We start from the raw sequence: 72089 nt of genomic DNA on the forward strand, positions 1-72089 counted from the left end.
GCCGGTGTGTTGTAAGAATGCGGCGGATGACAACCGGAGGGGTTCCATATCTGAAAAGAAATGTCACATCATGCCATCACTCCTGGTTATCGGTCCATATGGCGGGCGACAGTCAGATTGGTATCCCACCGCTGTACGGGGACTCTGCAGACAGGCCTTCAGTCCGGAATCTCATTGACTGCAACAGAATTGTCTTGAGTGATGAGTCCCGCTCCAATTTTAGCCTGATGACCAGCGCGAACACGCCTGTAGACGTCCCATACAACAGTGTGATACTTTCGCCCAGTCACCCATTATATGGCCCAACAACCATTTGTGATATCGGGATTTTGACGATCTAACGCGTCAGCTGGACGGAATTCGCCACGGTATCTAGCAGGTGGACATCGAACAATTCTATCGATCACTGCCAACCCGAATAACTGCTTGCAAAGGGCCAGAGGTGGGTCAACGCGTTACTGATCTGCTCATTTTGTGAAGCTCTTTCTCTTCAATAACTCATCCAATATTTGTGAAACTGTAATCTTTTTTTGTCTGTACGTGTACTTCACATCCACCAATTTCCGTCCCATTAGAATAATTCTAACATCATTAAGTATATTAAAATGTTTCAATTAATGAACTTGATATAGTCAGATGGTAAAAAAGACTGACGATATGACGCACTTTCATTGAAATGTTTTATGTGCCTTCATGATTTTCGAAATGCCTAACTGTTGCCAGAAAGCTGGTCTGCTCTGAACACGACCTCTTGCTCATCAGGTGCTACGTGGGTAGCAAATTACATTGATGCAAAACCTGTCACTCCAGATCTTGTGAAATGATAGATTACGTCCATGAAGCTAATAAGCTACTTGAAAACACCAACTGCCGCGCACATCGGAAGACGTTATTTGAAACGTTCCTGAACTCGCCAGGGACCTCTACTGTTGCTTATGGTTGGAGGTCCCAGTCATTTTAATTGAATAATTTACTTCATGTAAATAATTCAGAGTTCTGAATTTCGGGATCTGCTGGCCCCTCCTTGTCCATCGCAAATTCAAGTTTCACAGCTGTGTCACAGGAATGTTTCTTTTTATGTGTATTTTTTTGGGGTCTTGCATTGCTCTACCTTACGGTGTTCTTTTTATTCATTTATTCTTTTGACTTTTTAGTTCAAAGTTACGTGAGACTGAAATTCCACCAGATAAAACGTTTCCGACTACTGCAGTAGACTTGATGTTAACCGTTGCCTATTATTTCAATGCAGAATTTCTAGAATATAGTTTCCAAGATGAGTCAGATAACAAAATTTTCATCCTACATACAGTTCGCCAAATGACCATTACGATGTTGCTAGAGATCTTCAAGTTTCCGAAGGACCAGACACCACAGATGGACTCGAAATGGAGATGCCTCGCCAGTTGGAAGACGCTAGATTTTGAAAATGTTGTTTCTGTAATATTAATTCGAAAGAAGAAAATAGGTGAATTCGTTTTTAGAGACGGGATGGAAACCCAAAGTGGGGGGCGAGGGGGGGGGGTCGAGGGGAAGGATATTGATAGCAACAACACCGGCATTTGGCTTAACCGATGTAGTGAGACCACAGACAAATTAAAAATTCAATTTGGGCATTGCAGAGAACTTTTGACCAACTTCAAGTGAAGTACTAAATGTGTATGCTTTTTTTGTCTGCCCTTCCTTTCGCTCACCTTCACTCGCCTTTTCGGTATAGCTTCTGCGCTTTTTTACTGTAGAGAATATACTTGTTGTTAAATGACAAAAATATCTTTTTCTCTTGTTTATTTAAACATAATAATTGTCCTGAAAGATTGAAGAAATTCAGTGTTGTGACAATGTCTTTTGATGTGACAACGTTTAACCACCTCTTGTTGTGTATATACCTAAGTTAAAGTTCTTCTTAATTGAAAGTAAAATGATAATTAATATTTCTCATTTTGTGGAACGGAAAAAGTAATAAAATAATCAAGTACCTGGGTTGATTTTGGGAAAGGGGGGAGGGGGTGTGGGGAGGAAACCAAACAGCGACGTCAACGGTCTCATCTGATTAGTAAAGGACGGGGAAGGAAGTTCGTCGTGTCCTTTCAGAGGAACCACCCCGGCATTTGCCTGGAGCGATTTAAGAAAATCATAGAAAATCAAAATCATGATGGCTGAACGCGGCGTAAAATTTGAAGTAATATCTCTTCTCTCTTATTTCTAAACGCAAAGAACTCTGATATCGTGTCTAAATCTCTAGAAACTGATATTCTGGCTTCTTGTTTCAGAAGATTTTCTTTCTTTGTATTAGCAGTTCTTTCGTATAATACCACCTTAAATTTCAAATGCTTAAGTTGCTTATATAAAGCATAAATTTTGTAATTTCTATAGGCCACTATTGCCTTTTCTCGTTATAAGTTAGTTCTTTTCACCTTGAGGTTAAAGCTCTTCTGTCCGTGTTTGCTTACACACAGATTTTTTTTTTGTTTGCCTTGAGAGAAACACCATTTTTATTTTTATTTTTATTTCCCAGTTAAGTTTCGCTGAAGTTTCGGCATCATCATCTTTCTACAAAACGGGAAATATGCTTTTTATTATTTTTATACATATAAATTTGAGTTTATGTGTATGGTACGTTTCACTTACTTTTCTGGTTTCCCCATTATCTTCATCGTGAAGGCCTGCACTTAATAACTATCACTGTAATTTATTTACAAACAACAGAAACAACATGGCGGACAGCTGAACAGCTAGTTCTTTTCAGTTCCGGTAACTACAACTGTTGACTCTAATCTTGTAATATTTCTGGGTTCTGGATTAAGATTATACCTTACGCCTTTTTTCTTATATTTCATCGTTGTTTTACTTGACACTACAATCCGCAACTTTTGTGTTTTATGTCCTCCATTACTATTGTCCGCAAACGATTAGTGTTCGCCTTGAGAGACCGCATCCGATTCAGACATTGCCATACCCACAGTCTCTCTTTCCTCTTCATCACAACTCCAAGTTTTTGAAGGCTGTTTGTGTACATTTTGCCCTACTTCGTTTCTGCTCACGGAAATTTTCCGGTGAGCATAACAATGTAACCCGACTCGTCTTTTCAGTACCAGGAGGCTCATTTGTGTCCTGTGACTGTTCACTTGTTTCAGATAGTGAATCGGCACATCGTGGATGCACCATCGATCGCGTTGAAAGACCTGTCTGCGAAACACCAACTTTGGCGCCACCCTGAACAGGCTCAGTCGTGAACATATCCAGTTTTTATTTGCGAGTCGTTCTTCCGCGACTGCGTTGTCACTTTGATGACTCGTCGTTTACATTTTTTTGTCTCGACATTACTGGTATCAACTGTGCTATCATCTTCGTCTATTCTCCTACCCTCAGATTGACTGTTACATAATGGGTCAGTATTCCCCGTTTTTAAATCGTCATAGTTCTCTCTACTCATACCCGAAGATATGAATACACGTTCGCTTAGGCCGGCCGAAGTGGCGGTGCGTTTCTAGGCGCTGCAGTCTGGAACCGCGGGACCGCTACGGTCGCAGGTTCGAATCCTGCCTCGGGCATGGATGTGTGTGTTGTCCTTAGGTTAGTTACGTTTAACTAGTTCTAAGTTCTATGGGACTAATGACCTCAGCAGTTGAGTCCCATAGTGCTCAGAGCCATTTGAACCATTTTGAACCACGTTCGCTTAAAACATTTCCTTCGTCAGTACTATACTCATGGTTATCGTTTACAGTCTCGGTATCAATAACAGCAACTGAATCACTGTCAGCTGATGTGTTTGTTACGTGTTCCTTAAATATTCTTCCACGAGATCCGAAAATAAAGGTTTACGTTCTGTGACCGTCTTTTTCCAGTGGTCTGTTTCATAACGTATGAAGCATTCTGTAACGTACACTGAATAACAAACGTCATGGGACACCTCCTAATATCGTGTCGGACCTCTATCTGCCTGGCGTAGTGCAGCATCTCGTCGTCGAATGGGCTCAGCAAGTCGTTGGAAGTCCCGTGCAGTAATACGAGCCATGCTGTCCCTATAGCAGTCCGTAATTGCAAATCGTTGCCGACGTATATGTTGTGAACGAAATGATCTCTCGATTATGTCCCATAAATTTCTGATGGGATTCATGTCGTGCGAACTGGGTGGCCAAATCATTCGCTCTAATTATGGTCCGGTCACATGAGATAGTTTTTTGGGAACGTGAAGTACATGAGTAACTGAAAATGGTCTCCAAGTAGCCGAACATCACCATTTTCACTTAGTAATCGGTTCAGTTGGAGGAGAGGATTCATTCCATTCCATGTAAAGACAGCCCACTCTACCATGGAACCAACTCTGGTTACACAGTGCCTTGTTGATAACTTGCGTACATGGTTTCATGGCGTCTGAGCTACATGCCGACCGTACCATCAACTCTTACCAACTGAAATTGGGCCTCATCTGATCAAACCACCGGTTTTCAGTCTTCTAGGTTCCAACGGACATGGTAACGAATCCTGGAGAGGCGCTGCAAACATTGTTGTGTTGTTAGCAAAAACACTCGTGTCGGTCGTCTGCTTTCATAGCCCGTTAAAAACAAATTTCCCCGCATTAACCTAACGGACACGTCCATCGAATTTCCCACATTGATTTTTGCGGTTATTTTAGGTCGCATTGTTTATCTGTTAGCACTGAGAACTGTAAGCAAACGTCGCTGCTCTCGGTCATAAAGTGAGGGCCGTCTGCTACTGCATTGTCTATGGTGAGAGTTAATCCATGGAATTATGTGTTCTCGGCCGACTCTTGACGGAGGGGATCTCGAAAAACTGAGTTCCCTAACGGTTTCTGAAACGAAATGTCCCAAGTTGTATTCCGCGTTTAAGGTCTGTTAATTCTCTGTGTGCAACCATAATCACGTCGGAAACCACTTCACACGAACCACCTGACAACAAAAGACAGCTCCGCCAAAGCATTCCACTTTTATACCTTGTGTACCCGATCTTGCCGCTATCTATGTATGTGCATATATCTATCCCACGGCCTTTGTCACCTTAGCGATTGAAATGTGTCGTAGATAGTCTCCATTACACAGTTCGGACAAGATCGGCACTTTACGTTCCATTTATTTTTATTGATCACGTTAGATTTAGCACAGAAAATGGATAAAAATCTGGTCTGACCTCGTTCAGCATTGTGTTTTCAAAGGCAGGAATTTGAGTTTTATTGATGAGGTTGAAACTTCAATGGGAACGTTAAAAATACTAACATCCATTAAGTTGTCTTTGACTTGACTGACAGTGAACTTCGAGATGGAACCTGTTCTAACGTTAAAGCTGTCGGCAAACTCACAGTTCACTCGCTGATCCTAAATTCATGTATTAGGTTTCTCATAGTTCTCATTTCTCCTACTTGTCATTACTTTCATCTTTCTTCGACTTGCTCTCAGTCCATAGTGTGCACTCATTAGAGTGCTCATTCCTCTCACTTCTTCTTCTGTCTCACTGAGTACAGCAAAGTCATCTGCAAATCCTATAACATCCTTTCACATTGAATTTCAGTCCCACTCTTTTATCCCCGTCATTTACTCTTCCATGTATCATTTCTTCTTCGATATATAGATTGCCTTACATCTTTTATAATCAGTGTACATCGTTCTTGCTCTTACAATGGTATTGTTGCCCCTTAGTTGTTTGCATTCCATATTTGCGATCCGCCGCTATAGCTTACCTCTATTCTTCTCAGCATTTCCATCATCCTGCACAATTTTACACCGCCGGAAGCTCTATCCATGTCGACATATCCTTCGGAAGTGTTTTCATTTTTCTTCACTCTTGCTTCCATTATCAACCGTACCGTCAGAAGATCCTCTCCGGTTCCTTTATCTTTCGTAAAGCCAAACTGGTCGTCATCTAACAAAACCTCAATTTTCATTTCAAGTCTTCTGTATATTACTTCGAACCGTTTACTGTGCCAGCCTGCGACGATGGAATGGGAAATTTTTTTCTGTATATTATTCTTATTTGCAACTTGGACACATGGGCTGTTAAGCTGATGGTGCGATATTTCTTCCACTTGTCAACTCTTGCAGTATTCGGAAATGTGTGGAAGATATTTTTCCGAAAGCAAGATTATGTATCGCCAGTCTCATACGTTCTTCACACCAACGTGGTGGTTTTGCTACCACTTCCCCCAATGGTTTCAGAAATAATGATGGAATATTATCAGTCCACCTTGCCTGATTTTATCTTAACTCCTTCAAAGCTGTTTTCTGTTCTGATTCTAATATGGGATCCTCTGGCTCATCCATGTCGACTCCTGTTTCTTCTTCCACCACGTCTTCAGACAAGTCTTCCCCCTCACAGAAGCTTTAAATGTACTTCTTCCACCGGTCGGCTCTCTCCTCTGCATTTAACTTGGAATTTCCGTTGCTATCTTACTGTGACCATACTTGCTTTTAATTTCACCAAATATTATTTTGACTTTCTTGTATGCTGAGTAAGTTCGTCCCACATCGTTTCCTTTTAGACGGCTTCATATTTCTCATGCAGCCATTTCGCCTTACCTTCCCTGCACTTCCTATTTATTTTATTCCTAAGTGACCTGTATTTCTGTGTTGTTGAATTACCCGGAACATTTTCGAATTTTCTTCTTTCGTCGACCAACTGAAGTATTTCTTCTGTTACCCAATGTTTCCTCGCTGTTACTCTCCTTGTACCTGTGGCTTTCAATTGAATTTCTGTCATCGCCCTTTTCAGAAATTTTCATAATTCTTCAACTAAACTGCCTACTGAGGTATTAATTATCACAGTATCTCTAGTCTCAAGAAAATTCAAGCGTATGTATTAATTTCTTTTTACTTCCTTATCCAATTACTTTCCGCATTGATTCTACATGACTAGTCACTTAAACTTCAACCTACTGTTCATCGTTAATAGAATTCCAGTCAAGAACAATTGCCAAGAAAAGAAACATAGAAGTAGATATCCTCGGTGTAGCAAAGCAGCTTACATCACTTAATAAAAGCAAGGCCTCTGGTCCAGACTGTATACCAGCCAGGTTCCTTTCAGAGTATGCTGATGCAATAGCTCCATATTTAGCAGTTACATACAACCACTCGCTCACAGAAAGATCCATACCGAAAGACTGGAAAATTGCTCATGTCATATCAGTGCCCAAAAAGGAAAGTAGGAAGAATCTGCTGAATTGCAAGCCCGTATAAATAACGTCGATTTGTGGTAGTGTAATGGATCATGTATTGTGTTCGAAGATTAAGAAGTACGTCGAAGAAAACGATTTATTGACGCATAGTGAGCACGGATTCAGAAAATACCGTTCTTGAGAAAAACAACTAGCTCTTTATACTCATGAGGTAATGAGTGCTATCGACAGGGGATGTACAAGTTGATTCAATATTTTTAGATTTCCAGAAGGCTTTCGACACAGTTCCTCACAAGCGGCTTCTAACCAAACTGCGTGCCTATGGAATATCGCCTCAGTTGTGCGACTGGATTCGTGATTTCCAGTCAGAATGGTCACAGTTCGTAGAAATAGACGAAAGTGATCGAGTAAAACAGAAGTAATATCTGGCGTTCCCCAAGGAAGTGTTATAGGCTCTCTGTTGTTCCTGATCTACATTAATGACATAGGAGACAACCTGAGTAGCCATATTAAATTGTCTGCAGATGATGCTGTTATTTACCGTCTTGTAAAGTCATTAGATGACCAAAATGAATTGCAAAATGATTTAGATAAGATATCCGTATGGTGCGTAAAGTCGCAATTGACGCTGAATAAAGAAAGGTGTGAATTTATTCACATGAGTACTAAAAGAAATCCGTTAAATTTCGATTACGCGATAAGTCACACAAATCTGAAGGCTGTAAATTCAATTAAGTACTTAGGGATTACAATTACAAGTAACCTAAATTGGAATGATCACATAGATAATATTGTGGTTAGAGAAAACCAAAGACTGCGATTCTTTGGCAGGTCTACCAAAGAGACTGTTTACACCACACTTGTCCAACTTATTCTGGAGTATTGCTGCGCGGTGTGGGATCCGCATCAGGTGGGACTGACGGATGACATCGAAAAAGTTCAAAGAAGGGCAGGTTGTTTTGTATTATAGCTAAATAGGGGAGATAGTGCCACAGGCATGATACACGAATTGGAGTGGCGTTTTTCGTTGCGACCTGATCTTCTCTTGAAATTTCAATCACCAGTGTCCTCCTCCGATTGCGAAATCACTCTGTTGGCACCCATCTACATATAGAGATATGATCATGACCATAAAATAAGAGAAATCAGGGCCCGTACAGATAAATATAAGTGTTAGTTTTTCCCGCACGCCGTTCGAGAGTGGAACGGTAGAGAGACAGAGAGACAGCTTGAAGGTGGTTCATTGAACTCTCTGCCAGACTCTTTATTGTGAATAGCAGAGTAATTACGTAGATGTAGATATTGAATTATTCTTTCAACATCATCATTTACTTTCTGTAGCTCTTCATTCTCTACCGTCACCGTAGTGATGCATAATTGAACTATAGTTGCTGGTATTGGTTTGCTATCGGTTCTGATGAGAACAACTCTGCCACTGAAATATTCACAGTAACTCTCTTTTGGTCCTGTCTTCCTGTTCGTGACGAATCCTACTCCTGTCCCGCAATTTTCTGCTGCTCTTTATTGATCCATATAATCCTCCAACCAGATATCCTTGTCTTCTATCTATTTTGCTTCTGTGAACCTAACCATACCTAAACGAAGCTTTAGCACTTCTCTTTTCAGATCATCTAGCTTCCCTACCACGTTCGTACTTCCGAACACCCGACTTTTGGAATGCCACCCTGTTGTTTATTATGCACTCGTTTTCTTATGGGCACTTCTCCCTTGACAACCTGTCCTGGAGTTACGATGGGGGACTGGTCAGGGATCTTTTGCCAATGGAGAGATAATTAATAGATACATTTTTTTTCAAATATAGTCCACGTGTACTATGGAACACATTATGTGTGTTTAATTTTGTGGTTTCCATTTTCTTCTAAATCCTCATGCCGTTGATCAGTGGTGATTCTTCCACCTTTTAGGGGCAGCTCCCTACCCCAGGTGAAAGACAGTACCCTGAACCTCTGCTTCTCCGCCATCTTTCATAAGTCGTTATCAGAACGAGGGTGACCGCTTATGACGAGAATATGCGGCCGCCATTCCTGGCGATTGTTTTTCAAACTTTAAGCGGTGTTGAGATTCCGACATGGTACCCAGAACGTTTCGATGAATCAAGGACGCTACACCTACACCACTTAAGAAAGTGGCACGACTACTGTGCAACCTGTAAACGCAATGCTGTGCTCTCGCTCGAGCGTATATACAGCGTGGTCCATTGATCGTGACCGGGCCAAATATCTCATGAAATAAGCGTCAAACGAAAAAAATACAAACAACGAAACTTGTCTAGCTTGAAGGGGGAAACAAGATGGCGCTATGGTTGGCCCGCTAGATGGCGCTGCCATAGGTCAAACGGATATCAACTGCGTTTTTTTAAATAGGAACCCCCATTTTTATTACATATTCGTGTAGTATGTAAAGAAATACGAATGTTGTATTTGGACCACTTTTTTCGCTTTGTGATAGATGGCGCTGTAATGGTCACAAACATATGGGTCACAATTTTAGACGAACAATTGGTAACAGGTAGGTTTTTAAAATTAAAATACAGATCGTAGGTACGTTTGAACATTTTATTTCGGTTGTTCAAATGTGATACATGTGCCTTCGTGAACTTATCATTTCTGAGAACGCATGTTGTTACAGCGTGATTACTTGTAAATACCACATTAATGCAATAAATGCTCAAAATGATGTCCGTCAACCTCAGTGCATTAGGTAATACGTATAACGACATTCCTCTCAACAGCGAGTAGTTCGTCTTCCGTAATCTTCGCACGTGCATTGACAATGCGCTGACGCATGTTGTCAGGCGTTGACGGTGGATCACGATAGCAAATATCCTTCAACTTTCCCCACGGAAGGAAATCCGGGGACGTCAGATCCGGTGAACGTGCTGGCCATGGTATGGTGCTTCAACGACCAATACACCTGTCATGAAAAATGCTATGCAATACCGCTTCAACTGCACGCGAGCTATGTGCCGAACATCCATCATGTTGGAAGAACATCGCCATTCTGTCATACAGTGAAACCTCTTGTAGTAACATCGGTAGAACATTACGTAGGAAATCAGCATACATTGCACCATTTAGATTGCCATCGATAAATTGGGGGGGCAATTATCCTTCCCCCCAAAATGCCGCAGCATACATTAACCCGCCAAGGTCGCTGACGTTTCACTTGTCGCCGCCAAAGTGGATTTTCCGTTGCCTAATAGTGCATATTATGCCGGTTTACGTTACCGCTGTTGGGGAATGACGCTTCGTCGCAAAATAGAACTCGTGAAAAAAAATCTGTCATCGTCCAGTAATTTCGATTGTGCCCAGTAGCAGAAATGTACACGACGTTCAAAGTCGTTGCCATGCAATTCCTCGTGCATAGAAATATGGTACGGGTGCAATCGATGTTGATGTAGCATTCTCAACACCGATGTTTTTTAGATTTTCGTGCAATTTGTCTGCTACTGATGTGCGGATTAGCCGCGACAGCAGCTAAAACACCTACTTGGGCATCATCATTTGTTGCAGGTCGTGGTTGACGTTCCACATGTGGCTGAACACTTCCTGTTTCCTTAAATAAAGTAACCATCCGGCGAACGGTCCGGACACTTGAAAGATGTCGTCCAGGATACCGAGCAGCATACGTAGCACACGCCCGTTGGGCATTTTGATCACAACAGCCATACATCAACACGATATCGACCTTTTCCGCAATTGGTAAACGTTCCATTTTAATGCGGGTAATGTATCACGAAGCAAACACCGTCCGCACTGGCGGAATGTTACGTGATACCACGTACTTATACGTTTGTGACTATTACAGTGCCATCTATCATAAAGCGAAAAAAGTGGTCCAACTAAAACAATCATATTTCTTTACGTACTACACGAATATGTAATAAAAATGGGGTTTCCTATTTTAAAAAAACGCAGTTGATATCCGTTTGACCTAAGGCAGCGCCGGCCAGGGTGGCCGAGCGGTTCTATGCGCTAGAGTCTGGAGCCGCGCGATCTCTACGGTCGCACGTCCAAATCCTGCCTCGGGCATGGATGTGTGTGGTGTCCTTAGGTTAGTTAGGTTTAAGTAGTTCTAAATTCCAGGGGACTGATGACCTCAGAAGTTAAGTCCCATAGTGCTCAGAGCCCTTTGGACCATTTTTTGAACCTATGGCAGCCCCATCTAGCGGGCCAACCATAGCGCCGTCTGGTTTCCTCCTTCAAGCTAGACGAGTTTCGTTCTTTGTAGTTTTTTCGTTTGATGCTTATATCGTGAAATATTTGGCCCGGTCACTATCAATGGACCACCCTCTTTATGTATCTATGTTGGAGTGTGCGTGTTTTTGTGAGGAGGGATCTCAACAGAAAAGGTGAGAAGCTTGTGGGATGGTGAGAAATACTTTGCAGCATCTGACTCCTGGCTAAGCTACATATTCCTAGAACTATATGGGTTTGTTCAAATATGTGTGAATTCCTAAGGGACCAAACTGTTGAGGTCATGAGTCCGTAGACTTACACACTACTTAAACTAAATTATGCTAAGGACAACACACAAACCCATGACCGAGCGAGGACTCGAACCTCGCGAGAGGCCGCGCAGTCAGTAGCATGACGCTTCTAACCGCGCGGCTATATGGGCTTTGTTACCTACTGAAACTAATCCTGTAACTTTACCTGGACGTCACAGTAACATTTTCGTATCCTACTGTGCAAGGAGGAACGTTAATTTCCTTGTGGCCATTGTCTGAAACAGCTCGTCCCTGGAGGAATCGTTGTTGGTAAATGAAGTTTTACATTTTCGGTTTTCATGGGTTTTCCTAGTTCAGTTTTTGTCCTGCAATGTGATAGATAAATCACCCTATGAAGTTTGACTACCGTCAGAGACGTAACTAAGTGAAACTTGAAGTAAACAGTAAGAAGTCCACATCAATCGTATACTTGTGACAGGGTAAAACTTAGTTGTGGATGTAGTTCTTGAAGTTTCACTGGAATGGATGAAAAGAAAACTAAAACACTGGTAATGTTAATGGTCGCTGGGTTAGTTTTGAATGTCATAAATACTCGAGTTATATTTCATGTCTAGGCTATTACTCTATCAGAATTTGTAGATTTATTGCAATACTAGCTGACAAACCCTGCGTTACACGGGTATTCAATTTGCCAGTTGTCTATTAGAAATGAAAACAAAAAATAACTGTGTCTGCAGTGTAAGAGTCCAGACAGTTTCTGTACGCTGGGCGCGGTTTTATAAACGTCTCTAAGGCAGCTCCTCCTTATAGCTCTATAGACGGCAATTGTTTTCGCCTACGTCCGTTTACGTTTCGCAGTTGGAATCTGTGAAAAGCATTGTGAGAGGTCAGGCATTTTCTTAAGACGACTTGACTATAGGAATGCCTTAGTACTAAAGTATAATTATATTAAAATGTCATACATGCGTCATTTGTGCACGCAGCTCAGTGTTTATGACGTCACACCTCTTGAAATATGTGTCGTACAGTGATACAAATTTTTAGGTGCATTTGGCGGCATATGTAAATGTTGTCTGCGAAATTTGCTACGAACAAAGTGAGCAACGTAATAGTAATAAATTTAAACGACGCGCATGATGCGGTAGTCCTTCACGCAACTCATCGTTCCTGACGTCTCCTAAAGTATGACAGGTAGATAGTTGTTACCCACTTAGAGATTGTTTCCTGTGGAACATACTCTAACACATACATATACACATTTATACACTGAACAGCCAAAGAAACCGATAAACCTGCCTAATATTGCGTAGAGCCCCAGGGAGCCCGCAGAGGTGCGGCAACACGACGTGGCATGGATTCGACTAATGTCTGAAGTAGTGCTGGAGGGAAGTGACACATGATTCCTGCAGGGCTGTCCATGAATTCATAAGAGTACGAGGGGGTGGATATCTCTTCTGAACAGCACGTTGAGGGGCGTCCCAGATTGCTCAATAATACTCATGTCTGGGGAGTCCGGTGGCCAGCGGAAGTGTTTAGACTCAGAAGAGTGTTCATGGCGCCATTCTGTAGCAATTCTGGAAGTGAGGAGTGTCTAATTGTCCTGCTGAAATTTCCCAAGTCGGTCGAAAGACACAATGGACACGAATGGATGGAGGTGATCACGAGGGGTGCTTACATACGTGTCACCTGTCAGAGTCGTACCTAGACGTATCAGGGGTCCCATACGACTTCAACTGCACACGCTCCGCACCATTACAGAGCCTCCACCAGCTTGAACAGTTCCCTGCTGACAAGCAGGATTCATGTTGCCTCCATCCGCTCGATACTATTTGAAACGAGGCTGGTGCGCCCAGGCGACATGTTTCCAGTCATCAACAGTCAAACGTTGGAGACAGCGGGCCCAGGCGAGGCGTAAAGCTTTGTGTCGTGCAGTCATCAAGGGTGGACCTTCTCTTCAGAAAGCCCATATCGATTATGTTTGGCTGAATGGTTCGCAAACTGACACTTGCTGATGGCCCAGCATTGAAATACACAGCAATTTGCGGAAAGATTGCACCTCTGTCACGTTGAAAGATTCTCTTCAGTCGTCGTTGCTCCCTTTCTTCCGGGATATTTTTCCGGCCGCAGCGATGTCGGAGATTTGAAGTGTTACCGAATTCCTGATATTCGTCGCACACTCGTGAAACGGTCCGAATGGAAAATTCCCACTGCATCGCTACCTCGGATATGCTGTGTTCTAACGCTCGTGTACCGGCTATAACAGCAGTTCCAAACTCAGTTAACTCTTGATAACCTGCCATAGTAGCAGCAGATGGGCCAGACGTTTTTTGCCTTATATAGGCGTTGCCGACCGCAGCGCCGTATTCTCCCTGTTTACGTATGTATTTGAATACGCATGCCTATACCAGTTTCTTTGGCGCTTCAGTGCATAATATGCATGGATTTATTAGACTGTCGTTATTCGTTAAATACTCTGCAAAGAAAAACTTTGTACTAACAAAGTTGATGGCACGTTCTGTTTATTGGCACCTGAATTTCTATATGCTTATCCGAAATGGTAAGTTTAGGTGATATTTCATATGAGTCGGTTCATTCATGTACTAATGTGTTTATTAGATTTCTACTGCTTGCTCTTAGCCTTCTTCGTGATTAATTATCCTGAGTTCCCGTGCATGAATCTGCACTTTGAGAGTTTCTCAGTAAAATCCGTGAAACACGAGCTTGCAATTTGTACTGCTGGCTGAGGGATTCCTGGAATATGTCACGCTGAATGTAGTTTCTTTGAATGGTGAGATTTCGGAAATTCCGTTTTCATTCTGAAATCTGGATGTCCTGATGCCGTGTAAATCATTATGCATGGGATCAGAAGAAACGTGATATTACATTAGTGATTCGTACAATAGTAAGTCGAATTATAGAGGATATCCGTTAGAGGTGATACTTCTAAGTGCTATGTCTGACAACAGCATCATAGTCAAATGTCAGAGAACGAATACGAACACAGCCAATGAGAAATTACCAATGAACGTCAACAGGAAGAAAGATATGTACACCACAGATTTCTGACCATTGCCGATACTAGAACAATCTTCATCACAACAATTTTTTTGCTACCAGAAACGTATTTAAAGAACTATATCCCTAATTTTGACGAGTAGGGGAAGCTGCGGTATAATTGGGTATGGCGGTAAAACCAGAAACTCTCAGATTTCTCTTTATGAGTTTCTAGGATTTTTTTCTTGGCCATTCGATCATGAAGACAGGCGGCAACTTCAGTACCGCCGTGAGGCTTGTTAGTGGCAGGTAGGTTGTTGTTGAGCAAAATAGTTTGTTAGATTTTTGTGGTTGTGCGTCTACTATGTGATATTCTGTGTTCAAGAAGGAATTTATGTGATCTTATTTTCCCATTTAATACAAATGCATTTGGTGAAGAGGAATTTGCACCTTCAGCATCAACAGAAAGAATAGTGCCCGATTCCCAGAATACAATAGAGGCAGTTACTGCTTATTCTCCAGATCCTGGCCCATCGATCAATGTGCACACACAGTCTTTATCCACTGTTCACAGGAATGTGAAAGCTGTCCTTCATTACAAGAGACCAGGTGAAACGGAAAGCGGAAACCACTCTGTGATCAAGGAACCTCCCTCCAAAAATGAAGGCAATGCAACAAAAGCATCTTCTCGTCAGACTAAACAAAAGATGTTGAAAGAATTTGGGTCTAGACCTTAAAAAGAGTCATAAGATGAAATTAAACTTTCCTTGAGAGTTATGTGTCTCAGTATAACAAAGAAATGGGAAATGCACCGATGAAGTGAAGATTGTGTTGACGGCATTGCACTATGATAGTCCTTACAGCGATGATAACTGTTCTGCTACAGTAGTGTAATATATAGCACGTCTGCCTAAGCAAGAGACCGGCGTTCAAGGCCCAGTCATGCCACAAATTATAATGCGTGTCAAAGGAGTCGGCAGATGTATCAGGCAAACACCTATTCTGAAGATGAGAATGAAACACCTACTCATCAATGGGAAAATCAAATGACTAGATAAAGAGTTCAACATATGAGAAGTGGGCTCATGAGGATTTAATGGAGTGGACTGACGATGATTTGTATGAGTATCGGTGTGTGCTATGTCTCAGACGGAAAATATAACTCTGGCCGTTTGTGCCCCACTGAGTAGTCAAGTTATGGAGTACTTTGCACTGTCCTCATAGTTCTGAATATTGTTCTTTCGCTGAAATAAATTTGAAGTCTCAAGAATGAAAATTATCATTGTTATCTGGCTTTCTCCTTAAGTAGGCGATTACACTGCACCTTCCTCTACTCTTTCTGCTAAAAATCTGGGACAATTTCTTCAAACATTTTACAGCATACACTAAAATTCCCCGTGCTAAGTCTTGTAGAGGGGACTAAGTGCACGATATTCGGGGGGGGGGGGGGAGGGGGAGATTGTTTACGTCACATGACATCAGCCACGTCATTTGACGTCTCTTCTATCTCTTCGACCTGCTACTAGCCTCATTCACGAGTCACTGAAAATTAGAGCAACATTGTTGAGTTTACGTTTGCAAAATATACCGACATGACCCTTCTGGATGGCGAAGCTCATGGTAGTGGAAGAGCTGCTCGTAACCTTTATGAAGATCACTATCCCCAACGTCTGACTCCGTCGCATACCTTTTTCGCCACAATTGCCTAACGGCTTCGAGAAAGGGGTACCTTCACCGTCAACAGGTACTCCAAGTGTTACTCCAAGAAGACGCCGCTCCCCCGAATTGGAATACGCCGTGTTGTATCACGCTGAAGATAATCAATCAACGTGTACACGAGCGATTGCACGTGGAATAATGTTGCTCCAAGCACCGTCTGGTAAGTGCAGCATGACGAACAACTACATCCATACTACCCCGAATGGCTATAATCACTAACGCCAGCCGGCTATAGTCACTAATGCCAGCCCATTTTGAATACTAGTACGCTGTCTCTCCGCCGATGCATCAACTTGCCCCTAGTACTTCCACGGCGAATTCTCTGTAGAGGCTTGTGTTCTCAATTCTCAAAACAGGCGTGTCTATGCAGACGAAAACCCACATGCCACTCTTATCCTGGGATCCGAACACAGATTTGGTATTAAGGTGTGGGCAAGTATTCTGGATGGTTATGTTGTAGGACTGTACATGGTTCTACCCAAGAGCACTCGACCTTCTTACTAAAAATACTGGATATGATATTCGATGTTGTGCCGGTGAACGTCCGGCACGACCTGTGGGTTCTACATGACGGCGCATCCATTCACTTTTCAAGTCATGTTCGGCAACATCTGGAACTATGATTCGGACACAGATGAACAGGCCGCGGTGATCCAAGCGTATGGCCCCATTATCACTAGATTTGACTTCACTGGACATTTTACTCTGGGATTGAATTAAGATTGGCTTTATACTCCTGCAGAGACAGAAGAAGATCTGGTTGCATGAGCTGTGATCGCTGCAGGACAGACTGTCGCTGCAGCGACGCCAGGTGTGATAGTGTAGCACAACGTCACTCGTAGATTCAATATCAGCACTGAACTTGTTGGTCGCCACATCTGACCTTCTTTTCAGTGGTTCAGACTGGTAAAACCTCTTTGAAAAGGACAAAAATAGTTTAAGTCTAACTATGAGAAACAGTGACCGTGAAAAGTAATTAAGTTTCCTTTTTCTTTCTTCAGTTGTTAATGAGTGTAATTGTGAAACAAGTGATGTACTGGGTGACGCCTAATAAATTACTTACAACAGTTGTTTTTAAATTCTTGTAGCATGGGGATTGTAGGTTTCTGGTCATGTGCTCCAATTCAAAATATTATCTACTCAGCCCCCTATATCAAGTCCTAGAAGTCTGCAAGGGGAATGTTAGAAAACGACAACCCGAGGGGACGTATTTCTTACTGGAAATGGAGGAAAAATGGTACTATGAACATGTGTCCGGAAACGCATCATTGCCTCGGTAGATGCGGCTGAAGACTGATAGCTCCTCTGACCAAGTAGTGTTTTGTGGTAAGGGTTGTTTCATCAGTAAAGAGGACTGATGAGACAAACGCAGTAATTGTGAGGGTCTGGTAAAAAGACCATCTATAAAATTCTTCCTCAGAGGACAATCCGCTGATGATAATCCTTGAATTCGTTGCAAATTACAGCGATAATAGCGGTTGTCATACAGGATGCACATAATCGAACTTTGGCTTACACCATGTTGGTGGACCACTTGGGTTCGTCTGAATATCCTGTAGAAGCCGGTTCTCCAAATCTGGTGTACGCGCAGTTCACCGCCTCCCTGTACTTTCGTCTGTCTGAAAGGACTAACGATCACACAAACGCCCAAAGAGGGATTGAAATGTTGTGTGATGTGGTTGATGTCTCTAAGGGTACTTATTTTGGTACAGCCATGCTGCATCTCGACCGTTTCCGTCTGCTTGGCCGTTCACAAACATAATCTCGGCTTGTTTCCGACATGACTACTTACAGTATGTTGCGTCAGTCACACAGCCTGCAACACACGAGGAGTACACGGCACGTGGTTAGAGGATCTTTCACTCGTCAGCGCCATCTGCCGTGGCAATGATGCATGTTCACAGGGCCTTTTCTCGTCCATTTCCACACAGGGCTGCTCTTTGCAATTCGCCGGTTTCATTAATAGTCACTGTGTATATGAGCATGAGAAGTTACATTATCAGGCATCGATCTAGCTTCCTGAGAGCGTTTAGGCATGTGTGTAAGTTGCATGTTTGTGTGTGTGTGTGTGTGTGTGTGTGTGCGTGTGCGTGTGTGTGTGTGTGTGTAAGCGCGCAGGTCCGTTTGCACATGTGAGTAAAGCGCACAAGGCAGCTGCTTTGTTGGGAGTAAATGCAGGGTGAGATTAGCACAGGCAGCGGCAGTGGCAGCGGCCGGGCCACGCCCACAGTTTCTGCGAATGCAAAGCAGCTCAGCGACATGGCAGAGGCGCGCGGCTGCCCGCCCACGCGCGGCCCTCGGTTGCAGCTCCCGTGTTGCACTGCTCGTGTCACTCGCCAACCCCGTCTACGTTGCAGCCCCGTAACAACTGCCAAATAACAGCAGGAAATCAGCGCCGTAGAATAATGGTACGGTCTCTTGACTATAATTAGAGTTAATAATCAGAGCCGAACTTGATACTCCCTGATAACTAGGTAATGCTGTTTTATGAAATCCTCATCACTTAATCGTGCTAAGTTTGTACCTAATGTAGCAATTAACTGACCAATACTTCGAATTTCAATAAACATGCCACACAGGGCTAAGACATTTCCATCTTCGGTCTTTGTAATTAGTAAAGCATCTCCAGAATCTATGTTAATGTCATTCTAGTGTAATTTTTGGTAATTTTCAGGAAGCTTCTGAACGTAAAGTGAGGCTTAATAATACTCGTTTACATACTGACCGTACTTGAAAATAAGCGGTTAACAATTAAGTGAATTTTATCCGTAGTGGCTGCTGTCGAACTCCGTGACTCTTCATTTATAGGGTGTAGAAAAATTTCCGCTACCAGTAACAAAAATAAAAGATTATTACACGGCCAGTTCCGGGCTTGTTCCCATCGTCAGGTGTTTATACATTCATGTACATGTTTACATTGCTGGAGATCACTGTTTGAGTGCAAAGAAAATTACTTGTTGGTGACTAAACAGATTCAAGAAGACAATTGTAAGTGGCAATGCAGTATTTGTCGAAAATATATCTGTACTTACAGAAAGATGAAGTATTCTTAACATAATTATGCTGTGGTGACAGTTATTCCTCTCAGCTGCACGATTGTTACCATTTTTACGTCCATACTTCGGTTATTTTAAAATTTAGCTGCATATTTCACTACTGTGTAGAGAACCCGTCATATACACAGTGTTCACATTCAAACACATAGTTTATGGTCAAAAAACTTAGACATAGGAAGTGCAAAGATGCTGCACACATAGAAACTTAGAAAGCTATTACAAATTGCGAAATTTTTGACCCACATTACGAAATTTTTGATCCACAATTTTGTCAGAGAAATTAGATCTAGGAAGTACTATGATGTTACTCGTATGAAGTTACTGCGAGCTGCTAGAAATTACGAAAATGACAGTTACAACTGTTTTGAATTACACTGTTTGTCAGAGTGCTTAGATCTAGTAAATACAATGTTGTTACACATATGAAATTTTGAAAGCTATTACAAAATACTAAAAAGACAGTTAAAATTGTGTTTACAATATGACTGTTACAAATTGCGATAATGGCAGTTGAACTGTTGTATGATTGCTACGTCGAATTTCCTTAGCATATTACTTTGTTATTAGATGTCAGAGGATAATGAATTTTGGTTTTTGAATATTTCATGAAATCTGTGGAGATAAAATTTGTTTGCAAGCTCCAATTGTTCATTGAGATTAAGGTGTGGTAAGTTAAAGCTGTGAATGTAAATTTTACAATTTCTTGACATATTGCTCTCAATACGGCGATCTCAGCATGATTAAATAGTTCAAAAAGAGATATATATGTGTTTTGTTTCATTCATAAGTAAAGGATTTCAAAAGCAGCTCGGTTTTTTTTCCTCATTTATTTTTGGTTAAAAGAAAGAACTCCAATGAGCTTCACTGGAAAAAGCTACATATAATAGAATGAATGTTGGACTTAAGAGACAATATACATGGAGTGTGCTTAACTTAAAAACGAAAGCTACTTTCTCATGCTAAGTAACATAGCTCGATGAAACTTCGGCCATACATAGAAAGAACTCGTCTCACCTATAGAAATGAAATCAGGGCAGAATGCACCCATGAAGAGAAGCACAAGGGGAAGGAATACAGTGCCACAATAAAGTTAATTGCTGAGTCTACTGTGTTCTGAGATTCGGAGGGCAGTGCGCCCATACAGTATTATTCCTCTCCAAACCTCTTAATACCTGTACGACCAAACTGACCATGAACGATAATGTTCCTGTATGCATTACGTAACCCCACCTTTCACCATAAGAGAGTTCATCAAGTTGAAAATTCTGTTTCTTACATAGATATCGATATACATACCTCACACAGAGTAGAACCATATAGCTGAGTAATCTTTGACTATTGCCAGAATGTCTTTGTGTTGCTACACCGCCTCTGCCTGAGAGCACTTAGAAAGTTACACGTGTTCTGAACTGAGCAGTTTTGGGTAGCAGACATATTCTGGAAAAGGTCATTTAATGTTCGTTATAAGTGTGATCTGAGAATGACAGATTTGGCGTGTGAATATTTTTGCTGAAATTATGGAGAGAGAAACTAAGTAGATTATTTCAAGTCTTTCTGCAGTATTGAGAGACTGAGGTAAGCACGCAAGCCAGTAGCATTGTTTTGTGTTATTGAGATCGTAGTAACAAAGCTCAGCTAGTAGAATTGTTATATGGATTGCTCCTATAGGAAGATGCGATTCCCCTTGCTTAAAGTTATTCTTTGAAATCATGTTATGCAATACCCTTCTTTCAGTTTATTACGTATGCACGCACGTGGCACTTTGTGGCATGGAACTTTGAGTCGTAGTTTTTAACGTTATTTTGCTGTTGTATGTTGTGTGCTGCTTTCGAGAAAACTGCAGAAATGTCTGTGAAGACACAATGTAAGTGAAAATATAGTTCAGGGTCAGGAATTTCTTTCTAAGTTGAGTTGCGCGTTAATTTCAAAATTCAGGGTACACTCTGGGTATCACTGCGTTTATATAGAAAACGTTAGCTTCAGTTTGTAGACAGTGATGAGCGTATCATATTATTTCTGTGTATAATTCAGTATAATCACACTTTTGCACAGTATACAAAATTAAGTTATGAGTTAGTGGTTTGTCAAACTTTTTTGAGAAGTTTTGGTAGACTGCTTTAGGAAGATTCACTCCGACAGAGAGAAACGGACAAGCAGTTAAGTTACACTTGTCGACCTTCCTGCCTGGAACAGTTCAAAGGACTTTTGAAAATACATGGTCAGACATTGTTGTGTTACTATTTCCAATGGGAATTATTTTTCAGGCACTGTAATAGATTTAAATTTTTTTCTTGTAATCTGCGAAATTTCTGTGCAAATACGTGTGACGTAGACGGAAGGCATTATAGTGCAGTTTCTATGAATACTTCATTTATTGCTGAGAATTTGTATCCATTATAGTATCAAAAACAGTTTCCTTCTTTCGTCTGGTTATTATATAGTAATCTGTGTTTCGCTTAGTGCAGTTTCGTCATAACAATATGAAATTTCGTCGTAGCACAAAACAAGAGGGAGAGAAGCAAAATAATCATTCAGTACAGGATGAAACGAACCACATTGAAAAATTTCCACTATCAACGGCGTCTTTTTTTTTTTTTTTACACGAGATCGCTGGAAATATCGTAATATCGTGTATTTGCGATTACCAACGAAATTAGTGATAACTGATGATAGCGAATAGGTGATGAGTAGTGAAAACGTAAATTTTGAAGAGGAATCGGCAAGCAATAAGTCGCCACATTCCTACGAAATTTTACAACTGGTAACAGACGCAACAGAATGTATCACGTTTTGTTTTAGTGTCTTTTGAACTAACACAACCCACATCACCATCTGTGAACAACAATGTAGAATCACACTACGTGAATCCGACAAATTTTCTCGAATCATTTCGTCAAATGTTTAAAGACACACAAGATGAAATGAGTAAGAAAATCGACTAATAACAAGAAGAGGATAAAAAAATTACAGGAAGAAGTAAAACAAAAAACACAAATTTATCGGTTGATGCTAGGGAAGGAATTAAAAATGACCTTCAACCAATCATTAGCAATTTTGCAACTAGATTATTTAGCCTTTAAACAAAACACGAAAACATGAAACCAAACCAGCGTAATGAGAAGTACAAATTGGTAGTTAAAATCGACTCTGTAGTTTTGTGCGATAGTCACAAACATAAAAGAAGAAAACGAACAGATTAACACACCGGTAAAGGAAATTCGCCCACAAGTGGAAACTTTGACATCAAAATTTGAGGAACAAATGGAACAATTAACGATAATTAGGGAAAAAAGTGGCTGACGTGACAGCGAAAATGCCAAATTTGTCAACTAGTGAAGATAAAAATTCAAATGACAAAACTGCCGTACAATTTTTAGACACAGGAGAATAACAGTCATTGAAAAACTTTAAAGACAACCATGCGAAAATCAAACTGTAACAAAAGCGTAATATGAACACTGTGCATGAACAGTCCGAACGCATAAAATGAGAGCTTAACCGCATCGACGAAAATGTTGAATTTGATCGTTTCTGTTCACATTCCCAATCAGTAAAGTTTGAAGACAATATAAATTTAGGGCGTTTGGAGACTTTCCGCGAGAACAGTACCACACATCCACAAGTCGTATTGAACTGTTGACGTGGTGGAACACAGAACATTCCGGTTCTCATAAAAAGTTAACTTCAACTACAAAAATTTTTCAACGGTATGGAGATTTAAAGTTTTCAGAAATCTCGGTAACGAAACACATCCTCATGCTTGTCTTGTTCAACTGTTATATTCTCTACCACCAAATTAGCCACTAGATCACAAATTGGAATTTCTCTGTGTATATTTAGAAAATGAACCCGCAGCAAGAATGAGTTCGATCGTAGGAGACTGCCAAAGCGTACATAGTTTTTTTTGTTGAGAATTTTTGTTACTTTACTGGTAACAAATCACACAAAATCACGTGAAACAGCATTATCATATTAGAGAACTTTATCATATTATATCACTTGTCATATTGAGAAACGTTGTACAGCCTGAATTTTCTAGCCCAGGAAAATAGTTTGAATACTTGGTAAGCAGAAATCAGTCTTGAACAAACCCATACAGCCTGTGCGGACTTGTTAGTTTTTGTTTAAAACCAGTATCTATACCTTTGAGACATGTAAAATTGGCCGACAGATGCAAAGGTAATCTAAGATCTTTAAAGACAATACTTCAGGAACTGGTATTAGACAGTGACAAGAGCTTGAGAGGAAAATTACGTAACAATTACTACATAAATCGTGATAGAGGAAATTCTTTTGCACTTCAAAGACAGAAACAGTTGGACATCGCAAAATAAATATAATAACAGAAACAATTACAGACGGGACATCCGACATCATCTGCACGACGTACAATACTCGCAGCTGAATAATGATATCGAGCATAATGTTTTTGCTCGATAGTTGATAATCAAATTGTAGTTTGTACATCTCTATGTTCGTATATTCTAGCTCCTCATTCTGTTTTTTGTAATTTCATATCTTAGTAATATTCACTGTGTGTAACACTTCATTCAGTAGTGTGCCAAATGTGCATGTGAATGTCCCATAATTCTTTGCCTGTTTCTAAGCATAGCAAAAAGTTTTAAGTTTTCTTCCTTTTTCTAGAATTCTGATTTGTAAACAAAGAAACTACAATTAGTTGCAAAATACATATAGTTCTCTATAAACTAAAGTTTTGATGAGTCATAAATAACTTTTAGTACTGAAAATAACTACAAAAGTTGCATAAAACAAGTTATGCCATGCAAGTAAAGGTTGAAGTATCATTTTTTGTTATATATATATATATATATATATATATATATATATATATATTCTTTTATAGGTTCAGAGACTTTATCAGTTTACTCTGTACACACATGAGAATTGTCTCTCAGCGTTCTTATTACTGTCTGTTGTTTCAAATATTTCACTTGTCTTATGTTTTCTGTAATTCATTACGACAAATCCACCATGTTCAGACCAAGATACTACTTTTTCTTGGTTATAGACATAGGACTATGCGAAACTGTAATATTGTCCTCTTAAGTTTGTAGATACACAATCCTACAACTTTTACTAATTATAGCTCTATATCTGAATAATTATCGAACTGTTGGTGTTCACAAAAGATGTAAAATGTAGCCACTACGTCATATCCTTGTATTGCACAACATTTTTTTGCCTGGAGATTGCCAGGAAAATGTAGCTTAAGTACGCAACGAACTGTAAACTTTCGAATTTCCACATGCCATCGGATTTGCCCTCTATTTTACAAGATGACGCAACGACTGTAGTTAAGGTCTTACGGTTTTGTGTCCTGTCCAATTTGTTGCCTCGGATTTTAGGGAGAGGGTTTTAATGTGCTGCTGGGTGACTGGCTCACCCAGGTTTTACGTAAGAGGTCAGCCAGTCACGACTACCTCCTTGTTTCCCTTCGGTTTCTGTTCTCTTTTCCTTGAGTTTCCTTTCCTTTTTAGTGTGTTCCTTCTCCTCTTGTTTTGCCTCTGTATGTGAGGATTTGGACCGGCGTCAGGTCTGTGTCTTTTAGCCGTTCTCCTTGTTCGCTGTTCGTCTTAGTCCCTTCACCGCATGTGTTCCTGTTTTTTATGCGTTTGGGCGCTGATGACCACGCTGTTTAGCGCCCGTAAACCTCAAAAACACACACACACTCGAATTTCCGCAATGAAATGTTCAGAAAGAAACGTCGACTCTCTTCAATCATTCAGTGACTTCCAGTTTGGTGATTCTACGTGAGACTAGTGAGTCGTTAGCGAAGAATCGCTTCTATAAGTCTGCTCCTAGCACTATGATCTACGCTATAATTTGCATCACAATTACTACCAGTGGTTGTCAGCTGAGCACAGAGACTCCCCGCTGAGTCTCTCACTAACGACATCTTTATATGGTACGTCAGATGATAAAAGTGCTTCGTATTCAATGAAACCTGTAACTGGTTAGCAATGAAAACAGATGCCGGGAAACACTGTGAAAAAATTTTGTGCCATATGCTTCCAAAAACAAAGATATTTTCTACTTTGCGCGAGCCAGTTTATCTACAAACAAACATATTATAAATAATTTGCTCTACACTTCCTGTATATCTGCATAACGCTTCCCAAGTAACTGAGGACGTATTAAGCAATTTACTTTTGTTCATGGCTGTAACTGGAGAAATATTTATTCTCTGTAAACATATATTTATTGTTAGGTTACTTTTGCAGTGCTTCAGTCTTGTAACATTTTTGAGCACCTGATTACTTATCAATATTCGAATTTTGTCCTCAGTCCTTTACCATTCTAAAATACACTCCTGGAAATTGAAATAAGAACACCGTGAATTCATTGTCCCAGGAAGAGGAAACTTTATTGACACATTCCTCGAGTCAGATACATCACATGATCACACTGACAGAACCACAGGCACATAGACACAGGCAACAGAGCATGCACAATGTCGGCACTAGTACAGTGTGTATCCACCTTTCGCAGCAATGCAGGCTGCTATTCTCCCATGGAGACGATCGTAGAGATGCTGGATGTAGTCCTGTGGAACGGCTTGCCATGCCATTTCCACCTGGCGCCTCAGTTGGACCAGCGTTCGTGCTGGACGTGCAGACCGCGTGAGACGACGCTTCATCCAGTCCAAAACATGCTCAATGGGGGACAGATCCGGAGATCTTGCTGGCCAGGGTAGTTGACTTACACCTTCTAGAGCACGTTGGGTGGCACGGGATACATGCGGACGTGCATTGTCCTGTTGGAACAGCAAGTTCCCTTTCCGGTCTAGAAATGGTAGAACGATGGGTTCGATGACGGTTTGGATGTACCGTGCACTATTCAGTGTCCCCTCGACGATCACCAGTGGTGTACGGCCAGTGTAGGAGATCCCTCCCCACACCATGATGCCGGGTGTTGGCCCTGTGTGCCTCGGTCGCATGCAGTCCTGATTGTGGCGCTCACCTGCACGACGCCAAACACGCATACGACCATCATTGGCACCAAGGCAGAAGCGACTCTCATCGCTGAAGACGACACGTCTCCATTCGTCCCTCCATTCACGCCTGTCGCGACACCACTGGAGGGGGGCTGCACGATGTTGGGGCGTGAGCGGAAGACGGCCTAACGGTGTGCGGGACCGTAGCCCGGCTTCATGGAGACGGTTGCGAATGGTCCTCGCCGATACCCCAGGAGCAACAGTGTCCCTAATTTGCTGGGAAGTGGCGGTGCGGTCCCCTACGGCACTGCGTAGGATCCTACGGTCTTGGCGTGCATCCGTGCGTCGCTGCGGTCCGGTCCCAGGTCGACGGGCACGTGCACCTTCCGCCGACCACTGGCGACAACATCGATGTACTGTGGAGACCTCACGCCCCACGTGTTGAGCAATTCGGCGGTACGTCCACCCGGCCTCCCGCATGCCCACTATACGCCCTCGCTCAAAGTCCGTCAACTGCACATACGGTTCACGTCCACGCTGTCGCGGCATGCTACCAGTGTTAAAGACTGCGATGGAGCTCCGTATGCCACGGTAAACTGTCTGACACTGACGGCGGCGGTGCACAAATGCTGCGCAGCTAGCGCCATTCGACGGCCAACACCGCGGTTCCTGGTGTGTCCGCTGTGCCGTGCGTGTGATCATTGCTTGTACAGCCCTCTCGCAGTGTCCGGAGCAAGTATGGTGGGTCTGACACACCGGTGTCAATGTGTTCTTTTTTCCATTTCCAGGAGTGTATTTTGTACAAAACTCTGGTTGCAGGACGAGGAGGATATACGAGGTACGCATATATTTGGCTCACATTGCGTTTACGTCTACTGCTTTGTGTTGCTGTACCGCCTCTGCTTGAGAGCACTAGCAAAGTTACGTCACAGTCTAACATAATAATCGTGGCACTCCGTCTCGTTTTTGTTATCCACAGTGACAAATACTGAACGAATGAGAACGGTATCGTTTATCTTTACATTAATTTGTAACAATTCTTTTACAATAAGGAGTGAAATTCCATAATAACTGAAAAATTACACCAAATTTGTAATTATTTACTTACATAATGAATCTCGGAGACACGAAACGGTGCATTAAGGATAGTTCACTTACGAATCTGTTGTAATGTACTGACATTTACTGAATAATGTCCTCTTCGTCTGCTAACAAAAAACTGTCAGTAAACACCAGAAGATCCTACCTTTTACAGAAAGATGTCATATGCCTATTAAACAACGCAGAGTTTTGTTCGCTACACTTTCAGCCAAAATGGACCGTAGAATGTGGAACGTAGGAAAGCCATATAGAATGTAGTACCTACATTATATAATGTGTCAAATAAGCCACCACAACTTGAGCCTACGGGAAAGCGACATAGACATGATAACAAATTGTCAAAAGCAGTAAGACTGTTTCCCAGCACAGAAAACATAAATTCCATAGTTATTGCTGAATATGACCCAGAAACGGCAAGAGCCTTCAACACATGCGCCTTTGGAGTAAAAATAATTGCATTTACAAATGTATTCGTACAATAGAAAGTCGAGTTAAGTGTACGAAACGGAGAATCATTGGATCCCTTTAAAAATTTTGTAAGTGCCAATGCAGTGCGATGATAATAACAACAAACAACAACAGAAATGAGGGTATAAAATGTTTCAATATTCTCTTCCTGTCAGCGAAATAAGCTGCAGAAATAGACACATTCGAAAGTATTTATTCATGAATGAGTTTTAGCTTACGTCATTGAACCAGTGTAATTTCACGATAATTCATGTCTCTTGGTAAAGTACTGACGCATGGAACTAAAAAATATAACAACTATATCTTAAGTAAGTCGAAACTAATTGAAAACAAACATTATTCTTACGAAACATGTGACTGTGTGCATTCTCACCGCTTGGACCGCTTATGTCGCTGCGGCTGACAAATGGTAACAACTTTCGCCACAGAAATTGTCATAACTGTTTGTATTAGACTGTGGTTACATTGTAAGTTGTGCAGCCTTAAGTAGAATTATGAAGAATGCTCAGGAAATTTTCTTTATTCGTGTAGTATGAGGTAGAGGAACTGCAGTACCAATATTTTTTGAGCAATTACGGAGGGAGAAGCTAAGGAGATCATTTGTGAATATTTCTGGAACGTTGGAGAGACTGAAGTAAGCACGTAAGTGATAATAGTATTATTTTGTGTCACAGAGAATGTCGTGACGAAGCTCAGACTGTAGGATTGCTATATTGATTGCATTGATAGGAAGATAAGATCCCCCCTTGCTTAAAGTTACATCTTGAAGTCATGTTATGTAAACACTATTGTGAACATTCAGTTTATTTTTAAAACATTACTTTTGAATACAGTGTTTCATTTTAATTATATTAGAAATAATTTCTTATCAATTAAAGTTGCCATCCTTCATTCTGTTTATTATGTACGTATGCACAATATGCTTTGTGGTACGGAATTTTCAGTCACAGGCTTAATGATGCTTTGCTGATGTATGTTGTGAGGTGCTTTTAAGAAATCTGCAACAACGTTTACCAAGACACGAAATAAGTGAAAAAACAGTTAAGGGCCAGGAATTTATTTGTTCAGCTGCGCGTTTATTACATAACGCAGGTTACATTCAGGGTAGCATTGCATTTTTATAGAAAGAGTTAGCTTCAACTTGTAAACAGTGCTGAGCAAATCATATTAATTCTTTATATAATTCAGGAAAGTAAGACTTCTGAACAGTGAACGAGTTTAAGTTAAGAATTGGTTTGTTTGGTAACTTTTTTGAGAAATTTTGAGTTTTAGGAAGATTCACTCAGAGAGAAACAGTAAGCAGTTAAGTTACGTATGGATAACAATTCGCGGCCGCATCCAAGAGCACAGATTGAGGAGTTCTTGGGAGGATATTCGGCGAATGAACTGCGCTGCCCATTCCCCTACTTAAATAACATCTAACACTGGTGAGAAGCGTTGGAGGACGCATTGCAGCCCGTTCACATGCGCCCCAAAGTCCATTCAGCAGTTGTCAGGTGCACTCGTGAAGGAATGGAACGCCCTGCCACAGTAATTCCTTACCAACCTTGTGGCCAGCGTGGGAGCACATTGCAGAGCATGCATTGCCGTCTGGGCTGTTCAATCCTTTAAAAACTGTGTCCTGCCTTTTGTAATCTCCAGGAGACCATCATGAATCACAGTGTCTTTGTTGTATTTATTCTCTTTCAATGGAAGTGTAATTTGAGTTTGTCTTGTTGTGTATTTCTTTCAGAGACCTTCCGTACTGTACTGTTGCAACCCTTTCTGTGTGTCGTCCAAGTCGCATCGAGTTACGCAACTTGGCCATGACACATCATGTGGAAAACTGCTTTTGTTCCTATGTTTTGCACGAGAGTGTCTTTCTCTAAGAACATAATTTTCAGTTATGTACTACGTTTTGCCTTCAAATCGTATTCTTCCTCCAATATAAGCAGTTATCGCTGTATTATCATACGCTATACCACGTTACCGAAAATTTTAGTAATGTACACGTCAAGTGACTGTCTCAGTTAGTCTGATGAAAAGTTTGATTAATGGGTGATACAACGATATGTGGCTCTGGCTTGGGTATTTGTAGACTGATTTTTCGGTTTTGATCTCTAGATTGGAGGATAACAAACACTTGACCCATTCTAACCATCTAGAACGGCTGACCTCAGCACACTGGCTGTTCCCATTCCTTTAGGGGAACGGTTCTTTTGGACCACGGAGCTTCTTTGATTTGATCTTGATAACCATCAAATGCTACTTCGTTCTCTTCCTTACCACTCATACCACATAGACGTTGATCAAAATCGGATGTGTTGAATACAAATGTTGTATTCAACAACTATATATTCTATCTGTAACAAATATACAGAATCCATAATCGAAGTGAAATGGTGTAGTATTTTAAGTATAGCTGGTAACACAACGGTTTCACCACGTAGTGTCTATCTGCGATGTTCTAGTATGGAGAAATAGCAAGTTTATTACAACGGGTTATATGTTTCAGAACAAACTAATTCTGATACCTAGTAAGCAAAATAAATTACACACAAAACAAGAACACAAAAAGCAAATTACCGCAGTCGAAGACGGCATTCATGGCCAAAAGAAGTTTGTTAGTATCAAATAAAGTAAGCAGTCACCAATCCACAGATTCTTTTAAGTGCTACAGTTACTAGGCACTGGCGTGTTGAAGATGGTGTATCTTTGCCTTCCTCCTACCTCTGAAATGGCCTACCCAGCCAGTAACATGGAGAAGTACAGTATAACGTGGATTCGGAACGACAGATCAGCTTGGTATCTTTCACATCAATAAGTATTGCTAGAGATGTATGAAGTGATGAGTGATAGATAAGAATCCCAGGATTGACTAGGGATGGAACTCGACGTTCTTGCATTTGTAGTCTGCCACTGTACCACTGAGCCACCAAGCCACAAACAAATATCTTAATTTCAAGAAGAAATTTCTGAGGATATATGTTTGGAGAACAACAGCAAAGTGAATCGAGGACTGTTCAGAAGCCGGAGCAGAAGAAAAAGTGTACGAGTTATAGCGCTATTGAAGAGTACACGAAGGAATTACAGACTTTGGCTTCGAGTGGGAATTGATTGAAATAAATGAGGAAAGTTGAAAATTTGTGTCGGACCGGAATTCAAATCGGGGTTTCCTGCTTACCAGGCAGATGCTCTGACCATCTAACCATCCAGACACAGTGGTCATTGCAACTGCACAGAGTACCCTAGCACGCCTCCCATCAGACCTTAGTTCTCAACATATCCACTTACTACAAATGTTGTGACCATTGCCCGTTATCCCCATTACTTGCGGCATTTCTCCAATTCCCACAAGAGTTCTACAGTTTGGAGTGTATGTGCGCTGAAGAGCAATGGACACGACATTTGTAGTGCGTAGTTTTAAGTTGAGAATTTGGGTCTGACGGCAGGCGAGCTAGTGTAGTCCTTGCAACTGCAAAGACCGTTGCTTCCGGACGGCTTTCTTATGAGGGCGTCCTCCTAGTCAGCAGGAGACCCGGATTCGAATATCAGTCTGACACCAATTTTCAACTTCCTCCATGGATTACAATCAATGCCCATTGGCAGAGAAGGTCTGTAATATCTTTGTGTATTAGTTTATAATGGCTGCTTGATCAATAATGGTGTCTGGTTTTTAAGACATAACCGAAAGATCAGGCTGTGTGTGTGTGTGTGTGTCTGTGTCCAAAAAAGGACACCATTATTGATCAACCACCCATTATAAACTAATATATAAAGGAACTACAGACCTTCCCTGTCAATGGGCACTGAAAATTAGGTGGTCTGATAAGAAATGACGCGAGAAGAGGAACATGTCGAACACATTGACAAGAATAAGGGACTGTATGATACATGAGTTAAGGTGTTAAGGAGCAACTTTCATGGTACGTAAGGGAGCTGTAGAGAGTAGAAACTGCAGGGGAAGTCGTAAACAACAAATAATTGAGGACGTTGAATTTAAGTGCGACTCTGAGAAGGAGGGGTTGGCGCGGATGAGGTATACCTGGTGCGGCGAATCAAACCAGTCAGAACCCACAGAGTGGAATCTGTGTGGGGTCGAATCAAACCAGTCAGAAGCCACAGATTGGATTCTGTGTGCGGTCGAATCAAACCAGTCAGAAGACTGATGTCCCAAAAATTAAATATGTCTTACTTATAAAATGACTCGTTGACTGCGCAAAAGGAATTCGACGTTGGACTGTTGTGAAAAGTTCCAAGGTGAACTAGAAGTTTAGGAAAAACTGATAGATAAATGCTTACATTTATGTTAAAATTTTATATAATGAAGGTAATAAGCAGAATTTGTAATGCAGCTTAGCCTTCAGATAGTCATCTGACTGCTGATGGTCCCTCACAGCTACTTACAGTCGTGGAAAATGCAGGTGTACGAGTGAGATTTGCTTTTTAGAGTGCATATTAGCTTTGCCTCAAGTTTTTTACACAACTGCAGTACGGTTATCTGTGAGCTAATTACAAATATGGCATCTTAAATTTAAATGAGTGGGTTTTACTTTGCGATGTCAGATGTAAGAGGGCACCACCACTCACATATATTCTTCCTGTATCTACGGGAGCTGTTCAGATGACATAGGGCGCGCATATCGCAGTTGAATAGTGTAGCGTCTGGGAATCAACGAAATATAACACGGATTCGATTCCGGCTTAACCTGTTGAGACGGCCCTCATTGTGCGTGAAATGAATAAATTATGTCGTTTCCCTGGTTTGACGAGAACGAGAACGGTAGGAGGAAAGCCGAAACCGTGCCGTCTGTGAGCAAATATGGCGGATCGAGAGTATGGGGAGAGATTTGTGCGGCATAGGAGAATAGCTTGCCGTGATGCCCCTAATCCCTGGATTATCTCAGGCAGATTGGAACGGTGTTAACTTAGGACACGCTGCAGGCGAAGGCACTGCGCTATGTCTGACACTCCTGCTCCACGTGGCAATTGGCAATAACACATGTTACGAGAGTCGACGCACTGGACGGCTCGAGCGGAGAAACGAAACTCTGTGCAGTGCAAACAGGAGATCTGCACGTCTACTCAAAAATATTCTGTAATCCATCTTACAGACATTGCTTAATGATCGTGTACGAGGCTATAGCCGGCCGGTGTGGCAGAGAGGTTCTAGGCGTTTCAGTTTGGAACCGCGCGACCGCTACGGTTGCAGGTTCGAATCCTGCCTCGTGCATCGATGTGTGTGATGTTCTTAGGTTAGTTTGGTTTAAGTAGTTCTAAGTTCTACGGGACTGATGACCTCAGATGTTAAGTCCCATAGTGCTCAGAGCCATTTGAACCATTTTGAACGACGCTATACGGGTACCACTAGGAACTGACACTGCAACATCGGGAAAGCATTCTAACTGGATATTAGTGGAGTAGTGTATAACTTCTGACTCACACACGACTGTCATACAGATTATCTGATCAAAGGTATATGAACACCTCTAGGTAATACGGGATTAACGACTACATGTCACCAGAAGCGTGTCCAGAGACTGAGAGCTTTATGTAGTCAGTAGAGAAGCAGTAACCGCAGAATGGGGTGCTCTGTGACTTCGAACGTGGACTTATCGTTAGATGTCACCTGAATAAAAAAACCATCTGGGACATTTCAACCCTTCTAAAGCTGCCCAAGTTGCTTGTTGGTTATGTGACTGTGAAGTACAAACGCGAAAGAATAGCCAGTACTGATAAAACAGAACCAGGCAAAACTCGTTTATGGTGGACAGTAATCGTCTAGAATTAAGGAGGATGGATGTAAAATGTCGCATGAAATCAGAGGAAGGATTTATTCGTGAGTTCCATATAGCATAATGATGGTGCTAGGTTGTTATGAAGAATGGGGTAGGATAGTCGAACAGTTTCTCGTAAGCCACACATTTCTGTAGTCAGAGCTAAGTGGCGGTTGTGATGGTGCACAGACCGACGACACTGGACAGTGGATGACTGGAAACGAGTGATTTGGACTGATGAATCACGCGATAACCTATGGCAAACTCAACAGCAGCAAGAACATTAATTTCCCCGTCCTTTGTCGTCACTTGTTTCCTTCTGTTGTTTCTTTTTTTAGCGTATGGCTAATACAGACACATCATAAAATTAAATTACATATTCATATGTACATATTTACACACAAGAAACTTAAGTTTTGCCTTACAACTGAATATCCAGTCCTTCAATCCAGCGCACGGCATCTGTAATTGCTACTAGGAAGTCCTCTTCAGCACCGTGATAGTCTCGAATCCTGCATTCACTAACAAAGTGGTGAACAGTCTGATACGGAGCCCCGCAGTCACAGGCTGGATAAGGCAGTTTCTTCCACTCTACGTCGACCGTGGTCGGTACGGATTCTGTTCAGAGTAATCCAGGTCTTGCGTGGTAGGTCGAATCCACTTGGAAGTTCAGCACCCGATAAGATGTTATGCAGCCGCACATCTGTCACTGCTTCCAACCGACCTTTCAGTTCTTCAAGAGGTTTGAAATCCTTAGCAACCATGTCAGCAGCATCGCACTGAGTTGGATGCCGTGATTTCGGTCTCTTTAACGATTTAAAAGTGGCAGGTCGCTATGCACGGGTGGGTTAGAATTCCTGGAGATCTTCTGGAATTCTCTCATAAGGGCAGTACATCTGCGTACATCGGGAGGCATTATACCGGTTAACAGTGGTAACCAATAAACCTTAGAAAACCCTACACGTGCCTCATTGGTGGTGCTAATTGAGCAAGACTGTTTACAGGCATCCAGACTATCCATAGGATCTCCTGGCAATGAGATATCAACTAAATAGCAGAAACAGTTCTGTTGGGTTGTCTAGGTGTTGCACTACCACTTTCACGTAACTAGTTGAAGAGGCTGATAAATAATTGTCAAAATTGTTGACATCTGTTGGGATATCTTGCCACATACACCGTACAAGACCGAATTGCATGTCGGCTCTTTCTGCATTCGCAAATGCTCGTCCAGTCACGACCTACTACTCGGATTGTCGCACACTAACTGACTAGCAAGTCGCAATGCAGTCGAACACAGAAGCACGCTATAAGCAACGTACCAACATCGCACCTAGCAACAACGTAGGTTGAATGGCACAAACAAGTGTAAGTGTAGAAACTTTTCAAATTACGATATCCCATAAACAACTTGCACTAGAAATCTGAAGCAAACGCCAGTTACCTTCTTATAATTAAACCTAACCTTAGTTTTTAATATCAATTGGCGTTATTCCATTTTAAAATATGTACGTTTTCTCAAGAAAACACACTTCCTAAGTATTTCCACAACGAGCCACTGAGTATCCTATTCATCCTGTGAAAACCGAACATCAATAGTACTTTTCGTTTCTGCAATATTTACGCTCCAAGTTTCAGATAATATTGCATATGGCTACATCAAACACGTTCATACACATCATGCCCAACGTTGCCCTTAATTGTATCACATATTTCTTCTTTCCACTGCGAGTTTTCGAATCCCTTGGCTATAACGAGTATCACCTTTTAAAGTGAAGTACAGAATTTTCCTTTTAATTGTGTTTTGAAATTCACCTGTACGAGTTCCGATGTTTTCACTCCCTCCGTATGGAAGTGCACACTGATTTAGCATAACATTTCAGAGTTACATAACGATTATGCCTTTGTTTCCTCTTCCTTAGTGTTTCGTACTGATTTGTTTACGGCAATCTTAGAATACCAACTTCGTCCATGTGGGTAACACATGGGCTATAATACAGCGAAATACATGTGTTGTCTAAGCGGACGGGAAAGTGCAGCGATATGTACATCCACTTTCCGCAAGTCTGTTTGCGGTATTTATATGTTATAGGCCATCTGCTCTCCCAAACTATGTAGGGTGAGGCAGCTAAGACAGGCCACCCCAAATATATCCGGAAGGAATTAATATATAGAGATGCGGTATTGGCTAATATATAACAGACAATCTGGCGATTTTTCTGATGCTCACAAGTAATTTTTATCGCTTATAGTCGCCTAATTATGACAGTAATTTTGGTGTTCATCTATTGGAAGTATTTATTTTTTTCTGTGGAGTTTGAAAGAAGGTTCTAAGGGAACTTAAGCGACATAACATATATGGCACTTGATCAAATAATGTCAAGAAAACTGCGCTGCAAACCGCAGTCCCACTGCCAGGAGAAGAGGTTCCACAAGTGTCTACTTTATGGTACCAAATGTAGGAAAACGCGTTACCGTTTCATCACGGCTGTCATACCAAGTGCTCAAAATACTGACATTGAGCATTGCTACATGCAATAAAGTGATTGTGGTGAAACCATACTGCGTGTTATTTCATCTGAACTGCAGTACAGGTCCGTGTTGTAAGGCATCTCATGCCTTCACGAGTCGTCTGTGTTTCCTAGAATACCTCTTGTTTTAATTTTTGCCAAAGGTATAGAAGTGTAGAATGAGTGTGCAGACCATTTCGCATTTCCTGAACGACCGTTCCATTACTCTCCAAAACTTTTCTTATGTGGGTCTGTCATTACATGAGCGGAGTGGCAAGGACATCCGTTATGTTGGTACCACACCATTGCCTTAATGTTCTGTGGAATGCCTTCCAGTAACTGCGACAGCAGCGTATTTGACGTAATAGATTTTATTTAGACCCCCTTCAATAAAACAGGGATCAATTATGCCGGTTTCGACAAATAAGAGCCAAACATTGATAGACGAGGAACATTGTTTTTATCCACTTCTTTGAGTCAGCCTGGGTTTTCAGCTGACATTAGTGCACATCACTTTGTACTTTTCGTAGATAACATTCTAAATATTGTAACCAGTTTTGGAAATTGCCATGACGTTATAGATGCAATGATATGTGAAGAAGTTGAAATGCAATGGAATGTAGAGTTCACACAACACTTACTTGGTTGATCGCTCTCATACTTTCGAGATGCCTCTTGCGACATTTGTAGTGTGTGTTACTGCTCCTAAAATGTTAGTTTCACGTCTTTCACCAGTTGCTCTTCTTCTTCCTTGGCGTGTTTTAGTCTCCATGCTTCCAGTATCCAGAACTTTTTTCATAATGTTTGCGAGACTGATCGTAAGTGCTTGCTACGTTCTTGATACTCTTCAGCATAAAACCGCACCGCTGCAGCAGTCGTTTGGCGATTTTCGCCAAGAACGATATTCAGTTTTTCAGTTATCGTATACGTTGTTAATATCTCAATAGAATTTCCAGCAGGTAATCTGACTGCTACAACATCAGAACACATACATGGGCCTCAAGCGCACAGGTAAGCACAAGAACCATACCTGAGTCAAGCGTTTGTTTACATTTGGTATAACAGAGCAAGCGTTTGTGGAACCTCTCCTCCTGACGGCGGGACAGTGCTCTGCGGCGCTGTTATCTTGATATTATTTCATTGAGTCCCATACATGTTATGTTGCTAAAGTTCTCTTAGAAGCTTCTTTTAAATGCCACGTAAAAAGCATATAGAACCATTAGAAAAAAATGGTTTCGTAATTCGGCGCCTATCAGAGATAAAAATTACTTTCTAACGTTAAGAAATACGCCATATTTTCCGCTATAGCTCGGTGAAAATCTCGCCTTGCCGTATTTAATATATCTGGATGAGAGGTAACAGTAAGTAATTTCATTTTGCTTCTTTTCTATACCAGGGCTCTTCAGCCGTACTGGTAGGCACATGGTGATGAGCCGGCCTAACAGCAACCCATTTATTCATTTATTTATCTTACGGTTTTACAAGTACGCTGAAGTATATATCATCATATGGAGATGTCCAAGTGGTACAAACAGTTCCGAACACCCGGAGTCACCTGGTGGCGAGTTCTCAGATTACCGTCAAATACTCGCAGTGGGCACTTCTTAACAATATGTTGTATTGTTTCTCATACGCTCTCCAATCGCTATCAGCAGATGAACGGAAACCCTACGACTTCAAAGTGTAACCGCAACGTGTAACGGAAAGCGTATGCTGGATATGGCTCAGTGAGCTAAGTTAACATCTTACTGTTCGGCAGTGCTGGAGACGGTCCGGCCACCAGCTTGGGCGGCACTGGAACCTATCAGTGGTTAGCGAATGGGCACAGAGGATGGTCAGTGCAGGTACGGCGCAGGTACAAGTCAGGCAATGTCGCACCCGTTAAGTGAACAGCATCAGATACGATGTTTGGCCAGCACTAAGAGCCGAGACGCAGTCACATTTTAAAATGAGGGAATAACCAGATATTAAAGACTCAACAGCGACTCAACCACTCATCATAGAATTAATCTAAATAGACCAGAAGCGCCAAGCAATCATAACGGTTCTATTGAAATAATGATATTTGTGTTATCTCTAATAATATGGAACTTACCTTTTGAAAGCATGTAAATCAATTGGGAATTGTATAACGTTTAATCATGAGTAGACGCTAAGCATGATCTGGACAGAAATTGTATCAGACAAAACAGCTGTTCTCCAACTATCGGTCGTGAACGCTAGACGAAGCAATCAATCTTGGATTAAGTTTTAACATAGATTTAGTGCATACCAGTGTCAAATAAGTATCCCGCTCATACAATTATAGTCGGTGCGACTTTAATCTATCCTCAATATGCTCGAAAAATTATACGTTTAAAGCCGGTGGCAGGCATAAAACGTCATCCGAAATTGTACTGACAGCTTTCTCAGAAAATTATTTTGAACAATTAGTTCATGAGCCCACTCGAAGCGTAAATGGTTGCGAAAGCTTACTTGACCTTTTAGCAACAAATAATCCTGGAAAAATAGTGAGTATTGTAACGAATACAGGGATTAACCACCGCAAGACAGTTGGTGCTAGGCTGAATACCGTAACACCCACAACCAGCAAAAAGAAACGCAAAATATATGTATTTAAAAAAAGCTGATAAAAACGCTCTTAACGCCTTTTTAAGAGACAGTCTTCACTCCTTCCCATATGATCATGTAAGAAGTTGTGGAATGGTGCATCAGGTCTACTAAAGAGACTGCTTACACCACGCTTGTCCGCCCTATTCTGGAGTATTGCTGTGCGGTGTGGGATCCACACCAGGTGGGACTGACGAATGAGATCGAAAAAGTACAAAGATGGGCATTATGGTGAAATAGGGGAGACAGTGTCACAGACATGATACGTGAATTGCAGTGGAAATCATTAAAACAAAGGCGACTTCCGTTGCGACGGGATCTTCTCATGAAATTTCAATCACCAGTTTTCTCCTCAGATTGCGAAAACATTCTGTTCGCACCCACCTACATAGGGAGAAATGTTCATCACGATAAAATAAGAGAAATCAGGGCTCGCACAGAAAAGTTTAAGTGTTCGTTTTTCCCGCGTGCCGTTCGAGAGTGGAACGGTAGAGAGACAGCTTGAAGGTGGTTCATTGAACCCTCTGCCAGGCACTTTATTGTGAACAGCAGAGTAATCACGTAGATGTAGATGCAGATGTTGACCATCACGCTCTCCACATAAACTCAACCATTGAATGTAGTATAATACTTTCATCATCAGCCAAGCATGCACTCTCGTTGTTAATTATTTCTTTAACATCACGCTGCTTGGAAATACATTATTAATTAACTATATGAAATTAATGAATACAATATACGTTTTCTGGCACTGTTCGAACCAGAAGAACTGACCCTTTATTGTAATAGTGTAAGGTAAAGTGTGGTATTCCACAGTTTATGTGCCGGCTGATGTGGCCGAGCGGTTCTAGGCGCTGCAATCTGGAACAGCGCGACCGCTACGGTCGCAGGTTCGAATCCTGCCTCGGGCATGGATGTGTGTGATGTTCTTAGGTTAATTAGGTTTAAGAAGTTCTAAGTTCTCGGGGACTTTTGACCTAAGATGTTAAGTCCCATAGTGCTCAGAGCCATTTGAACCATTTTGAACCACAGTTCATGTTACATGAGCAAAGAAGCAGTTCCATTCAGGAAGTCGTAAGAACAGTCTTCAAATAATGGTTTAACTTGAGTAGCATGTGTGTCGCGCTAGATACTTTTACAATTGCCGGTACTCAGAAAAATATTCGTGGGATGTGGAACTTACTCATAGTACAACAGTTAAGATGTGTTGTTGAGTTGAACCCTGTGAAGAGTTATAATTGCGGAATCTGACACATTTAAATATTTAATGCACTATAGCAAGAGTCACTGTGGGATTTATTTTATTATTACTAGTATAAATAATTCATGTCGGGCCACCACCTTCAGTTATTTCACGCAGCTACTGAATGAATAAATCTGTACTAATGAATTCTACAGGTCGACTACTTCATTTAAATTTGGTATCACTTAGCGTCATTTATTTTATTTAATGCAACCAATTGCACTTTATATAATTTTTTATTCGCAGTCTATTGCCAAAATCTGATAAATTAGGCTGTAAGATCTCTAAAAATTGATGTATATCACGTAGCAAAGCCACTGCTGGACTTTAAAGCTGACATCTATGACAGTAGTGAGCCGAATTTCTAATCTGAGTCACACAAAGGTCTTTATCATATTCTTTCCCTTCGGTGATACACCACTTTTACAAAATGGCAATCGCCCGTTACCGCGACAGGGAACTTGGAACACTATCCTACGCTTCCAGCACTCTGTTAAGATGAGTTAACCAAATACACCATAGGGCAGAGAACTGTACCGTACAGGACAAAAAACTGTGCCGTAAGGTAAATAAAACATCCGCGGTGGTACCCATCAGTGGTCTTTCTGTTTCTGTCAGGTAGGAGATGGATTGTCTCATCCTGGATAATCAACGACATCTTAACTTTCCTCATTCATTCTAATCATTTCATAGGTACCGCGCAACCTCTCGCTTCGCTCGATAACTGGAATTACTCAACCATCTTTATTGGATCTCGAACCAGGTGAGCATTGCTAGGTGGATGTTCATTACAGCGTTGGCGCCACATGTAAGTCACGTCGAAAGAAGCGACAATTTCCCAGTCAACCCAAAGCGGTTTACCTAATTTCAGACAAATTGTTGGTGGATCTCGTAGGACACCGTACAAGTCAGGGTTCTTATGAGATGTGATCTATTTGAGCAAGTTTATCTTAGCCAGTTTCCTCCTCAGATTCTGTGGATCAATATTACGACCGAATAGGGGTAGATCTAACAATCCCAGTGACAACTCTCATAGCTTCATTAAGCTGCACATTTCGTCGTATGCGTACTCTTTTCCCACACAGGGAAATATTCACCAGGAGAACACACTAGGGTGTCTTCAGCAGAGTATAAACTATTGGCACCTGCACCCCGACCGCTTCTGGCAATCTTGAGAAGTAGATTCACAAGTTTGCAGTGGGTGAGAGACTGGCAGAACGTGTTGTCCAGGTAACATTTGAATAATCTGTGTACCGAGCCCGGGCAAGAGTACTTCTAAAATGTGATGGCACCTTTTCAATTTACTGGCAATGAGAAAGAGGAACGAGCGACTTGCGTATCCAATACCACCTGGTACCATCACGCCAGGTGCAGCAACCACATGGACTATGATGCAGCTGAACGTTCGGCCTCTTCGGATCTTGTCTTACGCACATGTTCATGGTGACGCTGTACGGAGAACCAGGAGTCGGCATAAACGATGACCTGGCGTCACCCTTCTGTCTAGTATTCTCTTTGGGCGCAACACATTCGGCGCACCGCGACAAGGGAAGCCGTAAAACTGATCGCCTTGCTGACCATCGTTTGACAGTCGCACGGACGCCCTTATTGAAGACATAAAAAGAGGCATCCATGACGTGGAAAAGCAAATGAAAGAGTTGAAAACAAATAAGGAGCCAGGTCGGTGGAATCTCAGTTCGATTTTACAGAGAGTACTCTTTCGCATTGGCCATGACTGGCATTTATCGCGAATCTGTGACCCAATTCAAGGTTTCAAGTGTGCCTTGTACGACGGTAATAAGACTAGGTTGGCACTAGCAGGTTGTCCATACAGTGCCTGCGACCTCCATTGCTAGGAGCGGTTTATCTTGCCGAGAGCGAGGCTCGTAAAGAAAATTAACACGGGAAGTGTGGCGGCCACGTTTGCTGGGAGGCAGAAGCTGTTGCTGGGCGTCGGGAAGTTGCGCGACGAGGCGAATTGGCAGTCTGTTTTCCTGTACTGCCCGTGCGAATAGAAGGTTAGCTGCCGCTTGCCGCATGGTGGTGGATAATTGGAACACGAACAAACTGTAGATGAAAATACATTTCAAGTGAACTATTCCGCCGGACATGAAATCCGGCGTCGTTATTGCATCTGCATTGTGCAGTGTTATTCAGGAACTGTGTGCGGGTGGCCACGTCGCAACGATTTCTGTCTTTCGTTCACATACGCTATGGAGCTAATAACTGATGACTGACCTGTTTTGTGATTTCATATAAAACAAATACACCGTTTTTGCGGCCTCACTTCGAGGGTGGAATGTACCTGTTTCATTGATATGATCCTGGTTTGATAACCTCACTGTTATGTTTGTTGCATATTGATGTTGACGTACGATGTTTTAAATGAATTGGTTTTGAGGCTCTTTATTTGTTTTTGGAAGTGCCCGTGCTATTACGTATATTGTGTGTCGCTCCTGTAAAACGCTGACCTGTTTCAGATACGATCGAGACGTTGTCATATTCTGTATTTTTAGGCAGAGCTCCGAGGTGAATGCCATAAGACTGGACGTAAAGGCGTACCGCCAGGAGTCCAAACCAACTGACAAATAGAACAAGGAACCACTTCTTCTGGTGTTCGATAATTGATAATATGTTTTGAGCTATTGGTTGTGGCCTCCCTGTTAGTTATTGCACAGTTTAGGATTAATTGCAGTACATGTGGTCCTGCTCTTGTTAAAAATAATAACTGTCACGTTTGCTCTTAAGAAAAGGTTGAAAGTTTTGTAGATGTCGTGTGTTTTCCGTTTTTTCTGAAAATCTATGTGATTGTGCTGAGAGAGAGATAATTATTACATCTAGGTTATTTATATTTTAAATTTGGTAGAATTGGCGACTGACCAATTTTAAGTCTTTCAACTAAAGCTGATATGAGAATTGTCGAGACAAAATAACTTGAAGCTAAAACTGTGGTATGTGGCTTCCCTGTTAGTTATTGCTGAGGTTAGGATTAATTGCAGTACACGTGGTCCTGCTTTGGTTACAAATAATAACTGTCACGGTCACTGAGGCAGCTTGTCTTGATTTTTGACTAAGCGACTTCTCATCTTTTTCTTATTTGATCTCTGTGCGCATTCTTGTATATATTGTTTAACTTATTGCAAATCTGTCATCCACTTCTTTCCTCAATCCAATGCAAGGTATAAAAGTCTCGTGTTAGTGAAATTAAAAATATTTTTGCTGTTGTGTTGAAATGTAACTGTTGCTCATCGTTTTGCATAAAGTGATTGTTTCCTAATGGTTCCTTAAATGTTTCATACTGCTTCTAAATGTGTTGTTGTAGAAAGTGGTGAATATTTAAAGTGCGTTGTGTAAATGTCACTCACCTCAATCAATCGTTCCATCCTTTGTCTGTCCTACGGTCTGGTACCACGCTCCACAATCGACTGGGAAAATTCGGAAAGGACTCCAGTATACTAGAAGGATATAAGAACGGCCCGGCAAATTTACAACATTAATATCAGTTTTCCGCAGAATTCTTGGGTATATCTTAAATTCCGATGGAATAAAATTCCCTGAGACAGGAAAATTTCTGTCCACAAATCAGCACCGATTTAGAAATCATCGCTCGTGCGAAACTGTGCTTGCTCTTTTCTCTCACGATATGCTGTCGACCATTGATGAAGAGCCGCAGGCATTATCCTATACTTCTGTAAAACGTTTGACACACTGTCCCACCTCACTTGTACACATTTCATCATCGTGTCTGAACCTTTTATCACTTTTACCAACTTCAACATAAATCCCAACAAAGTATTGTCCTTGGACATTGTTCACAAGTTCTATCAGCACGTGAGTATTACGGATATACTACGCGAACTCTAATGGCAATCCCTGGAGAGGAAACAACGCTATTTTCGCGAAACATTACTGGGAAAATTCAGAGAACCTGCATTTTAAGCAGATAGCAGAACAGTTATACTACCGCTATTTATATTTCGCGTAACCAAATGAAACCTTTCCAAGCCTCAAACGTGTAGGATGTGTATATGCAAGGTGAAGGGACGAAAGAAAATTTGTAGTAAGGCCGGGACTCGACGCCGCGTTTCCTGCTCACTACGCAGGTGTACTAACCACTACGCCACATTGGCTAAGTGGCTTTACACACCTTCATCGGCTATGCTAGCACACTTTTCTCCTCAGCTAAGGTTCAAATGAGTGTGAAATCATATGGGACTTAACTGCTAAGATCATCAGTCCCTAAGCTTACACACTACTTAACCTAAATTATGCTAAGGACAAACTCACACACCCATGCCCGAGGGAGGACTCGAACCTCCGCCTGGACCAGCCGCACAGTCCATGACTGCAGTGCCTTAGACCGCTCGTCTCCTCAGCTAAAATTCCTGCTCAGTTCTCAACCCAATTGGCATGCTCCCTAAACTCTAACAGCTTGTAGAGGCTCTCCAACTGCAATGGATTAACCCTTCAGGTTTGAAAAAATTTGGAGATCTTGCCTAAATATACAGGTATAGGTGCTCTACTCAAATGAAACTACGTGGTTCCAGAGTCCTTTTCGGGTCTCAGGTACCTAGGATGTATGTATGCAGACTGAAAATACGAATCAAAATCTGTACCATGGTCGGAATTCGAACCCGGGTGTCGTGCTCACTACGCACATGCGCAAACCGCTATGCCACCCTGGCACAGTGACTTCACACAACTGCACTGACTACCATAGACGCCTACCTCCTCAATCCAAATTCCCATTCACACCTCAGCTCATGTGGTATTCCCTCGAGCCTCGATCAGCATTGAAGAGGCTCTCTAGCTCTATTCAAATAGCACCTCTGGATCGAACGAAACAGAGGACCCTGCCTGAAACCCAGGCGTAGTTGCTTTAATCAATTGCAGCTATATGGTTCCAGAGTCCGCCCCCGGTAGCTGAGTGGTAGCGTGTTCGGTCAGAGGGTTAGCAGCCCTCTGTAATAAAAGAAACTGAGCTAAACGATCAACAACGAACTTAAACGGATGTCTTCCGACGTCCGCCCCGAGCAGATGCAACGAACAAAAGCGAACAAAATGAGATTAAAAAAAAAAAAGTGGTCAGCGGGACAGAATGTCAATCCTCAGGGCCCGGGTTCGATTCCCGGCTGGGTCGAAGATTTACTCCGCTCAGGGACTGGGTGTCGTGTTGTCCTAATCATCATCATTTCATCCCCATCAACGCGCAAGTCGCTGAAGATGCGTGAAGCCGAAAGACTTGCGCTCGGCGAACGGCCTACCCGACCGGAGGCCCCAGTCACACAAAAAAATTATATATATATATATATATATATTGAAACACGTATGTAACGTAGCAGCGATGGTGAGGCACGTTAAAATCTTTGACCAGAGAGCCTATAATCGTAGTTAGTCTGCGCGTGACCGCGCGAGTGTTGCGAGCAGTACGCTAGTAGCAGTAGCTCAGTACAGTAGTAGTCGTCGTGGAGTACGGTAGTAGTCGTCATGCAATACGCGAGTAGCTGTAGGCCAGTACTCTGTCAGTAGTCGTCATGTAGAGCAGTACAGTAGTAGTCGTCGTGGAGTTCGCTAGTTGTCGTCATGCAGTTCAGTTCGCCAGTAGTCGTCATGTAGAGCGGTCGGTCAGTAGTAGCAGCCCAGTGCGGTTGTGTGATGTAGTCTGTCGGCAACACTGGTCAAGATACTGAATGAGGTATATTGTTAATTAAGGTAATCATCAGATAATGTAAAGTTTATGTATTGTAATTAATTTCCAACTAGTCCCCCAATAATAATTTTGATTTCAAAAGCAATTTTACAAAAAAAATTTTTATTTAATTGAACTAACGATTTCGTTCCACTTCCCTTAAAGAAAAGTTTCAGCTAAATTAAAAAAAAAAGAGAATATTATTATTTGCAATGCAGTTCCTCCAAGCCGTGCGCAAGAATAAGAGCAGAAATTTGACTGGCAGTTACAATGAGGTAAGAGTTTAATTCTGATTTTTGCACAGGGCCAAGGACCGATATTTCGATTTAATTGAATTATTATTGTCACTGAGATTTTCTTATCACTGAATTGTTTTTCATTATTTTTGTGGGAGCCTACACCAGAGTCAGATTGCGAATTTCACATTTTTGTTGCCTTTGTCAGTACATTTCATTGCAGGGAGGTTATTCTTGGGTCCCATTTATTATTATATCATTCATTTATTATTTCTGTCTATTTAAAATTTTTGTGGGGAGGTTACACTTGGCGACCCTCTGCCAGGATCGTATTTCGTTGAGAATCTTTTGAAAAACAGTCAGATATCTGCTCTTATTTGCTTAGATATAATTAGGATTTGGCGCAACGCTTTTACTAATTTTGTGACTCTCTTTCCACAGATCAACGGCAATTCTTTGCTCTGTTGTATTTGTGTGTTGCTTTTGCATTGTGCTTACTTGTTTTGTGAATAATTGTGACTATTGTAGAAATGCCGCGAAAGACTGAATAGTGTATCGCGAGGTATTGTGAACGAAATTACCGACTTAAGCAACTTAACCGATAGTAATTGTGACACGCAGTGTAATGATGACAATCCTGCGTTCACTAACAATCAGTGCATTACAACCATTAATGATGACTTTTATCTTAATGATGAACAAACGAACTCAATTGTCTCTTCTGTTAATTTGACGACAATTGATGACGCGGGACGCTCTATTGTAATGAGCGCTACCCAGCTTAACACAACCGGTTTGGAAAATTCAAATAACATACAAACAAATTTTTCGAATGAAAATGGTCAGTGTAGTGAGAGTACGACGGATCCATTTAATTCCGAAATAATGTCTGACAGTGTACATCCGACTGACAAACCTTTTTCTAAATCTCAGAATAACCAAATGGTTACAGTAAGCGAGAGAGTTCCAGATCCACCACTAAACAGCACAGAGAGTATAAACGCTATCTTTGGCTTTGAACAAATTATGGCAAGATTGCTACAACAACTTTTTTCTAGTGAACAGGACAAAAAATTTAATAAAATTGATGAAAATTTCAGACAACTTAGTGAACAGGTCAGACAACAGAATGAAAAATTGGATAACAATTCCAGACAGCTTAGTGAACAAATTAGAGCCGTTGCCGCGCAGTACCATGACACTAAGGAACAGTTGCGCGAGGAAATTGAGGCTTGTTCAAAAAAAAGTAGCGAAGAAATTAGATCTGTTGCTCAAGAATTAAGGGAAATGCAAACAGTTGCAACAGAAACACTTAGAGCGGAAATTAGTACAGTCGCTAAACAATGCTCTGAAAAGGCTACACAATTACGTGACGAGTTTAAAACAATGACAGCAGAACTTTCGCGCACAATGGATGAAAAGATAGACGCGAAATTCGAGCAACAGAACTCTCAAATTAACGAACGTCTTAGTGTTCACATACAAAACAGTGATACGCGTTTCCGTAAATTTATTCAGGATCAAAATAAAGTCAAACGTCAAGTCATGGAAACAATCACGGCTCAGAGACAAGAAGACAAACGTAAAATGTTCGCGAAAGCGAAGACATACGTAGACAACAATATTGCCACAGTGTCCGACGAAATTAATTCCATAAAACAGTCGAACACAGAATTACGTGACGAAATTTCCAATCTTAAATCAAAAACAGATACACACACAGTACATATTCAAACAGTGACCGACAGACTCGAACAATTAGAACTAACACAGGATTGCGATGTCATCAAAGCTGATGTTAAAAAACTGAGCGAAACTAAGCGTAAATTGCAAAAACAGATTAATGCGTCCGATTCTAAAACCGATGAACAGGCAAAAATACTGACAGAAAAATATGATGAATTAGCCAGTCGTATTGATGCTATTGATAGTAATAATGATAATAAATCAGACGATACTGCACCGATTTCATTTAACCAAACACCTGAATTTCAAAATTTACAGCAGACAATTAATGAGATCGATTCATCTAACAACACGTTACGTAGGAAGTTGTCAAATTTACAACAAGAAGTAACAGAAATGAAAAGCATTTCAGTTAATAACACATCACAGCAGACGCCACTTTGCGAACATTTGTCAGACTCGCGCAACGCGTATAATTTGAGTAATCTACAGAGAGTACGGGACTTAGATTCCGAACAACCACAGTTCAATAGATACTCTTACGATCCTGAACCTGTTCCATCACACAGAGATGATAATTTCGATTACAAACATTTTCTGTAAGTGAGAAAGTTTAAAGTATTTAAAAACGATAGAACGCAGATTCACCCACTGGATTGGATTCAACAATTTAGCTTTGCTCTTCCACCGACTTGGCCTGTAACGCATAAACTTGAATTTATTTGCAGTTTTTTGGAAGGCGAACCGGCAACTCGTATGAGACTGATCGCGAGGCAGTGCTACTCAGTAGAGGAATTTCAGAATGCTTTTCTATCAGCCAACTGGTCGAAGACGACACAGCGCGGAATTAAAGATCAACTAATTAGCTTACCGAATTATGAGAACTCCAATTTCCCCAGTGTGACGCAATTTTTTGAGCACATGGTGCAACAAAACCAATACCTGAGTGAACCGTACAGTGAATCCGCACTTATTCAATTATGTATCTCTAAATTACCACGGTCATTAAGAGTGTCACTTTTAACAGGTCAGCAAAAAGAAAATATTTCAGCATTCAGAGATTTGTTACAGCTCTTGGAAGTACAACAATCTGATTATTCTTTTGTAAACAAAAACTTTTCGTACAATAACCAAGGTCAACAAACTTACAGTAATTATGATCAGGGACGTAATTTCAATAGGAAAAGTAACAGACGCTTTAGGAACGACAACTATCAGGACTTAAATCACAGACAGAATTCTGTTCATCAATATCGTCAAAATCATCAGCAACAGGAACCACATTTTGGTAATAATAGAAGTTTTCCACCGCAACAGCATGAAAGTCAGCCGGTTGGAATACGTAACCAACAATGTAATGCGCAAGGTCAACCAGGCTTTAATGTTCCGCCGCGTACACGTATAGTCCAAGATCCAACAAATAGTAACGCACGGCAGCAAGGAAACAACTACGTACAAAGAAGACAGTATTTCCATTCCTATCGCAATGCACCGTATAGGAATGACTTTCACGACAGACGTAAAAATAATGAGAACAATTTTCAGCGTACATCTAACAACAGTCGGTCATACCAACAGCAAAATTATGCACGAGAACCTATTCTCATGAACGAACCCGACAGTAGGTATCATCCAGAGCGTAATACGTCTGGAAGAAGTAATAGGACAGTTCAAATAGTCGAAATGCCACAACATCCTCCTAATAACAATAACACGTCAGATAGAATCTGACTAGATACTGTACAGGACGCATCTTCCAATAATACAAGCACTACCTTTGACACGCAAAATGTTGTTCGTGAAAATGTAATTACTTTTGACGACATACGAGACACTCTTTTACAGGAAAGACCAGTTGTCCAGAAAACTATTTCACATCCGGTTATCGAAATTAAAATTGGTTCATCGAAATTTTCAGCAGTAATCGATTCCGTATCACCTATATCAGTCAAAATTAGGAGACTTTTAATGAGTGCAACAAAGAGAATACCTATCCGACATTACCTTTAGGCAAAACAAAAGTAAAAGGAGCAGTATCGAGTAAAGGAGTAGACGTTAAATTACAGACGCATTTATCATTTTGTATTGGAGGTCATATTTTCCACTCTAATTTTTGGATTGTTCCTTTATTGACAACAGACGTTATTTTAGGTACGAATTTTCTGGTACAACACGACGCAGTTATTGATTTTCAGAATTCTTATTTAATGTTAAAGGATGAAAATATACAATTTGCTATAGAATTTCAGCACTCACTATCTGCGAAAGACCAAACAATTAATCGCACAGAGGTCATTTCCGCAACACGTAACATAGACTGTAATCCCACATTGTTCACGGATACGTACGTACACAACTATAATACTCCAGACGAAGTTGACTACGACGTAATGCAATTAATTTCTGATAAGGTTAAAGATAGCAGTGCAACTACAGACGACGAACGAACGCAATTACACAAGATTCTTCTACAGCAAGCTCCAGTTTTTGACAACATTCCTGGTACTATGTCCGGATATATGTATGAATTTCAAGTGAAACAGCACGACACATTTAAAGCAAAGCATTATCCCATTCCGTATATTCACAGAGAACAAGTTAAAAAAGAATTGCAGGATATGCTTGATCAAGGAATTATTGAACCAGCAGTTAGTCCGTACATAAACCCGCTACATATTGTTAAGAAAAAAGATGGCTCACTTCGCCTTGTACTTGATTCACGTCACATTAATGACATCATTATTAATGAAACAGATCGACCACAGACATTAGAGGAACTTTTACAGAAATTTCATGGTACTGCTATTTATTCCACATTAGATTTGAAATCGGGATTTTGGCAAATTCAACTTCATCCAAATTGCAGAAAATATACAGCTTTTCTCTGTTTTGGCGATTGTTATCAATTTTGCAAATTACCATTCGGCTTAACTATTTCTTCAGCAGCCTTTATTCGCGGTTTGAGCACAATACTTCCGACAGAACTTAAGGACAGAATTACGACGTACGTAGACGATATTCTTATTGCAGAAGCTAACTGGTCTGAACACAATGTGATTTTAGAACGTCTGTTACAAACTTTCCATGCACAAGGACTCACAGTTAATCTTAGTAAATCGCACTTTGGCAAAACTTCTATAAAATTTCTTGGACACGTAATTTCAGCAGAAGGCATTGCACCTGATCCGGAAAAAGCTCTACGTGACATTACTATTCCCACGACGAAGAAACAACTACGCAGTTTTTTGGGCTTAATTAACTTTTTTCGTAAATTTATTCATCACTCTGCTTTAGACACACCCAGATTATGTCAATTAACAGGTAAAAACACTATTTGGTCTTGGGATAAGCAAGCACACTCTGAATTCATGAACCTGAAACATGCTCTGTTGAATGCACCACTTTTATCGCACCCAGATCTTAGTAGAAATTTTTCCATTGCCACTGACAGTTCCAACACCGCTTTAGGCGTACATATTTTCCAGGAAATTGAAGAAGATGGTTCTACAGTAATCAAAAACATCGCATTTGCAAGTCGCATTTTGTCACCTGCTGAACGAAATTATTCTGTTACAGAACTTGAAACATTACGTGTTGTATGGGCTTTTACGAGATTTCGGCACTTTCTTTATGGCAGACATACCACCGTCTACACAGATCACAGAGCAATACAATTTTTACTTTCGGCCAAATTCACGCATGATAGATTAAGCAGATGGAAACTATATTTACAGGAATTTAATTTTACAATAGTTCACATTCCCGGCACACAAAATGTTATAGCAGACGCACTATCGCGTTCTCTCGGCAACAATCAGCAAGACGTAGCAACCAACTTCTGCAAAACAAATTTCAGTGTCATGTACATTCAGCAAGTTGCATTTGAAAACTTTATTTCATCGTCATTACAGGACATAGCACAAGAACAAAATAAAGACAACGTGTGGAAAGAAATTAAACACCTTTGGCAAGATAAGATTAATGTTACGATTAGAAACCATTACACCGTACGCAATGACATTCTGTTTCGCCGCTCTCATCCTGACAGCAACAATTGGTTATTATGCATTCCTGACGAACTTGTTAACAAATTAATCTGGTACACTCATTTAAGTTACGCACATTACGGAGCACGAAAATGTTTTCTTATACTGAGACAGAACTGTTATTTTACCAACATGGAGAAACGTATACGACGAGTTTTAGCGTCTTGTAAAATTTGCCAGAAAGCTAAATCAGACACCACTTCACATATTCCTCCTTTATATCCCATTGTACCTGTTAAATTAAGACATATGGCCGCTGTAGACATTTTTGGTCCGATTCCCAGAACTAACAGAGGTTTTTGCTACATCTTTGTCGCTGTTGAGCTCACTTCAAAATTTGTTACTTTCACTCCGTTACGCAAAGCTACTGCTAAGACTGTTTCGAAAGCATTTGTAAAACATTTTCTATTTCATGTAGGGCATGTGATGAAAGTAATTTCTGACAATGGATCACAATTTCGATGTGGCATATGGACACGCATGTTACGAGCCAGAAACATTTCTAAGATCTATATATCCAAGTACCATGCTTCTTCGAACCCTTGTGAACGGTTAATGAAAGAAATTGGTAAGCTGTGCCGAATATACTGCCGCAAAAGACATATTGATTGGGATACACACATACTCTCATTCCAAGATGTAATTAATTCCATTCCAAATGAATCCACTATGCTATCTCCGTCTGTTATACTGAAAAACGTTGAACCACCAAACAAAATTAAAGAATTAGTAAACTTCCCTAAATGTCGTCGACTAAGACACCACGAAATAATTGACATTGCGCTGAACAACATCAAACGTGCCGCAGAGCGCCGGAGAAGACAGCAAAAACAGGTTTGTACACGCCGCGACTTTCACGTTGGACAGAAAATATTAGTACGTACACACTATTTATCCAGTAAATTAAAAGGTAAGTGCAGTAAATTTGAACTTCTATACGCAGGTCCATATCGGATTCGCAGCATCCCTCACCCCAATGTTGTACACGTCGAAACTTGGAGAACCAGAAAATCGAAAGGCAATCACCATATCTCAAACATTAAACCGTTTATTGAATGAAACCACTTTATGATTCAACACACTATGATGCCATTTACTAATTTTTTGTGACCACTTATGCAATTATATTCACATGATTAATTACTGATGATTATCGTATTTTTCTTGGCAAGTGCCCGGCAAGGTAAGGTTAGCAGGTCGTTTTTCTTGTCGTTACACATCAGACCGTGCATATTTTTTCAGACACACTTTCGTATTTTATGACTAATTATGCAATGTTAGCTAATGACATGTTAATTTCATTACATTTTTTCCATTAAAGGCTTTAACTACACTCTATACAAGCTGAACACAACGAACGTCACATTTTGTCTTTTTATGTACGATTGTTTTCAGTTTTCAGTTTTGTTTGTATGCACTGTGAAATAGTTAAGATATAACACACAGCAGTTGACTTTGACATTTTTGTTGCCCTATGACATCTCAGGATCGTGACTTTTACATTTTTTGCTGCTGCATTGTATTATTCTGTGTACATTTTTGCATCTGAACACTGTCAATGACTTTGACATATTACGTTTTCTGTCATGTTATGCTATATGGTTAATTATGTCACCATAAACCAGTCATTATTTAGTGGGTATATGATTTAAATGCAGGACATTAATCTTTGTTCATCAATTTCAGAAAGAAATGATGCGTGTAAGAAATAAATTTAACAGAAATGGGAATTTCACCTACGGAATAAACGAAAGAGGATGCAATAACTTTATGAGGAAGAGTAAATGGATCAGGATTAACAAGCATTAACAAGAATATACTATACTCTTCGTAGAATAGCAGTCTTAACTAATTTTTTCTTTCAGAATACAAGGTGATTGATGCAGGCTGTCAGACTGAACTACACATCTTAGTTTTAGTGATGAAATATGCTAGAGATAAGGAATAGTTGTATAATGAGTAATGAAGTGATTTTTTTGCAGATGATAATGAATGCTGATGAATAATGATGAAGAATATGCTATTATGAATAATGAAGTTTTTCTTTACAGGTGATGATAATAATGAAGTTATGATAATATGGAAAATGAAGTGATTGATAATGAAGTTTTTTCTTTACAGATGAGGATAATGTTGAAGTTATGTATTTATGCTATGTAGTTATTTAAGTATTTGTTGCAGTTTGTTTTGACAGCAGGTGTTATATTGCATAGTAGGATGACGGAAAGTTTTGGAAAGGACAGCTATGGAACACATTTTTATACACATTTCACTACCTGTTATTTCGAAGTTCACTACTTTTCAGCATAGTGTGCGTTTCTTCTTTCAGGTCAATAATCCATTTTGTATTTTTTTTTCAGGAGAAGCTTTTCATGATACTTACTAAACCTGTTACTTATTATACCTGTTCTAGTACTTGCATTTTTATTTTTTTACCCATTTGTGTCTATCATTTATAAATGTGATCACATATACTGTCTTGTTACATAACCTTGCTACAGCAGACTCATAACGAATGACGTTACCTATCCTCATTTGCAGCAATAGGTCAAAAGCAAATAGTGTTATGCCTCAGCAATTAATTATCGATCCCAACGCAATGCATTGCTAACAAAAAAATGTATTACCAGTCCCAAATAGTGATACCAGTTTGAGAAAGTTCTGAGTAATGCTGATTAGCTCTGAATAGTATGTCACTTGAGTAATGACTTCTTAATGAGACAATATATATATATATATATATATATATATATATATATATATATATATATATAAAATAATGCTTTGTAACTGGCTAATAACTGCCACTGTTTATTGTAATGAGACTACTTACAATGGCCATGATTATTAATGCTATGACTGTAATTAACTAAATTTTAATAATGACTTCGTAATGATCTGAATAATACTGAATGAGGAACAATGTTTTATTGTAATGAGACTACTTATAATGCCCATGATTATTAATGCTATGACTGTAATTAACTGATTTTTAATAATGACTTCGTAATGATCTGAATAATACTGAATGAGGAACAATGTTTGATACTATTCGATACTTGATGGCCACTGAGTGCCAATAATTAATGTCACTCAATGAATTATGTTATTAATTATGCCATTAATTAGCTCTTGTTTTCAATGTTGGTACTTTGTAACTGGAAAAGAATGTGACTGTTTAATAATGCTTTGTAATTAGGAGAAGGCTAATGATTCTTACTATATATTGAAATGACAAATGATTAACTATGCTTTATAATTGGAAATGAATGTGATTGTTTAATAATGCTTTGTAATTAGGAAAAAGCTAATGATTAATACTATTGGAATGACAAATGATTAATTAACTATGCTATACTTTGTAACTGGAAAAGAATGCGATTATTTCATAATGCTTTGTAACTAGGAAAAGAAGGTTACTGATTCTGTGTAAAACAATTAATGAACATTTTTCTGTAATACTACATACATGGTACAGAAATGTTCAATAACTGGGCTATGAATGCCGCAAACTACTAATGAAGACTGTAATTGTCAATATTATGTGACTTAATGTCCTTTACCTTATGAGCTAACTACCCTGAATTACTGCAATGTCCATTTGTCCTGTTTATCCTAGTGATCATGGAGCACTATATTTGGTTTTGCACTAATTCTACGTTGGTGTGCCTTGTAAGAGCGTGGTTTTGACACGACATGCTGTCCACCACCGTGAGCGATGAAGACGTTATTATGGTCCCACTGTTTGGTGTACCTAATGTACTGCCCAAATGAAAACATGGAACATTACTACGGCAGTTCAGTGCCTTGGCTACACTGATAAATTCTGATGAGAAAAGAACTTCAAATTGTGTCACTTGGTGTTGTACTTCTGTGGAAAGATATGGACTTTCAGAACAGCTGTGTGCAATCTAAAGTGCTACAACCATGATGCAATCCTTCCCTTTCCTATCCTAATTCTTGTCACATAGGGAAAATCATTTTTTTGGTTAACATCATTTATGTTCATGGGTTATACATATTTTTTCGATTCGCTGAACTCCAGTGCGAGTACACTTATGTCACTGGTCGACATGATTTTTTTTGCCATTATGTTTATTTATTGCGAAAATGCTAAAGACATTTTTTTTTCGAATTCTTCTGAAATACAGTATATGTGCACTCTTGTCTTTTATATTATATATACATTTTTTATTTTGATGATATGTTCTGAACTACAGTGCATGTGCACTTATGTTAGGTGTTAATATGTTTTCTACTGAACTTCAGTGCCTGTGCACTTTTCTCATTTTTCAATATGATTTGTACTCATTCTGTATATTCAATACTTCAATGCGTATGCACTTACGTCATTTGTTACTAATTGTATATACTTTTCATCATTTACTGATATGTTCTGAACTGCAGTGCATGTGCACTCATGTCACTTATCAACATGTTTTTCTGCCATTCTGTTTATTTGTTCTGAAAATGCTAAAGAATTTTTTCAGTGCGTGTGCACTCTGTTATCTTTCAAATAATTTGTATATACAGTTTTCTGATTTGCTACTATGTTTTGTACTCACAGTTTGTCTTTGTCTGATATATTTTGTACTCGGTGCATGTGCACAACATTTAATTTATGTACTAAATTTGAATATTCTGTAAATTGTAAAAATTTCTTGCGATGGCAAGTCCAAATGACTCACCATCGCTGCCAAATTTTTGCCCCCCCAGTGGAGGGTTATGAAACACGTATGTAACGTAGCAGCGATGGTGAGGCACGTTAAATCTTTGACCAGAGAGCCTATAATCGTAGTTAGTCTGCGCGTGACCGCGCGAGTGTTGCGAGCAGTACGCTAGTAGCAGTAGCTCAGTACAGTAGTAGTCGTCGTGGAGTACGGTAGTAGTCGTCATGCAGTACGCGAGTAGCTGTAGGCCAGTACTCTGTCAGTAGTCGTCATGTAGAGCAGTACAGTAGTAGTCGTCGTGGAGTTCGCTAGTTGTCGTCATGCAGTTCAGTTCGCCAGTAGTCGTCATGTAGAGCGGTCGGTCAGTAGTAGCAGCCCAGTGCGGTTGTGTGATGTAGTCTGTCGGCAACACTGGTCAAGATGCTGAATGAGGTATATTGTTAATTAAGGTAATCATCAGATAACGTAAAGTTTATTTATTGTAATTAATTTCCAACAAGTCCCCCAATAATAATATTGATTTCAAAAGCAATTTTACAAAAAAAATTTTTATTTAATTGAACTAACGATTTCGTTCCACTTCCCTTAAAGAAAAGTTTCAGCTAAATTAAAAAAAAAGAGAATATTATTTGCAATGCAGTTCCTCCAAGCCGTGCGCAAGAATAAGAGCAGAAATTTGACTGGCAGTTACAATGAGGTAAGAGTTTAATTCTGATTTTTGCACAGGGCCAAGGACCGATATTTCGATTTAATTGAATTATTATTGTCACTGAGATTTTCTTATCACTGAATTGTTTTTCATTATTTTTGTGGGAGCCTACACCAGAGTCAGATTGCGAATTTCACATTTTTGTTGCCTCTGTCAGTACATTTCATTGCAGGGAGGTTATTCTTGGGTCCCATTTATTATTATATCATTCATTTATTATTTCTGTCTATTTAAAATTTTTGTAGGGAGGTTACAATATATATATATATATATATATATATATATATATATATATATATATATATATATATATATATCGTTCCAGAGACTTTCTGAAATTTCAAATGTCTATGATGTATAACTACACACTGAAGCGCAAGTCGCCGAAGATGCGTCAAATCGAAAGACTTGCGCTCGGCGAACGGTCTACTCAACGGGAGGCCCTAGTCACAAGAAAAAGATCTTCTGAAGTTTCTAATGTCTATGATGTATAACTACAGACTGAAGGCAGAAATAAAAGTTTGTATACGGCCTTGGTACAAATTTTCATTCGTTGCTTCAGTCTCGCGTAAAACTTTGTGGCAATTTCATGTCTGTTGAATTGTTGCAATTTTGAAGGTCAGCAGTGCACAGTCAGGAACTGAACGCTTAAGAGGGCAAACCGACTCTAGTTCGTTCCAAGAGGTGCAGTGTATGGTAAATGCGGTAATCGTGAACCGGTGAATGTAAATAGCTGGTAATTCCTAGCATCATTTGGCTAGTTGTTTTGCTGCGGTGACCTTAATGTTGATGAGAAGCAGCTGGGCAGACATTTGGAGGTTCCCGGCTGCGCTGGAAGAGGTCACGGTAGGAGCGTTCACGTCTTCCTCTGCGAGGCGCAGTGGCCGGTGCGGCGCTAATTTCGCAGAACAGCTGGTGCTTCGGCGGTCTACAGAAGCGGCGGCGTCGGTGTGGGGCGCTGCGGTCGCCGTGGGGCGCGCTGCGACTCTAATTAAAACGGCGCCCGGCGAGCGTGCCCCGCCTGGCGAGCAGCGCTGAAGGCGCTCGCACTGGCGCCAGTGCCGCCACGCTGGTGCTGCAGCTGCTGGCGTCTCGTCGCTTCTCGTGGGTCGTTGGCAAGGGGATAGGGATCGGGGGGGGGGGGGGGGGGAAGTTAGCTTGAGCCACACGGTGGCACACCTAGCTACGCCATCTGCAAGAGATGTTTTCATTTTGATGTCCCTCGTAAATGGTTCGTGCAAAGATTGTCTGGTTGCTTGTACCTCACTTGTATGACAAATTCTAAAAAATACAAAGGTAGATTGAAAACAAAGTCCTCCACCTTCGCAGCGTTACAGCAGATGACAGCACTGGCATGTGTCAGGTACTGGACTTAGGGTTGTATCGTGAGCGTGTCGAGATAGATTCCCGCCAAATGCGGAAAAGCTGGCTGAAAGCCCTCACCACGTACGTTTATTCTGTGATTTGGACCGAGAAGGAAGTTAAGAACATATTAAGTGAGTTTCCTACCCTCGTGTTCCTGTCTTCTGCCCATGAGAACAGTCCTGTCCCTCAACCCTCGATTGTGTGCGCTCGCTGTTGTCACAGTGTCGTTTCATCCGCATAGCGTCATGTAGATACGAACTACTACTGGACAGATGATGATTACTGTAGCAACAGTCGCTTGCTTCGCACAGCTACCTCCTACATAGCTCGCTCAAGTTAAACAACGCAGTTCTTGCTGCTACTCATCCACGGTATTGCATGGTCTTTTGAGTCGGCGAGCGAGCACTGAAACAAGTGCACTGTTCCACAGAACACCTCTGACTTGCATCCATTTATTCCGACTGCAGACTGGAACGAGACGATGGAGGAAGCAAGCAAAAAGATAGAGGTGATTCCGTAAAATGCTGTGAATATAAACAATGCAAACGAAAGTTTTGTTTTTCACTATGGCACTTAACTTCTGAGGTCATCAGTCCCCTAGAACTTAGAACTACTTAAACCTAACCAACCTAAGGACATCACACTTATCCATGCCCGAGACAGGATTTGAACCTGCGAACGTATTGGTCGCACGGTTCCAAACTGTAGCGCCAAAAACCGCTCGGCCACCTAAGCCGGCGAAGCGAAAGTTTCAGACCCCTTTTATGCTATCGTGTCGGAAGACAAATGGGAACATCATTCAAAGGTTTATTTGTCTAGGTTAGTGGTGGACCATTCTAACCCGGGAAGTCACAAATTTCAAAGCTGATAATACTGTCATTCGATCTTCTGTTCACTATGTGACAAACATGGGGCGTGTTGCTGAATTACCTTACTTCGAAGTTTATACATAATTACCAGTCTAAACTGTGTTGATTTAAGCACGTGATAAAGAAATTTGCAATTCGATTCCCTTAACCAAAACTTAAAGTATTTTTTTAATTTGACTTTCTTTTGGCCAATTCAAAATGTAGGGTTTTATACTCGGAATTTGTGGGTTTAACGGAGACAGTAATCGGCAATGATTCTCCAGAAGAAGACCAAGAATTTCAAGGAAATGAACAACCACCTGGTACTGTTCTCAGTTCAGAAGATTACCTGCGATTAAAGTGTATGGAAGAAGAAAGCCACAATTTAACCTGCACGCAGTTAAAATTTATTATTTAGAAGGCGAAGCTTTATTTTTTTGCAACAAGAAGGCTGATCAACCATGTCTACTTTAAGAGAGTAGGAATAATTTTTCATCCAAGGATGTGTTCAAATCCTTCGTTATTTATGTGGATATAACTTGTAGATTCAAAGCCGTCGTTTTCAAGTCTAGTTCATTATTTCAACATTACGATAAAGTAATAGGAGATATAATGATTCTTATTTTGGAAAACAGAAAATAAAACCCCAGTTCATGCAATATTTTTAGTTTTGTATTCAATAAAACCTTTCTTGAACGAGGTAAATTTTATTTCTTATTCTCCTGGGTCCAACCTGGGTTTCGACATGCTCCTATTTATCCCAAAGACCAATAAGTAGAAAAAAAAATAAGTTTAACACTGCTAACATAAGATTAACAGTCCTCTGTCTACTGTGCGGTTGGTCCCGGCGGAGGTTCGAGTCCTCCCTCGGGCATGGGTGTGTGTGTTTGTCCTTAGGATGATTTAGGTTAAGTAGTGTGTAAGCTTAGGGACTGATGACCTTAGTAGTTAAGTCCCATAAGATTTGACACACACTTTAACATTTGATTTAATCCTCTGTCTGAGGTGAATAGAAACACCAATCTTTTAATTTTTTTGTTATGAAACCATGATCCGGATCTCAAATCATTTATACGTTTAAAGTTAGACAAATGTCCTATAATTCCATGTAATTTTCATTTGCATATTTCTTTTTAAAATTTTCTATTTTATTCTTTTGTTGTTGGAAACTGGTTCTATTCGACTCATTTTAAGGAATGTAATTTGTCTTGCCCTAAAGCCAGTACTATTCCTGCTCCCAAGTTTCGATAGGCATCATCTGTAATGAAAATTAAAAATATCGTGAATAAGCCTTCTGTGGCTGATTTATAATATTACGAGAATTTTTAGTCATTGAGCTAGTGGAAGTTCTTCACGTAACAATAAATTGGATCCTCGTGGAAACGAACTTAAGCTTTGACATTGATTATCATCTGCCTTGATCAATCGCCTGACGTTGTAAGACCACTGGAAAAAGCCGTATTTACGCATATGTATTGTTGTTACTCTATTGCGAATGAAATTCTGATGCCACATGTTCGATACTAAACGTTTCGTGACGATTACCTGGTATGGTAGAAATGTCAAATGGAAGTGACAATGTTTCATGGAAGCACATTATAATGACGTTCAAGTTCAGGTGTGGTAATTAAGATGGATTTCATTTAAACCTGTTAAACACATCAAACATGCAAGGACTTGCCTTGGCGAGATGTGAGATGTCATTCGAATTCTTCCGACATCTGTGGAACCGGACTAGGGTGGTCAGTGTCAGTAAGTCCTGTACAGACTGTACGGGTGGGAATACAGGAAGGACCACGTTAACTTCCGGGTGGGAACGGTGGTACGGGACAGCGTCTTCTTCAGTACTAACAATTATTTTCATGCCGATCAATTGCTGGAAAAAAATGCCACAAGAAACTAGAACAATTCATGAAAGCCCATTTAGAACATATTAACCCTGAAACATAATACAAAACGGTTGCGACAGCGCACACAGCTCACGTGTATGACTTCGAACCACGGTTACTAGAATGCATTTCAGTAACCGTACCCCGAACCAAAGCACAGATGTCTAGGATTGGCAGTAGTGCGAGAATTCACGAAGTACAGCAATTGCTAACGAGAGGATCTAGGACGCTTGAGGTCACCTCAGATTGTAATTAACTCACGTTGTCCCTATTTTCGTAGCTCTGTGGCTCCGTCGGAATTCCCTCAAAATCGCCGTTGCTTGTCGCCTCGTTCATTCCTCATTTCTTTCGCGTTGTTAATTCTGAATCATTATTATTTTGACAGTGCTTCAAAAACCTGTTGAAAATGTCTTTAAAAAACTAGTATAAAAATTTATAGTAAAATTAACAGATATTTTCGCAGTTGATTTAAAAGATATATTGTCTGCCTTTGAATGCGGATGAAGGAAAATGAAACAACAAGCCCAGTGTTTGTGAGAAACTAGGGGCGCTGTAACATTAAATCATAGGCCTAAGAAGTGTGAAATATGATTTTTATTTCAAGTACGTCAGTCTTTGTTTAACTTTAATTCTGAATTGAATAGAATGTGTGTTGTTTCATAATGAATACACCGTGTTAACGGTGAATAAACGCAGAATCTGAAAACAATCTCCAGGAATTGATTTATGTCTAAATGGACAAGACTCGACACGTAACATTAAGAAATTCGAAGAAAGGACAACTTATTTTCAAATTGGCTATAAAGTGGGCTCTCACTTAAAGAGCATCAATCGTTCCCAGTCTCAAACGCAATGCGAAACATTCGTTACGCGAAACTCACGTTGCCGGTCGAAAAGACGAGATCTATTTTGATCGGATGATGGTATATGCCACATGAGGGATAGTAGATGTATTGATAATGCTTTCAAAGTTGTTCACCAACAGATAGCGTAGTTACGTAGTAACCAGAGCGCCATCTCTCTCTGCAATTTAATACGGAAAGCTCACAGCCAGAAAACTCAGTGTGGTGAAACCGTGTGAAGCAAGCTGGCAATGATGCCACGGAGACGCACTCGTTCTTTTTACAGGCAACTGAGTAAGTTTGAGAGGGGTCACAGTGCGGTCTACCGAGTGGCAGGACGGTCCTATCGAAATGTTTCCATGGTGGGCATGCTGCGTCAGTTGTGCAACGATACTGGTATCAGTGGTCACGTGGACATTGTCACATCCGTAGGCGATGTTCTGGACTTCCACGCACCGCAGACGCCCGCTAGGATCGTGATAGTGTAAGGGCAGCAGTGGCATATTAAAATTGCTACACCAAGAAAAAATTCAGATGATAAACGGGTATTCATTGGACAAATATATTATCCTATAACTGACGTGTGATTACATTTTCACGCAGTTTGGGTGCATAGATCCTGAGAAATCAGTACCCAGAACAACCACTTCTGGCTGTAATAACGGCCTTGATACGCCTGGGCATTGAGTCAAACAGAGCTTGGATGGCGTGTACTGGTACAGCTGCCCATGCAGCTTCAATACGATACCACGGTTCATCAGGAGTAGTGACTAGCGTATTGTGACGAGTCAGTTGCTCGGCCACCATTGACCAGACGTTTTCAGTTGGTGAGAGATCTGGAGAATGTGCTGGCCAGGGCAGCAGTCGAACATTTTCTGTATCCAGAAAGGCCGTACAGGACCTGAAACATGCGGTCGTGCATTATCCTGACCGAGACGTGTAACCATTTGCACCCTATAGCATCACGCCGGGTGATACGCCAGTATGGCGATGACGAATGCACGCTTCCAATGAGCGTTCACCGCGATGTCGTCAAACGCGGATGCGACCATCGTGATGCTGTAAACGGAACCTGGATTCATCCGAAAAAATGACGTTTTGCCATTCGTGCAACCAGATTCGTCGTTGAGTATACCATCGCAGGCGCTCCTGTCTATAATGCAGGGTCAAGGGTAACCGCAGCCATGGTCCCCGAGCTGATAGTCCATGCTGTTGCAAACGTCGTCGAAGTGTTCGTTCACATGGTTGCAGTATTTCAAAAGTTCCCATCTGTTGACAAAGGGATCGAGACGTGGTTCGAATAAGATGCCCGTCATCTCGACTGTTAGTGAAACGAGGCCGTTGGGATCCAGCACGGCGTTCCGTAATACCCTCCTGAACCCACCGATTCCATATTCTGCAAACAGTCATTGGTTCTCGACCAACGCAAGCAGAAATGTCGCGATACGATACACCGCAATCGCGATAGGCTATTAATCCGATCTTTATGAAAGTCGGTAACGCGATGGTACACATTCATCCTCCTTACACGAGGCATCACAACAACCTTTCACCAGGCAACGCCGGTCAACTGCTGTTTGTGTACGAGAAATCAGTTGGAAATTTTCCTCATGTCAGCACGTTGTAGGTGTCGCCACCGGCGCTAACTTTGTGTGAATGCTTTGAAAAGCTAATCATTTGCATATCACAGCATCTTCTTTCTTTCGGTTAAATTTCGCGGATGTAGCACATCATCTTCGTGGTGTAGCAATATTAATGGCCAGTAGTGTGGTATGGGTGTTTCAGCATGTTCGTTACCTGGTCTCAGAACGGCTTTTGCCGCTGATTTGTAAGTTAATCATTTCATGTACTCCCTATGCACTGTTACAACAAAAAATTTGAGTGAATTGGAAGTCTCTAAGTGGGTGTACTAATTCTTTTTCTTCCTGCAGCGTATTTTTCTGTAGGAAATCACGTAAAGATAGGATAATACGTTCGATTGCAACAAAAATACTAAAAAAAATGAAATAATAAGATAACTTATAATATTGTACATCTTTATTTAAAAGAAAGTTGTCTAAAAATATTTGTTTTTGGTTACTCTTCAAAACGAGTGCTAAATACGGAAGACGGGTAGTTGAATGAAACATCTCTCTCCCTATTAGTTGATGGCCAGCTTTATTGAACTCGTGTTCGTTAATGACGACCAATTTAAAATGAAAATCATAAATAGTTTTTTGCAGGGCTGTGAATTAACAAGAGTCTTCGAAGTTAGGAGAGCTTACAACATCGTCACAGAGAATTTTTAACAGCCTCGAGGAGGCTGGAGCGGAGGTATCGGACACGCCAACTACAGCGCGAGGAGTATTGCTAACAATACAGTCTGATGCTAACAGTACAGCTTCGTCCTGGATTGCCATTTAGCGAAGCTTCTAGTGTACAAGGCTGAAGGTCATAGAACAGCGAATGGCTTATTGCCAAACTATAGCAGCTGAAGAGCTCTATATGGGTCACAGGGTGCTTTTAGAAATGGTTACCGAAGGCTAAAAAAAGACAAAGGCCTGGAGCAGGCTCGTTGACTCGTTATGAGAAGCATCGCTCGGTAAACGATTCAAGTTTTCACAAAATTACGTTGTGCATCGTTATGCGAACCACTCTTTATAGAAGCTGCTCGTTAAGCGAGGTTTGACTGTACTTCGTTCATCACAGTAATAATACTGATGTAAACATTACGATAGTTATTCCTCCGTGTTTTCTGTTTTCTGATGGTGATTGCTTTCCTGCGAGACATAAGCCAGATCATCAAGAAAAAAGACAATAACGATAATGTTACAGTTCAGTGACTACAGGCTAATGCGCAGCACTTTTCCGGTACAGCTGCAATTTGATGATTAATAACTAATGTCTCTCATTTGTATTACTTCATCTACATCTAACTACATACTCCGCAGTCCACCATATGGTGCGTGGCGGAGGGTACCTCGTACCACAACTAGCATCTTCTCTCCCTGTCCCACTCCCAAACAGAACGAGGGAAAAATGACTGCCTATATGCCTCTGTATGAGCCCTAATCTCTCTTCTCTTTGTGGTCTTTCCGCGAAATATAATTTGGCGGCAGTAAAATTGTACTGCAGTCAGCCTCAAATACTGGTTCTCCAAATTCCTCAGTAGCGATTCACGAAAAGAACATCTCCTTTCCTCCAGAGACTCCCACCCGAGTTCCCAAAGCATTTCCGTAACACTCGCGTGATTATCAAATCTACCAGTAATAAATTTAGCAGCCCGCCTCTGAATTGCTTCTATGTCCTCCCTCAATCCGACCAGATAGGGATCCCAAACGCTCGAGCAGTATTCAAGAATAGGTCCTATTAGTGTTTTATAAGCGGTCTCCTTTACAGATGAACCACATCTTCCCAAAATTCTACCAATGAACCGAAGACGACTATCCGCCTTCCCCACAACTGCCGTTACATGCTTGTCCCACTTCATATCGCTCTGCAATGTTAAGCCCAAATCTTTAATCGACGTGACTGTATCAAGCGCTACACTACTAATGGAGTATTCCAACATTACGGGATTCTTTTACCTATTCATATGCATTAATTTACATTTATCTATATTTAGAGTTGGCTGCCATTCTTTACACCAATCACAAATCCTGTCGAAGTCATCTTGTATCCTCCTACAGTCACTCAACGACGACACCTTCCCGTACACCATAGCATCATCAGCAAACAGCCGCACATTGCTATCCACCCTATCCTAAAGATCATTTATGTAGATAGAAAACAACAGCGGACCTACCACACTTCCCTGGGGCACTCCAGATGATACCCTCACCTCCGATGAACACTCACCATCGAGGACAACGTAGTGGATTACTTAAAACGATGCTTGACAATTGTCAAGATTTTATTAACAGTTGTTATTTGCAGGGTGGTAGCAGCAATATCCGTGACGGGCGCTACATAAGCACAAAAAAAGTAAGCGCGGGTTGTCGGTTCTACACTTCAACAAAAATACAACAATCTTAATAAGTCCGTGCTTATTCATTTATTAATAATTTTTTCAAATCGTGAGTCTGTTTTGAGACATAATGACCCAAATCATTTTCAAATTGATGCCAATTCCTGTTCTCAGTTTTCGTGTTCACCTAATGCATATCGGTAGGAAGTGGCGGATGACACTAATAATCTGACGTAATTTCAAAGCTCCCATGCCCCCAGCTGTGGGCTTTTTTCCTCTATATTCGGAAGATGTCAATCTCTTGCTAATTAAATCCCCCCTCAGAGGTTCGAGTCCTCCCTCGGGCATGGGTGTGTGTGTCGTCCCTAGCGTAAGTTAGATTAAGTAGTGTGTAAGCTTAGGGACCGATGACCTCAGCAGTGTGGTCCCATAAGACCTTACCACAAATTTTCAATTTTGCTAATTATGTAGCGGAAGTTGTTATTCCTACCCTGCTGCTGAAACTTAGTAGTGCCTTCAATGCTGACAGTATTGATTTTGCACTTTCTGTATGGGAATTTTCCGTATTAACTGTCCGATCTCTTTCGTAGGCTATTCCTCGGGATTGCAGAGGATCTCCGACAGCCCAGATGACCGAAATCGCTCGCAGTTTGCTAGTCTCCATTGACGACCACAGAACGGTGGGTGTTCGAAGCGCGCCACAGGCGGTGCCACGCCCAGAGTCGACACGAATTCCGTGACAACGGCCGACTCTGCCCGTGCAAGAACAACGCAGCGACCAACAGCAGGAAGGCAGCCGCAGGCCTGGACATCTGTTTTTTCGCCGCCCACCGCGCGCCTGTGTGTGTGTGTGTGTGCGCCTTTCTCCGGCCGGAACAGCTCTCCATTGTGTGTGTCGCTCCCCCGACAACAGCCTGTGGTCGCGGCATTTTCCGTGCCTCTGCCACCGAACGGGTCTGAAGCGAAATTTAGAGTACATGTAGGTCCGCTGTTTAAACGGAGCAGTTCACTTCTGCAGTTCAACCAGAGCCTTCTCTACAAAGAGTCTACACGGACAGGCAATTGTTCAGTGGTAATATTTTTATTGTCGTGTATCGCACAGAGTACAGTACAAATAACACTGTTAAACTACCATTTTGCACGTGGTGTGAGATACTTGGTTCTCATATAGCGGGTCATCAAAAAGTCAGTATAAATTTGAAAACTGAATAAATCACGGAATAATGTAGATAGAGAGGTACAAATTGACACACATACTTGGAATGACATGGGGTTTTATTAGAACCAAGAAAATACAAAAGTTCAAAAAATACCCGACACATGGCGCTTCATCTCATCAGAATAGTAATAATTAGCATAACAAAGTAAGACAAAGAAAAAATGATGTTTACAGGAAATACTCAATATATCCACCATTATTCCTCAACAATAGCTGTAGTCGAGGAGTAATGTTGTGAATAGCACTGTAAAGCATGGCCGGAGTTATGGTGAGGCATAGACGTCGGATGTTGTCTTTCAGCATCCCTAGAGATGTCGGTCGATCACGATATACTTGCGACTTCAGGTAACCACAAAGCCAATAATCGAACGGACTCAGGTCTGGAGACCTGGGAGCCCAAGCATGACGAAAGTGGCGGATGAGCACACGATCATCACCAAACGACGCGCGCAAGAGATATTTCACGCGTCTAGCAATATGGGGTGGAGCGCCAAACTGCATAAACATCGTACGTTCCAGCAGGTGTTTGTCAGCCAGGCTGGGGATGGTGCGATTCTGTAACATATCGGCGTACCTCTCACCCGTCACGGTAGCAGTTACAAAACCAGAATCACGCATTTCCTCGAAGAAAAAAGGACCGATAACGGTAGATGTGGTAAATCCAACCCATACCGTGACTTTCTCGTCTTGCAATAGTTTCCACGACAGTTCTAGGACTTTCGTTAGCCCAAATTCTGCAGTTGTGTGCGTTGACAGAACGTCGGAGCGTGAGATGAGCCTTCGTCGGTTCACAACATGTTACTCAACCAATTGTCATCTTCCACCATCTTCTGAAACGTCCACACCGCAAATGCCCTCCTCTTCACTAAATCGCCAGGTAACAGCTCATGATGCCGATGGATTTTGTACGGATAGCATCGGAGGGAACGCCTAAGTGCCAACCACACAGTAGTGTATGGAATTCCGATGAGACTGCACGAGCGCTGATTTCCCTGTGCATAGACGAACCCGCTACAGTCTCCATTTCTTCCTGAACTGTCTCAGCAGCATGACGGCTTGTGCTCGGTCGGCCACTACGGGGTATTTCGTCTAAACAATCCGTGGCTTCGAACTTCGTAATCATTCTCGCCACAGCTGCATTCGTCAACGGACCTTTACCCGTTCGAATCCCCGTCCTATGGCGATAGGATCGTAACGCTGAACTAGCAAATTCCCCATTCTGATAATACAGCTTCACTAAGCGCCTTTTCAGGTAACGTCAACATTCTGCGACTGCTGGCACATCTGATTCTCTCTCTCAGTACAGCTCCTTTTATACACGATTGTCATGCGCAGTCACTGACGTTCTGCTGCCCAGCGCCATCTGTCGGACAGTTTGTGAACTTTGTTTTTTTCTGTTCTAATAAAACCCCATGTCATTTCAAGCATGTGTGTAAATTTTTACCTCTCTATCTTCATTATTCCGTGGTTTATAAAGTTTTAAAATTTATACTGACTTTTTGATCACCCGGTATTTCTTGTTGTAAAATCTAAATCTATCAATCAAAAAGTATCACTACCGCTTTCGAGGTAATTCACAGTATGTAATATTGTTTTGTTAATTTATTTCTCTACTAACTGGAGACCTATGATCGCCCGGGTATGCATTTTGCCAATTTTCTATTAAGAACCAATGCAAAAATTGAACTGTGTTTGTGGTGAAGTATCGAAAAGATTCCGTTTGCACGTAATGGTGAAAATACCTTTGAAATTAAGAAACAGTCGTACAAAGGAATATCCATAATGAACAGCTGTGTAAGTAGAGTATCCAAAATAAGGAACATGATTCTGGACAGTCACCGTACGCCGGGAGCAGCTGCTTCGAGTGTCTACAACGCGATTTTGTGAACATCTCTTTGACAACACCTCTACATAGCTCTTTAGACGCCTACCGTTTTCACCGACAGCCGTTTGCCCTTCGCAGCTGAAAGCTATCAAAAGCGCTACCGGGTGTCAGGGATATCCTTAAGCTGACTCGACTGTAGGAGCGTCTTCGTAGTAAGGAATAAACGTATTAAAACTTCAGACATCATGAGGTATTTTTTCGCGAATCTCAGTGCTTATGACGGCATATCTCCTGGATTATATATTGTATAGTTATATATTTGTGTAGGTACACTGAGCGGCAGCGAAGTATCTTGTGAATATAGTATCAAAGGAATAATAAGTTTAAACGTCATGCATAATACGGCAGTTTTTTTACGCATTTCAATGTTTATGATGTTATATCTCCTGATCTATGTGTCATACAATGACATAATTTAGTAGATACACCCAGCGGTATATGTCGATATTGCCCGCAAAATGTCTTGCGAATAGAGCTAGTAGAAAAGAAGTCATGTGTTTAAACTTTACTCGCAACGCGGCATCTTTTCGCCCACCTTAGTGTTTACGATGTCATATCTCCTGCACTGTGCCTGGTACTATGATATGCTTTTGTAGGTGCATATAGAGGCGAATTTTGATGTTGCCTGCGAAATGTATTGGGAATACAGTTTGTTACACACAGTTAACACATTTAAACGGCAAGCATGTTGTCTCAGTTTTCACGTATCTCATTGTTTGTGGGACCGTATATCCTGAACTATGAGAGGCAAGTGCTTTCCAACATCACTGCGATTGTTGCCTCACAGTAAGAAACATGTATAATGGGTGTGCTTGAAATCAGTTCAGTGGTTTAGGAGTTTAGATGATGTGGAACACACGCACACACACACACACACACACACACACACACACACACACACACACACACAAACAAACAAACAAACAAACGCGCGAGCGCCAAACATCCACTTTTGTAATATGTATTGATATATCCAAATTACAAAAAGTATCATTATGAAATTCAGTTTTTATTTTTTGTGCTGCTTGTATCACTTAGCGTCTGTGCACAGATGTTGTAGGTTTGATGCCAGAACAGGGAGTTCAGCATAAGCTTCTACATTGACCGCTCTCTACTGATGCCTAAAGAATGTCGAGAAGCGATGTTACTGTATAACGACAATAAACTTCCATCAATTCCTTTTGCTCATTCGATGAATGAGAAGAACAAGAACTGTAAGCGGTGTACATATAATATCTGATCAGAAACATCTGGCCACATATTAGTAGTCGTGAATATGTAGTACGTTCACGCTTCGTCTTTATGACGGCCAGTGTCAGCTAGACAGTCAGTGAGAGACCACTGCGAGTTCCTGCTTGTTTCCACTTTCACAGGTTCATATCGTTTAGCAGCACAGACGAGGCCATCACCCTCTCAATGGACGCAATACACACTCCCAGTCGTGAATATGTAGTACGTTCACCCCTCGTCTTTATGACGGCCAGTGTCAGCTAGACAGTCAGTGAGAGACCACTGCGAGTTCCTGCTTGTTTCCACTTTCACAGGTTCATATCGTTTAGCAGCACAGACGAGGCCATCACCCTCTCAATGGACGCAATACACACTCCCGACTGAGTAGAAATCTCCGTCCGCAGTCCCACTGCCCGCTCGACAGAAAGAGGCAGAGCATGCTCAAACAGTGACCGCCGACAATCAGACTGCACACCGGAGCGCCTACCAACCAATCAAAACCAGCCATCTCCCCGCAGCAAAGTGCGCTTAAATAGCTGATAAGCGACGAAAGAGGAAAACCACGGCCGCGAGATACAGAGTCGAACGCAGAGATCTTACACGAATAAGGGGAAACGACTGGCGACAACGGCGCCACGTATCATTCACTTATGTAACAAACTAACTCACACCGTTTTTATAACATCTAATCATTTTCAACGAGTGAGTCTTTGGTGGAAAACACACAACAGTCTGATTCAACTTCTACACACACTCGGTGCAACATATCCGCATCAACTGTGGCAATGGCTGCACCGATTCTGTTCATTAAATCATTGATGTGAATGAGTAGCGACTAGTGGACTGTGACGTACCATTGTAGGAAGAAGTCCATAGGTGTTATGTCTGGCGACCTAGGAAGACAGACAACTGGATCGCTCTGCCAATCCAGCGATCTGGAGACAGCTGGTGTACAACATTTCGGGATGGATACATACGTAAACGATTCCGAAGGACGCGGCGCACGGTCGCCCCAGGGATTTGCAGCTCCTGCGACGTCCACCGAACAAAATTCTGAGGTGAAAGTTGGAAAGTCAACGGTATCCGTTTTACGTCGGCTTCAGTTGTTACAGGTGGCTCAGTATGACGCTTCACATCAACGCTTCCTGCCTGCATAAAATTCCTGTACCACTGACGTATCGACGTCCGCGTGGGCGGTTGCGTCCTGCATCGTGTTTGGAATTTCCTATGAAGCTGCGTGTCCGATTTGGTCCGAATAAACTAGTCCACTCGCTGGGCCTTTTCTTGAGCCGTTATTATTGTGCTTCACTCACGACAACCTGAAACACGTCAAACAAAACTTTATGAAATTATGCATCACATAAGCCAAACGTTGTGTGAATATCGTAATTAGTCTGAGTGCCATAACACACTGATGTTGTGGGATACCTTTTGAGACACCCTACACTTGTAAAACAACACCGTGCACGCCAATGTTGAAATGATAGCAGTATTTGTTTTTGCCCTTAGTTCCGAACTGAGGAACAGTCATCCTGAAGAACATTTTATAACGGCAGAGGGTAGGCGTTTAGAAAAAGAATATCGTAGTGTCTGTTATCCAAACATTATTTCTACTTCTCATGAATGTTCGTGGGTACGTGCAATTACGTAAAGACACCTGGCGCTACAATACTAATCATGGAAGAATACACTGTTTTCACCATAATATATTCTAGTCACAAAAAAATTAAATATACATTATTTTTAAAATAGCGGCTTTGGTAGACAATATATTTCAATACCATACCATTTACTCCTCAGGTGCAACTCATTGACCAGAATTACTC

The sequence above is a fragment of the Schistocerca piceifrons genome, chromosome 2 (genome assembly GCF_021461385.2).
Source record: "Schistocerca piceifrons isolate TAMUIC-IGC-003096 chromosome 2, iqSchPice1.1, whole genome shotgun sequence".
NCBI lineage: Eukaryota > Metazoa > Arthropoda > Insecta > Orthoptera > Acrididae > Schistocerca > Schistocerca piceifrons.